Here is a 72,089-nt window from a genome sequence, read left to right on the forward strand (position 1 = left end):
CTTTATATGCAGTCTACGTCTAGAAATTAAGTTGCCTGGACATTATTTCCCTTAATTATCATGGATTGTTATGGACTGTCTGCTAGGGTCAAGATTCTGGAACAAAATATTAGAAGGGGGTTTGGAAAAAAATGGAGACAAACTGGAATGTATAAAACTCATATTTATATCCTGACAAGCCTGGAAAACTGAACGTCAAAATGTACCTTTTTCATTAAGTTTCATGCTTTGGTAACATCTTCATCCTACCATATAGAATTTATGAACTTTTCAGACAAAATAATCCATCAGACCAAACATAAAAGAAATATGCTTATAATATACCATTAAAGTTTAAAAAATAAGAACAGAACTGGAGTACGTTTTGTGACTTACCTCTGTCAAATAATAATACTATGTAATTTATCAAACAAACAATTCAAATCCGTCAGTGAATACCAGTCAAAACTCATTTGTGAGAGAAGCGATCTCTTCATTAATTCCACGAAGTACAGTGGCCCTTTTGGCCAGTATCCGTGACTTTTTGGCATCCAGTTTTTTTACCTGGTGGACGACGGACCTCTTCCGTCGAGCTCTCTCTTCTTCTTTGCATTGCTTTTGCTTAAAAGCCTCACCGTACCGATGTCGACCGTTGAGATAGTCCAGAATCATTCTCCTGTTAACGTCAATCTTGAAGACAACGCCAGCTGATTTCAGGCCCGTCATATACTTGACGTATGGCTATCAGTGACTTGACTTCTTGGCTGTCTATCAACACTCCTTATTAATTGAAAAACCTTGCTCTACAAAGGCTTGACCATGGCTCAGAATGAGAACCCTTTGAAGACAGCTATACAAATGCTGAGAAGCGGTATCGCCATCCGGTAAGCCTCTCCAAAAGTGATCGATTCTCGGTCTCAGTCCTCCTTTAGTCTGCACAGACTTCCTGATTTGTACAAACTCTGAGTAGTACATCGATTAAAAAGACTAATAAGCAAAGGACCTTCCACAACTGGCCAGAAACCGAAATGATGGGTTTTTAAAACAGTAGTCTTAGGTTTGACGATCATTAGTTACAAATCGGGAGATAAAATGAAATAATCGGGAGGCGGGAGAAGAAGATGGTTGGAAGTCTCCCGCCTACATCAGGAGAGTTGGCAGGTATGAACAACAGGGCAAGAACAGTCGTTGTCACTAGATGGGTATGTTCAGTTTCAAAAAACACACGCAATGAAGAAGGTATTAATGAAATCAGCCCCCACGTTTATAGAGGAAAGCAAGAAGAACAGAAACATATGGAAAGTAGGGTAGCGAGGAGTACCTTGCCGATACCCGCTCCCCCTCTTCACTGAAAATCCAGTGGCAAGTTTCCTTAATGAATGCCAAAATTTTTCATTAGAAAAGGATATGTTACATCAACCTGCGCAATGGTGCGTCAAAAATGCCAGTCTGTCCGTCACTTTCGAGTGCCGCTCTGTTGGCAATGTTTCCCAGCACGACCGACGTTCCTGTTTTCCTCGCTTACGTTTTAAAACAGTATTAGAATACCCTTTTAACGGCCTAACGCATCACCAAAGTGGCAGGACAAAAAAACAACGCAGTCATTGAAAAGAAAATCTCATTAAGGTCAGTGAGATGTTGTGCAGCCTTTAAAAGTCTATGTATCAGTTAACAGTCGTAGCACTTCACTCACCGAGGACTGACGAAAAAGACGAATGTCGGCTGTCATTTTGCCCGCCGCGACTGCCTTGAAGTGCTTAGCTCATTTCGCAATGCCGATTACGGCCATCTATACATGTTGCTGAGAGCGGAAAACTTCCTGCGTACTGAGCAATACGCCTGTAAGTCTGACATTTTGTGGACCCTGATATCCTCAAACTTCCAGTCATTCAGCCATTCAGCATTGAATTTCACTTTTCTTTGTGTCACCATGATATACTACTATACACTGTTCATCATAAGAATTAACTCTAATTAAACATTACGCCATGTATTCTTCCCCGTTTGCTTGAAGCTCATTGGATTTCGTTTCACGAGAAGCAAAAGCCAAGCTGCGTCCAATACAGTCAAGTACGATCACAAGGATACGTTTTATGCTGTGTTATACCCACATGTACTGAGCGATAATGCGTGACAACATCTTTACCGGAGCATTAAACTGGGACGGCACCGACCAACAAACCCGCAATGATGTGAGAAGTTGCAGTTAAGACGTAAAAAGAGACGAGCAAAGAAACAATATAACTTCTAATCTCAAGTCATTTTTAAAGAGAATGAAATAATATTCTGCAAAACTCAAGCATGCATAAATGTTCTTCGTTTCTCCCAACTTAACGGATATGCACACACATTCCGACAACTGATTAATGTGCTAAATGGAGTGTAACCACCTCTGGCGGCAACACAGGCCTGACAACGACAGGACATGATGTCATCAATCTGATGTTGAGGCAATAACGCCCATTCTTCCTGCAGAGCTGTTCGCAAGTCTTGGGGAGTGGTCGGTGGACACTGACGTGTTGGAACCAGTCTTCGCAATGCACCCCAGATGTGCTCTATGGGAACCATATCGGAGCCATGCATGCAATGTCTTCCGTTTCCAAGAAAACATCAACCACCCGCGCTATGTCAGTTCGAACATTATCGTCCATCAGTACAAAGGCCGGGCCCACAGAACCTCGCAAAAAACCACAAAAGAGGTCGCAAAATCTCGTCACGATACCTGACAGCAGTTAAATCTTACCGATTCACCTGAACAGTTTCATGAAGAGCTGTTCGAATGGCCAGCATAGTCCTTGCCCACATCATAAGGGATCCTCCTCGATATCGGTCTCTTTCTACAAAGTTTGGGTCCCTAAATCGTGTTCCGCGTTCCCTCCAGATGCGAATCCGTAGAGAATCACATCAGGAATCATCTCTGAAAAGAACATTGGCCCACTGTTCGACCGTCCAGGTGGCATGTCGAGGACTCCATTCTAGACGTTCACTTCCGAGAAGACACGTCAGACATCCCCGATAATAAAGGCCACTCTGCTGAAACCTTCTCTACATCGTTTGCCTCGACACAACACGTCCAGATGGTAGTTGCCGTGCAGAACTATGGCGGTACCGTCGTGCTCTTACAGCCAAATAACAGTCCTCTCTTGCTGATGTCACACGTGGTCGATCCTGCCCTGGTTCAAAAGGCTCTAACCACTATTGGCAGGGCCGGCGCAAGACCAAGTGCCACCCCGTGCGAGCTGCTAAATTGTCGCCCCCTGTTTTTTGTTGTTTTTTTTTTTTGCTTTGTTTTACGAAACGTTTGTGGAATTTTATTTAAACAAATCTGTAGGAAATGTCAGCAATCAATCGCAATTTTTGTTTTTACTTTTCAGATCTACCTAGGGCACCAGCTCAAAAATGGAGTCAAACCTGATTGAAGAAATCTAGATAATTTTAATAAGCCTTGTGAATTTACAGAAATGTTCAAATGTGTGTGAAATCTTAAGGGACTTAACTGCTAAGGTCATCAGTCCCTAAGCTTACACACTACTTAACCTAAATTATCCTAAGGACAAACACACACACCCATGCCCGAGGGAGTACTCGAACCTCCGCCGGGACCAGCCACACAGTCCATGACTGCAGCGCCTTAGACCGCTCGGCTAATAACACGCGGCTTGAACTTACAGTTAACGTAAATAAACATTTTTCAATGGTTGTGAACAGATAATGTATTCAACGAAAACAAAATATATTTACAATTTAACGATAATTTGATTTGAACAATAATATTTACAATAACTATTTAATGTTGAACGAAATGAGAAACAACACAGTAAATAACCAACACACTGATCATAATATAAAAATTTAAAAAACTACTAGACAAATCGAACCTTCCTGGCTTTTGCTTGTGCAAACTCTTTCTCACTATCTGTGTAATTTAAGTCCTCTGCAAGCTCGTGCTCAATCGATATTGTTGCAAGATCATTCAAACGAGTTTGGCTCATCGTTGATCGGAGATATGTCTTTATCAATTACAGTTTTGAGAAACTCCTCTCTCCACAAGCAACTGTCACTGGGTGTGTTAGGAGAATTCTCAGAGCAATGTTAACATTACGGCAAAAATTTTGTCTTCCTATAAACTTCAGAGTCTCTTTTTGACCTATTCCAGGTTTCAACAATGTTGAAAGCGCTTTTAGTTCTTCCCTCAACTCCAGTGCATCAATGTCGCTTGACTCATGATCTTTCAAAACTGCTGCGAGATTTCTACACTTTGTGTCCAGGCCATCAGGAGGTGCATTCTTCAACTCGCCGATGTCGTAGAGAAAATCAAAATAATCACAATGAGATTTCAGTTGATTGAATCTCTCATCAAAGATGTGGTTACTGTATCTAAAAGATAATAGTAGAATTCAATCTTGTAACGTTTTGTTGGATCATCTATTGTTTCACCCTTCCCCCATAGGTAAAGTGTATTGGATTCTTACTTCGTCGCCGGGAAACATTTATCCGTGGTAACGTTAGATCTTCTAGCTCTAATTCTGTAGCCAATTCTTTGGAATCCGTCAAGAAAGACACAAATTTTTCTTCTGTTTTGCAGGTCTCAAAATATGCTTTCGTTTTTTCAAGCATTTCCACGGCCTCAGAAACATTTATGTCAATGGCCTGGAGGGTTTTACTGACTACACTGATGTGAAGCAGAACGTCGTACCAGATTACCAGAGAAGTGCGAAAGGTGTAATTTTTTATTTGATTCGCAAATGACGTTGCTTCGTGAGCCGTCATGCCATCAAATTCTTCTGATATCTGAACCAGTGCATCATAAACACCTCCAATTTGAAACCTCAGAGGAGTAAGTGCATCGATGCGACTTTCCCACCTAGTATCGCTCAGTGGTGCAGAACAGGTTAGGCAGATACTTCTTCATCCCAACGTCGAACGGAGGACGAGAAGAAGTCATACAAGCTTTTCACTGTCGAAAACATGGAAACAGCATAATTAGAAGACATAGCGGCGGCGTCTACAACAAGATTCAATGAGTGACTGATTCTTTTCTGGAGACCAGACTTCTTTCCTTTCATGTTTGCTCCATTGTCGTATCCTTGCCCTCTCATATTACACAACAGGATTTTTTTATCTTCCAAGAACTTGAGTACGACGTGCGTCAAAGTGGAGCTTGAAGAATCGGGCACTGGAAGAAATTCCAGGAAACGCTCCCGAATTCGGACATCGTATACCCCGTCGAGTCTTGTCTCCTGGACGAAACGTAGCACAACTGTCATCTGCTCAACTTTTGAAATATCTGGTGTGCAGTCCAGAATTATACTGTTATACTTTGCAGATTTCATCGTTAATAGAACGTTGTTGGTTACATATGATCCAATAAGATGAATTATTTCATTCTGTGTTTCTTTCCCAAGAGAATGATTACCCTTGTTCTCACCTCGCTTTGACTGTCCAGGTGCTCCATCATCACAGTGTCGAACTTTCCGAATAATTCAGAGAGTTTCAAGAAGTTTCCGTTGTCATGCTGAAAGGGTGTATCTGTACGTCCTCTGAAAGGCAGACATTGCCGATCCAGAAATGGATTATTACTATTAGGCGCTCAAGAACATTTTTCCAATGTTCGCTTTCAGTATTCAGAAGCCTATGATGGTGGGCGTCGACAGTTCGTGACTTTTTCAGTCCCTCGGAAAACACGATCCACTTTTTATGTGATTTCAAATGCTGGGTAAACTTCCCGTGACTTTCGAGATACGAAGCAAGATGCCGCCAGTCGCTTATACCGTTCTTTGCAATTTTTACTGTAGATGACGAAAAAAGTTTGCCACAAAAGCAGAACATAGCATCCTTGCTCTTTGAGTTCACCAACCAATATCTATCTGTTTCTTCTAAATTCTTCAAAGAATAGCTATAGTGCACAGGGCTTAAACGCTGGTTGTCCGCATTTTTAGGAGATTCTTCAGCTTCCTTAATGCGCTCGGGAAAACCTCGCATGACCAAAGTCGTTCGAATGCAATCGGTAATAATTTCCGGCCATCATCCGGGATCTGAGTCAATTGTGTCTTCCATTTTAGGCTCGCCTTCAATCCCTTTCCCAGTGATGAGTACCTCGTCTGAAGTTCCTGCGGTATTTTCCGAATCGGGTCGCCTAATTTTAGTCCTGCCTGATGTTCCAATCTTGGAGCTTTCGACACAAAGCAGATCTTGAGTCCAGACGAGGTCTGTTGAACATGTTGTGGTTGGACCACCGTCAGCATTGATACTGTATGCGGTGGTCGCAGTACTGTGTTCGTCAACTTTCTGGTCATGTCTTTAAGATAAAAATGTAGCTGCAGTAGCTCCACTAGTTTCTGTACTTTCAGGAAGAAATTATTCCACCTCCCTCCGCTTGTCCAACAGGGGCGGCCGGCAGGTAGTCGATGCGCCATGCCATAGTTCCCGAAGCCTCTCCCTCCGACGTTTGGTTTCAAATCCCCTCTTGGGCATGAATGTTGAGTTTGTCCTAAAAAAGGGGGGGCGGAAGATTTACTGCCCCTCGGAAAGTGCCGCCCCGTGCGGCCGCACGTTTCGCACGTGCCTTGCGCCGGCCCTGTCATGGGACTTAACATGTGAGGTCATCAGTCCCCTAGACTTAGAACTACTTAAACCTGACTAACCTAAGGACATCACACACACCCAGGCCCGAAGCATGATTCGAACCTGCGACCGTAGCAGCAGCGCGGTTCCGGACTGAAGCGCCTACAACCGCTCGGTCACAGCGGCCGGCCCTGCCCTGGTGTTTGGGATACAGTTTCGATCTCTAATCCGAGAAACAACAGAACGATTTACATTAAACCATAGGGTCACATCAGTTTGCGACTGTCCTGCTTTCATTCTTCCTACGGCTCTCCACTGGAGAGAGTCTGGTAGGTGTCTTCTCTGTGCATACTGCACCATCTGTGACTGTGTACACAGCGATTGTGAATGTGGGACAACCCGACATATACTACCCCGTCTGATGCCCTGACGTCATCACTGGCGTGGTTTTTCGTTGACGGGAATGTCATCTCCCGTGCAGGACACGATCGCACGGACATCTGTTGACAGTAGGTATGACTGCACCGTCACTTAGACACAGGATGGGCTAATAGCAGTTTGTTGCCATAATTGTATATTAACGCCATTCGTTAGCTTATGAAAGGAAAAGTACAGCGCTACATTGCAAGTCAAGGTCAGAATAAAACTTGTCGCAAAAACAGCAGCAAGTACAAATATGCAGTCGCTTCTGGAAAGAAGTTTTAATATACTGCCAGAACGGCTTCGTTTTCACCTATTATACAGGCAATGAGAAAAGCATTCTTACACAGGTAAAAAGATTTCAGTCCTCTGTATTTCATACCAGTTTCATCACAAATATTATGTGTAACGGTAAAAACATAATTCATGTTTGGACTCTGCAACTCACCCGAACTGCCATCTAGCGGCAGCTTCCAAACTCGGCACGTCAGACTCTCCAGTATAGTCTGCTCCCTGTCAGGAGACCTTGCAACCTACGTGCGGAAGTGGATCTCCCAGGTCTTTTGTGCACGTAGGTAAGAATTGGTTCAAATGGCTCTGAGCACTATGGGACTTAACATCTGAGGTCATCAGTCCCCTAGAACTTAGAACTACTTAAACCTAACTAACCTAAGGACATCACACACATCCATGCCCGAGGCAAGATTCGAACCTGGGACTGTAGCGGTCGCGCGGTTCCAGACTGAAGCGCCTAGAACCGCTCGGCTACAAAGCCCGGCCACGTAGGTAAGATTAGGGCTTGTAATAGCCGAGCAGGTAGCTTCGAGACCTGGTAGCGGACGGGCGTGTATGTCTCCCAGATTATCCGGGAGCCGCAGTTGGTGCGCAGCCTGTGCACGTTGTAAAGTTTATTCTAAAAAACACTTACACCAAACAATTTGTTCCGTCCTATTACTGTGAGTGGAAATAAAGGGAGGACAGTGAGTCCTTTCGCACTATACACTCACACTCCAATGTATCACCACGGGAGGAAAAGCCTGTGAGTACATGTTTTGGTCCTCTGGGCCGGATACAGTGACCACGCGGAATTTACGTTCGCGCGGATTTATTTTCCGGTATTTGTGAACTTTTAAAAAACCACGTGTGAACTGCGCGTTATTGGTTTCGTTGGTGACCGCTATCGAGCGTCTCAAGGCCTGTTCGGGACTTCGACAGTAGCAGCCTTAACAACGGTGATCAGGAACGTTTTTGTGAACGTTTAATGTGTCTCGAACTCAAACGCGAGAAGCACAGAAATGTGTCGGTGCCGGTATCATCAGTGACGTCACCTCCTGCTCCCACCAAAACTTCGCGCCGGAAACCGCAGCGCCTGCAACGCCAGCTGCCAGTTCCCGTGACGCCGCTGCTGCGCCAGTCCGTACTGCCTCGTATTGCCGCTGCAGCCTTGAGTGCAACTGTTGGCTTCCTGCTATCATCTTCCTGGTCCTAAAATGGAGTCCTCAGGGAAAACAAAATTAGTCAAGAAGAGAGGTGTAGCAAAGGTCGCTCTCAGGCGCTTACCGAGCTCTGTGCAGTCTACGGACAATGCAAGCATCGAAATGCTTGACTCAAAATTAAGTCGATTAACTTGGATTCAGACTGATTTTGAGTAGTCTCAAACACGGCTGGAAACTGAAGACGAATCAGCAGATCATAGTAAGGAGAGGGCGGAACTCGAGGATTCGTGGACTTCGTTGATTCCACTATCAGAGGTTCAATGAAGGGGTACACCCAGCTTCCGCAGCCTTTGGGCTCGAATCCGCCAGGCAGTGTCAGTTCTTTGAAACTACCCGCTATTAACTTGCCAAATTTTGAAGGCGGCTACTGAACCCCGATACTACTCATTTCTTTAGAAAATCATAATTACAATCTCACCACAGTTATTTAAAGGAGATATGAAGCCCAGGATCACTGGTGATGCACAAGCTTGTGATTACTATACAATTTTAATTTGACTCAAAGCAAATTTTATTATATACTTCAATTCGGACATTTGCCGTGTTACTGATGCGACATACAAATCTTCACTTTAATTGAATTACATAAACACAAGTAAGAATCATACTATTTTGCGTCCGCAACCAAAATCATCGATAGTAGGTACGGTAAATAATCAGTCACAAACAATCGTTCTTGTTTAACCATATCTCAAAAGACTAATAACATTATACTCTTCCAACCAAAGTTACACAGCCACATAATACCACAACTTCATAAACAACAAGAGATCTTAAAGCTTAATGAAACTGAACTGCCCACATAAAGGTCCACAGTAAAACATGCTTATACTATAAATACAAGGTGGGCCAACCACGGTCGCCAACTTGCACACAGAAATAACAACTTGTATGTTTATTAAAGACACACAAATGATTAAAATAGGTATTAAATAAGAATGGCTACTAATAACTCAATCAGTAAAATAATTCACAAAAACGCCAATATTATAACAGGGTGGCTTCACTTAACTAATGGACATAATGACTCAGAATGATTCCCAACTTCCACGTAACTTTAGAGAACAGCGTTAAGGCCCATAGCAGTGTTTGGAAGCAATAACATCACGGCCGGCAGACAATACAAGCGTTCACCGCCCACGGCTTGTGCACAGGGTCACATAGCAGGCGGTAATATATTTATGTATAATCCAACTGGCACCACAATGAGCGGTCCTGACAATCCATAACCGCGCCGACGCCAGGGAACAAGTAGTCTTAACAAATGGTCTGCAGCACAAACATATTGCAATGAAAACAAGGTCAAATCACAGCCACACTGGAATAAATAATAATCACACCCCCAAATTCTTATGGAGCAATACTCTAACATAACCTGTCTCCCAGTAAATTAGCAGGAAACTTCCAGTTGCCTTTAGGCATTTTCAACATAAAATAAACATGCCAAATGCTGCCGTGACAAATGATTAAACCATCAACTCTATGGCACCTGGACATGTGCACAACCGCAGCCAGTCCCAAAGCTGGCAATATGCACTAAAACAAGTTAAAATTCGCATGATAACCACTTAAAACACACACCCCATGGATAAACAGAAACGGAATGTGGAACATAAGTCTCCTTAAAAATAGCCACTGTGGAACCAAGTTCAGAGCCATCTCCGACAGCTACCCATGTTGCCATAAGTTTCAAAAATCTTCTTAGTTTAACACACAATAAAATTCATACGTAACTTGGAGCTTGCGAATTACGAGCTGGGAAGCTGTTCAGCGTGAGACACTATTCTGCATGTTAAGGTGCCGAAAGCTCGGCACCGTACATCCGGCTCGCGCCGAAAGACAAGGGCGAGGCCCGTACACCACCGTTAGTGACGCAAGCTTGTTTTCAACACAAGTTGGCTCGTTGAACGCCGACCGGAGACTCCCTCATCACACGTTCACCCAGAAAACTGCCAGGGGAGCAGTCAAAGATTGCAGGACAGCCGAATATCGATATCAGCGATGCAGGTGGAGCACCCTAGCACCAGCCGCCATGGCTCAACTACCTTAAGTGGACATCATACAGGGATACATTTTTGAGTCTCATTATGAATAACCATTCAGTGATGACGTTCGAAAATTTCGTTAGCTTAATTCGTCTTTGCAAGGTGAAGAAAAAGACCTATTGAAACATATACCTGCCACAGCAGGAAACCTATCGATAGCCTAGGGACTTATTAAGCAGTGGTACAGTAACCCAAGAATAATTGCAGCCAGACATGCTTGGCTTTGTTGGCTTTACCCACAGTCGGCCATGACGCAGCGAGCGATTATAGGCAACTAATTAATCATCTATGTAAGTGGTATATGGGTACGTTGAGTGTAGTAGCAGTTGTTTGGAAAACGATTATAAAAAAAACAGTGAAACGTGCAGTTTATATACAATTATTTACATGTTTACATATTTACAGGTTTTCAATTAATATCCATATGGAAGAGTATCATAATTTTCTAGAACTACTCTTTTATCGCACTGAAACGAGAATTCTTTTTTAAACTCTTTGTTTATTAAAGTTATAGTATATGGAGCCACTAAGCGTATGAAATAAAATTTATAGTTGTAAATTTACCACTCAAAACATCGTTTTTTTCTGCAAAACTCGTGTCTCGTATGGGGAAACCCCATTTTACCTGGGATTTTTTAAATAAACTCAGTAGTGAACAGGATTCGAAGTACATAATGTCCCTAGGAAACAGATGATTTGAAACACATGCTCCTTTACGCCCTGAGCTACAACGAAAGGCACAGCTGCAGCACTCTGTCTACATATCTACGTAGCGAGCTGCAGCTTGCGTTATCATTATCTCATTTCCTCTTCTGCTTGCAATGTGGAAACAGTAGTGATGAGGACTTACCTGAGAAAACCGTTGCAGCAGCCATACATTATCTCATTCTCTTTACAGCTGGTAAAGAGAAAAACGACTGTCATGGGTCTCTAATAGATCGATTTTTGTTTCTCAGTTAATATTAACCGATTTTAAAAATTCAAAATTCTGTCACTAACTACACTAAAAGGCCTACAAATCAAGAAAATCGCGTATTATTTGAAAGATGTACAATAATATTTTTTCATTTTTTGAAGGCTTTAAACCTGTACTGTTTATGGTATAACATTAATGCTGGTAACCTCAGTGGTCTATTTTCTCAGGAAGCTATGATGCACTTTCAAATCTTTAAGCTCACTACTCTTTATGTAATGTGGCTTTCTCACGATGCATGGCTGCCACTACATCGGCCCTTATGTGATTTTGTCTGGCTCTAAAACGTTGGTTCCCTGCGAATGTGTATTAACTGGATTGTGGACCAGGGTTCGTAATTCTATCTTAAGAGCCATTATTGTCAATTTTAAAGTTCTGACATATATACCGTTTGTGGGCTTCACTAATATAGTAATGTAATTTTTATATTTTGGCTGTATATGCCACTGTGCGTAACTCTCACGGCGTAAGCGCCACCTGCCTTTTTTGGTGTATAACTACATTAATTGTACCAAGGCTCCCATACTGTTATAATGGGAGCGTTAAACGCTTTCCTTCTTTTTATTGTTACTTTATCTAAGGACGTTATTAATACTGATAATTTACACATTGCTTTTGTATGCCAATTGGCACATGGTTCGCGCCATGAGCGCTACCTGCCCTGGCCGCAGAGTAACTACGCTGGCCGATTACACTCAGTCAGTTGTGAGTTCTGCAACATCCATGTACTTATTTATATTTACGTGACAAACCCTATTTCCAGGGCTATATTTTAATTTTGACAAATGGATCTATGCCGACATTTGTAAAAACGGCGATGGTACATTAGTCATTACTAATGTAAAATTGTAAGTACCAGTCGTCGTTCTCATATTTTTGTAATGCAAGAGCTCTCTGATTTGTGTTAAAATCTATTCTTGACTTAAGTTTCATACCTTTCTAATGTAAGCTATGATGTTCATTGTCCTTAGGCCACCTTCTGAAGAAGACAAATTTAAATTTGTTGAAACCTAGGTAAAGAATTCTTTATCCATTGCAACTGGTCGGCTGTTTATAATTTTATTACTAATTAGATTAATGAAAATCGATTCCAATGGTGCAATGGTATCTATGTTTACTAGTTATGAAATAGAACGTATTATTGAGGTATTCGATGTGTTTAGTAAATGTTACAAGGACAAAGCTTTGCCATACAAATATTTTATTGAAAAGATAGCCAATTTCTTAAATATTGAGCATGAAATAAAAGTAAATGAAACAAACTGTAACAGTTATTTATGGCAACAGTTTTTAGACATGAAGCCTTTTGATATTATTTAAAAAAAAGGAATTTGATGAATATATGGAGGCTCAATTTTAGAGCTTGTACAATGACCTAAAAATTTTTAGTTAGTATTCTATGTTGTTCATCATAAGTGAGATTTTTCTTTCCATACATAATTACTTAAGAAAGTGTATCATCTGGTATTTTTCATTAAAAGTAGCACAAAACTTCATTGTGGTTTTTTTGTGTAGCTACTAAATGTTTTCTACATGTCATATTAATCACATAGATAGGATAGTTTGTTATAAAATTACAAGGACTTACATCAGCATCTCCTTTCAATTGTGTAACACACTTAAATTCACGAAATGCATCATAAGCTTTCAGATAATCATAAGGTGGATCTAAATTCCACATTTCTTCAGGAAATACTTCATTTCTTCCATTTTTCAAATATAATGTACATAGCATTACACAATCAAATAATGGTGAATCAATTAACTCATTATTTTTTCGATTAGATTGAAAGACAACAAATATAAGACATATCAAACTCTATTGAATTATAGTAGTTCATGATATCTAGCTCAGAACTTTTCTTACCACTCAATCCAGCCACCTCTGTAGTTTGTAGTTCATAAAAGGATATGGGAATTTTAGGATTTTTCAGTATGTTTTCTCTTTGCCCTAGTTCATAATTAGGCTTATATTTAACAACTAGTACTCTGATTTCTATATTTTCTACTACAACTTTACCTTCCTTTGGCAATGTATCCTTTATTTCAACACCAGCATTATTAACATCAGCCTGTCTAAGAATACAATCTTTTGCACTAGAACTCCACGTAAAAATTACAGTAATCTCTCCTTCCCAAATTATCTCTTTGTAACCTTTGAAAAATCCATCAAGCATTTCTGGAGGATATAGTACATCATTTGTTTTCTTTCTCATTTTCCCATTATTAAGTATGTGTCCTTTCATACATATTTTTGCATTAACAGGTGATGTTAAATTCAATAAAGCTGATGATGAAATGAAAGGATGTTCAATTCTAGATAAAACATTATTTCCCTTTTTTATGGTTATAAAGTCAAATAGTTTTGTCACATAGTGATCAATCAATTTTTATTGGATTTTCCATCATATGTTAGATAATCAGTATCATCAGCTCCAATGATACTGCAGTTCATATACAGTTGAGCATTATTAGGATGTACCCATCCATCTCCAATATGAACATTAATTTCTGTATCTTTGCCAGGAATATTCAGGTTATTTTTGGTTTTCTCATTCACAGGATATGAGTAATACTGATAACTTTCAATCTTGTTCATTTATAAAGAATAAAAATATCATTTCAACTCTATAAGAACTGTTACATTAACACCATTGAAATCGATCACATCATCATTTTTATCAGTTATTGTTACAACTAAATCCTGAATTTTATCATGTATTCAAACAAGTAAAGGACAATAAGGCTCATAAATAATAAGTACTTCAAACTCTACTTTCAGCTTAGATGAAGCAATAATATTTGTTTCATGATGAAAATGATCATTATGCCTTACATACATTCCATCAGCTAAACTAAAATTTTTACTTATTATTTCAAATGGTATAATTTAGGGAACTTCATTAGTAACAGTCTTTTCATTAGCCTCAACAGTTTGGCTCCTAAGATCAAGCACACTTCCCATACTGTCTTTTATATCCATATACAATTTAACATCGCTTTCAATAGTAACTCTATTTAACAATTCATGAGCTTTATTCTGTATATTAGGCTTTTTTCAATGGATATATTATTCTAGACTTTTCAAAGTATATTGACCAGTTTGAATTATTATTGTTTCACCATTGCAATATAGTTTATTATTTTTTGTTGTATCATTTAGAGTTAAAAATGTATTATAAAATCCAACTAATGCTACACTTTTAAAAGTATCTCTTAGAGGTAAGTTAATCTTTTTTTGAGCTCTGATGAATTGTCACTTAGTTGTATTATTCCACTCATTTATTGGTAATTAATGAAAACAGATCCAAAAATAATTTCATAAAAGAAGTTAAAAAATAAACATGCTAAATTATTACCTAATTCTATTAGATGTGCTATTATTGGACCTAATGGATCTGGTAAAACAACATTAATAATCGATAATTATATTTTAGCACCAGGATGGTTAAACTGGGATAAAATTAATCATCTGTACATCTATTCAAAAAACTTAGATCAATCAAAGTATCAAAAATTTATTTAAAAGTGTAAAAAACTTGAAGATAAATTAGATACTGAAATAGCTTCATTTATTATTAACAATGATGAAATTATACTATTAGATAGTGTAAAGATAATGCAGTTCTAGTATTTGATGACTTTATATTGGAAAATCAAGATATTGTAAGAAAATATTTTACTAGAGGTAGACATAAAGCAATAGATTGTTTTTCTTTAGCTGAAACGTATTCAAAGATAGCAAAACAACTAGTCAGAGATAATCTCAATTTTTTAGATATTTTTAGTCAAGGTAACACAAATTACATCACATTTATCGTGAATTTGTTGGTGGTGATTTGAAGTTTGATGATTTTAAAGAAATGTGTAGTAAATGTTGGGTTTATAACTATAGACATAACACGTAAATCAAATGATGGTAAATACAGAGCACAAGTTAAACATTCATAATATAAACATAAACATGAACATTTTTACATTATATAAATGTTTACAAAATACGATCCACAGCTTGTTAAACAAGCTAAACGAAATAAAAAGAAGCAACAAGAGTTAAAAGAAGAATTTAAGAAATGGAAAAAAACCACATGCAGAATATGAAAAATATAAAAAAGAAGATCAACCTGTTATTGATGCAATAGAACAAATTAAACAAGGAATCGAAGGTTTAGGTGATAATGTTTTGAAAGATTTTGAAGAAAACAGAGAAGTTGAAAAACAAATGAGTCCATATCATCATGATGTAGAAGACTTTGGAGATTGGTCTGATGACATTCCTGGTCAGTATGACTTTACATTAAGTGAATCAGAAATTCAATCTGCTTTGAATAAATATGAAGAGAAATATGAAGTAAATAGAAAAAACTAAAGGAGGATGGCAATGATGTTAAAAAATAAATGTTAGTGAAAAAATGTTAAAGTATATTAATCATAGTGATGATAAAGTATTGTATTGAGACCTGTTGGTACATCTAAATATGTTGGTAATTTGCCAATTGAATTTAATGGAGATAAATTAAAAATTGGTGAAAAGACATGAAGGTACAGATGAATTAATGAACCTTTTAACCAAAAAGCAGATTACTATGAATGATATGAATGAAAAATATGATGGTGTTGATTTATCAAATTATGCAGATATACTATATAAGCCAGGAGCATTGTATTCTGATAATAATCCCAATAAAATAAAGTCAGGTAGAGGTGTTAAATACAATAATCTGATAAAAGAAGTTGTTGATGTTTATTTTCCAAAATTAAGACGATCAGACGATCACAATCAGATTCTGAAATAGGTTCAGATGAGAAAATGGGTATGGGTTTAATGAAGAAATATTCAGAAAAACCAGTAGAATATGTTTGGATGAATAATGTTAGAGATTTAATTGATAGGTTAACAGTAATCCATGGAGAAGAATTAGCTGGTAATAAAAACTATTATAATGAAAAAGATGGCATAGTACAGATGTTAACAAATAAATTTTGTGATTTAATTTCCAACAATCCAAAAATTATACTATATTTAATTCGATTTTTGAATAACTACCACATACATTTTGGAAAAGTGAAAAAGATGGAAAAGGAATAGTAAACACATTAATTAACAAACTTCCATTCGAAATGCGTCTTCCAGGATATAATTATTATTAAAAAACGTTGCAAAAAAAATTGAAATGTATCCTAATGCATTAAGTAAATTTGATATAGAAAGCTTGCTAAAAAATGAAAATTAAATACTTTTGTGGTGTATTCATGATTGACGAGTTACCTAATAAACCAAAAAATGTCGAATGTGGAATAATTAATTTAGATACATCTGATCATGTTGGTATGCATTGGATTTGCTTTTATAATAATGATAAAAAATTTGCATTTGATTCATTTGGTGGAAATATACCTAAACAACTAGTTAATTATTTGGACAAAAATGATCTATACTATAATAGTGAGGGGATACAAAATTTTAATGAAGTAATATATAGTCATTTGTGTTTATTTGTGTTAAAATTACTATCAGATGGTTATGAATTTAATGATGTTTTGAATCTAATAAATGGACATTTTTGGAAATAAAATAAGCAAAGCAATGAAAAAAATTTAAAGATTTAGAAAAAATAAAAAATAAATTGAATTGAAAATGGAAAATGTATTTAAGCAAAGGAATTAAGAAGTTTTTTTTAATAAGTAAAGGTTATGTTGATTTTAACAGAAGGAGATTAGTAGATATCAATGATCCTATAAATGGATATGATGCAGTTACGAAATAATCCTTAGAAAACAAAATTTGTTACAAAATCTAAATACATGTCCGTTTTAACACAATTCAATAACTATGTAACTACAGCACAACTTAATCAAAAAATTATGTAGCTTCATAAAGATAACTGTTCTACTACAACAAATCTTAATGAATCAATTATGAAAGGATTTGGATTTTATGATGGTGTCTTGTGACATATATCTCATGAAAACGAAAATAATTCGATAGAAAGTGCACTTAAAGTTATTGTTTCAAAATTAGATGAAAAAGTTGGTAGAGATTTTAAAATATTGAAACATTTAGATGAACAGATTTTAAGCTATTTAAATGGATCACCATATCTACTGTTTGAAGTGTAAAAAATTTACAGAAACACATAATCCTCACAGAGTAAAAACTAAAAATGAAAGACAGCGAGTTGTAGGTATATATGCAATATGTAAAACTAAAAAGAGTAAATTTGTTAAAAGAACGTTATAGGTGATGAATGATTCATAAGGGAGGACATAATTAACGAACTACATAAATGAATGAGAAAAAATTATAATAGGAGAAATGGTGTAACTTTTGGAGTAGATGATTTATGGCAATCTGACTTAGTTGAAAGGGATTCTGGAAAATTAAAAGGAATATCAAAAATAAATAAAGGATATAGATATTTGTTAACTTTAACTGATGTTTTCTCTAAATATGCTTGGGCTATTCAAGTTACAGATAAAACAGGTAAAAATGAAACTGATGCTTTTGAAAAAATACTTAGAAGTAGAGCTCCAAAAATTTACAAACTGATAATGGACAAGAATTCTATAATAAATATTTTCAAGAATTAATGAGAAAATACAATGTTAACCATTATTCAACATCTTCTGAACCAAAAGCATCTTTTGTGGAAAGATTTAATAGGACATTAAAAGAAAAAAAGTGGAAAAAGTTTTCTATTCACAGTAACTATAAGTGGATAGAAATTGTTTCAAAATTAGTTGATGAATATAACAAGATAAAACATTCAATTATAAAAATGAAACCAATAGAAGTTAATGAGAAAAGTTATAAACCTAATGCAATGGTTATTAGGAACCCAACAAAGCAAAGTATTCTTTTGGTGATGGAGAAAGGATAAGTAAAGTAAAAGGAATTTTTGGAAAAGGATATATGCTAATTGGTCTACAGAGTTATTTGAAATTGAAGATGTTTTATATTCGGATCCTATTACGTACAGGTTGAAGGACATTAAACGAAATTTTTATCAACACGAATTACAGAAAACAAAATATCTAGATGTATATCTTACTGAAAAGGTGTTGAGACAAAAAGGTGATAAACTATATGTAAAGTGGCTAGGATTTGATAATACACATAATAGCTGGGTAAATAAGGATAATGTACTTTTTTAATATATATAAATGAAGAAGTTTGCACTTCAACTTTTTCTGTCTATTTGTTATCCTGATGATGATGTATCTATATTCATAAATCAGTTAATAGTTGAGTCTTTGAATTATGTATTTTATTTGGATGGTGCTGAAGTATGTGTTGTTTATGAATACTTTAAGAAACAGACTATCACTACTTGACATATATTTGTGAATTAATTGTTTTTAATGTGCCCTTTGCCTCATTCCATATAGTAGTAATTTTCTACAAGGAAAACTTAGTGAGTATCCAAAAACATTTGATTTGAAAGAATTAAAGAAAGGTTACTTTCCGCATTTATTCAATACCCAAGGAAATGAAAATTACATAGGGCCAATTCCTGATATCAAGTAGTATTGTGTTGATACAATGAAACCAAAAGATAGAGAAGAGTTTCTCAAATGGCATAGTCAAAAGGTCAAAGAAAATTAAGTTTTCAATATGAGAAAAGAGATTAATGAATACTGTAATTCTGATGTAGATATATTAAGAAGAGGTTGTTTAGAATTAAGAAAACAGTTTCTTGAAATTGCTAACATAGATCCATTCTGTTATTTAACAATTGCTGGAGTTTGTATGGCTATATATAGATCTAAATATTTACCTAGTAGAAAAATTGCACTAATAGATAAAGAGCAAAAAGAGAGTTACAGTAAAGAATCTATAGCATGGTTAAATAGGTTAATAATTATAATATTCAACATGCTCTTAATGGTGGTGAAATAAATATAGCTGTAGCAAAAGTAGATGGCTTTGATAAAGAAACCAAGACTGTTTATCAACATCATGGATGCTTTTGGCATGGTTGTAAAAAATGTTATAAAAATCAAAAGTCAATGGATGCTTTATATCAGAAGACTTAAACAAGAAATACGAAAATTCTAAATGCTGGATACAATCTGGTAGAAATGTGGGAAAGCGATTGGGTTAAATCAGATGAATACAAAAAAATTATGCAAATGAAACAGCTAACTGAAATTATAGAGCCTTTGAATCCAAGAGACGCTTTTTATGGTGGTCGTACAAATACAATAAAATTAAGACGAAAATCACATGGTGTTAATACTAAAATAAGATATATTGATATTTGTAGTCCTTATCCATCTGTACAATATTACGATTATTTTCCTGTAGGTCATCCTACAAAAATATATAAACCTCAATGCTATAGTAAAAATGGTGTTGATTAATAAAATGTAAAGTATTAGCACCTAGAAAATTGTACCATCCTGTTTTACCAGTACATATAAAACTCGATAAAAATGAAAAACTGTTGTTTCCATTGTGTATAAAATGTGCAGAAGAAAGAATAAATGAATGTAATCACAATAATAATGAAAGAAGTTTTATTGGCACTGGGACAACTGATGAAGTAAATAAACCATTAGAAAAAGGTTATAAAATTATAGAATTATATGAAGTGTGGAATTTTAAAAATAAAAGCAACATGTTGTTTAAAAATTACGTGAAAGACTTTATGAAAATAAAATTAGAAACAAGTCCACATAATTTCAAACACAATAACGAGTATAAAAATATATGAAAGAAAAAATGGATATTGAATTAGATCATAATAATATAAAACCGAATCCAGGAAAAAGAGCTGTTTCTAAGATATGTCTTGTTTCATTATGGGGAAAATTTGTACAATGTCAAAATATGAGTAAAACTGAGTATGTTACAGATTTACAAAAATTCTATGAAATGTTATTAGATGATCGATTACATAAAATAGATATAATTTTTTTAATGACAATATGATTCAGATCAACTACAATTTCAAAGATTATTATTTGGAAAATAACAGAGCTACTAATGTTTCCATAGCTGCATTTACAACATCAAATGCTAGACTTAGATTATATGAAACGATAGATAAACTACAAAAAGGTTGTTTATTTTGATACCGATTCTATAGTGTATATTGATAATGCGAAAAATACAGTAGAGACAGGTTATATGCTAGGAGAGTGGACAGATGAGTTAGGAAATAATAGATGGATTAAAAACTGGGCTTCAACTGGCCCTAAGAGTTATCATTATGAAACAAATGATAAAAGCTCTGTAACAAAGGTAAAAGGATTTACATTAAACTATAAGAATCTTCAAAAGTTGAATAGTGAAACTATGATAAGCTTAATCGAAAATGAAGTGAAAGAAAAGGTACAATTAGAATACAATCATATAGCTAGAGATGTAAATACTGAAACTTTAATAAACAAAGATGTTAAAAAAGAATTCTTGTTTCAGTACGATAAAAGAGTAGTTCTAGAAAAATTATGATACTCTTCCATATGGATATTAATTGAAAGCCTGTATATATGTAAATAAGTAAATAATTGTATATAAACTGCGCATTTCACTTTGTTTCCTTTATAATCGTTTTCCAAACAATTGCTACTGCACTAAACGTACCCATACACTACTTATGTGACCATTTGAAGGCCTTTGAAGCTCTCCAACCTGATGTTGCACTTCATAAAGTTATTATTTCGGAAGAGATTCTGTCTAGTATGCGACCCACGGATCGTCATGAGTGGGAGGTAAAGATGTCTGGGTCGACAGTCACCCCATTAAATCAACTAATAGATTTTTTGGAAACAAAATGGCAGGCCCTTGAGTTCATCAGGATCAGAGATAACCTCAAGGGACCTGCAAGGAAATGCCAATAATTCAAATCAAACGAGACCTGTGGGGAGGGTTCATCTGGCTAATGCTGATACTGAGGAATCATGTAATTTTTGTAGTGAAACTCATACTATCACTAAATGCAAGGGGTTTCAATCACTAAATGTCAATGAGCGGTGGGCATATGTGACAAAAAATAAGCTTTGTTTTTTGTGCATCCGCTCAATGGTATTTTAATTAACAGGAAGATCATTCCTCGCCCCCAGTATGTTAAATTAGAAATTCATGGTTTTTGTGATGCTTCACAGTTGGCATATGGTGCATGTGTATATGAGAGATTTCCAAGAACAGTGTGCTGGTCTTATTGGCTGCAGCCAAATCTTGGGTTGCCCCTGTAAAACAACAGTCTCCTCCACGACTGGAATTATGTGGTGCTCTGCTTCTTGCTCGACTCATTCACAAGATGGTCAATGCCTTAGACATCATAGATAGTGGCAACATTCATTTGTGGATGGACTCCACAGTAGTTGTCTGTTGGCTGCAGCAGAGTCCTGGTCATTGGAAAAGTTTTGTTGCCAACAGAGTCTCTGAAATCCAGGAACTGAGTTCAATTACTAAATGGAGACATGTCAAATCAGAGGATAATCCTGCTGGCTATTTATCACTTGATATTAATCCAGCTGCTTTGAGTTCACTTGTTCAGTGGTGGTCTGTCCCATCATCGGTATCCACTTGCGACCTCGACTTAGTCTAGAAGATGTGCCCGACAGAAAGTGTACACAAGTATCCTTGATGTCAGTAATTAAACTTGATGATGAACTGCTGTGTAAATATTCATCACTCAAGAAAACTTACAGAGTTTTGGTCTATGCACTGGGCTATTCACTCCACAGGAATTCCAAAACGCTATCAAAAGGGCCTTTGGCCAGCTCAACACAATGAGTATGGTAATGACATCGCTTTGTTGAGTAACTATTCCACATAATAGCAAATCAAGAGATTTGCATCCGTTTGTTGATGCTGAAGGTATTTTATGAGCGTTAGGGAGATTATTGAATACTGATGTACCATATTATGAGCGCCATCCTATTATCGTACCACCTAAGCATCATTTGATAAAAATTCACATAAAAGATGAACATGAAAATCTGTTGCACGCTGGGTCACAACTTTTGTTGGGTATGTTGCATAGGAGATTTTTGATCCCAAATGGGTGTAATACAGTCAAAGGAGTTATCAGGCAATGTTTAAAATGCTTTAGGCTTAAGTCCAAGACAGCTGTTCAGCTCATGGGTCGGCTACTTGCAGCTAGAGTAAACCAGTCTCGTCCATTCCAGCACTGTGGAGTAGATTATGCAGGCCCTGTTGCTGTAAAGCATGCTGGAAGACAGAGTAAGGTTACCACCAAGGCTTATATTGCTTTATTCCTTTGCATGGCAACCAAGGCCATCCACTTATAATTAGTTAGTGACTTGGTAACAAGTTCATTTTTGGCTGCCCTCAGGAGATTCATTGCAAGAAGAGGGAAACGTTCTCACATGTACAGTGACAATGGTACCACATTTGTAGGTGCAAACAATGAACTTAAACGTTTTTTCTCCAAGGATGCTACTGTTGAAGGTGTCATGAATTTTTCGACCTCAGAGGGAACCAGTTGGTGGTTCACTCCGCCTCTTGCACATCACTTTGGTGGATTCTGGGAGGCAGGAATCAAATGCATGAGGTCGCATCTCAAATGTGTCATCAGCAATGCAGTACTGACATTTGAAGAACTGACTACCATGTTAATTCAGATAGAAGCAGGCTTGAATTCAAGGGCGTTGTGTCTTCTCTCTGATGATCTAGATTCTCCTGCTGCTCTTACTCCTTGTCATTTCCTAATTGGATAGACCCTTTTTTGCTCATCCCGAACCCTCTGTCCTTGAGGTTCCCACCAACGGGTTGCACAGATGGCAACTTGTACAGCAGTTACATAGGTTCTTTTGGAAGAGGTGGCCCACAGAATACATACATGATCTGCAGCAATTAAGGAAATGGACATCAGAAACAGCATGGCAACCCCAGATTGGCGTTCATATGCTGGTCAAGGAGGATAGCTTGCCTCCCTTGGTATGGAGGCTGGGTGCCATTGACCAGCTGTTTCCCGGTCCTGATAAGTGTGTGCGTGTGGTGATGGTAAAAACTGCTAATGGGCTGATTAAGAGGCCTATAGTAAAATTGTGTCCCGTGCCTAAGCAGTGAATTAGTTGAGTGTTCCCTCAGATCTGTGTAGTGGTATATGATACAGAGTCACTGCCAAACTGCCATTTAGTGGAACAACCTCTTAATTCATAAGATCAGCTTGGGAAACTGTGGATGTTTCTTGTGGACTAATTGCTGTTAGTACTAATTTTCATGTTCTTATGCAGTATGATATTAATACTTTATTGTTTTGTGTCTTACATGTAAATACCCATTGTGTCTCACATGCAGTATGACAGTGGTGCTTTGGTGGTGTGGGCCTCCCAAACGTTAGTGTATTCATATTTGTGTGCATTGATATTGTGTCTAGTTATATTTTTATTCTTTTCATTGTTTTGGATTTGTTGCTTGTTAAACTTATGGTTGTTTGTAAAATGAAAAGACTAATTTTAGAGTGGGAGTATGTTTGGACTCTGCACCTCACTCCAGCTGCCACCTAGAGGCAGCTTCCAAACTGGGCATGTCAGACTGTCCAGTACAGTCTGCTCCCTGTCAGGAGACCTTGAAACCTACGTGTGGAAGTGAATCCTCCAGGTCCTTTGTGTGTGCAGGTAAGATTAGCGGTTGTAGTGGCCGAGCAGGTAGCTTCGAGACCTCATAGTGGACAGTCGTGTATGTCTCCCAGTTAAGCCAGGAGCCACAGTTGGTGTGCTGCCTGTGCAAGTTGTAAAGTTTATTCTAATAAACACTTATACCAGACAATTTGTTCTGTCCCATTATTGTGAGTGGAAATAAGAGTAGGACAGTGAGTCCTTTCGCACTATAGACTCACACTCCAATGTAGCATCATGGGAGGAAGAGCTCGTGTGTACAATTCAGTTTACTTGAATTTTTTTAACAACTGAAAGTTGAATTGGAAATAAACACAGAAACACAGTGCTTTACACGGCAGTTCATCATTGAACAAATATGGTAGTAAACATTATCTTTACAACTGAAGATATTTTATTTACCATGTGAGTTTCCTTCTAATAAATCATCAGTCGCAGTTGCTTTGGTATGAATAGTGGAAGTTTGTTTGTTATGTCTGATGTTAATGCCCTTCCATTTACACAGCAGTATTGCTTTAAGGTCTGATTTGCACCCTCTTTCGTACTTAACTATATGGATGTTCAATAATGTTTACACTGATTCTCTTACTTGCAACACCCACAGTAAATGAGTTATAACGCCTTTTTTTAAATTTCAGTATTTAACTTTTCGTTTCCTTTTTATGTGTACATCAATCCATAGATCATGGCTGATATTTATATAGGATTGTTATTATTCTATTATTTTATGTGTGATACTGCACAATGTCATAAAAATCTATAAAATAATTTTTTGGAGGTGGTAGCAGCACTAAAACATCTCAGGTCGTTTGTGTTAGCGTTACCCATGGCAGTGGCCAGTCTCTGATGGTAGTAATACTAGTCGAAGATACTTACAAGAAAGCACAAGCACTGATACTCGTAAACTAAATATTTTATGGTCAACTATGAGTGTTTCTTCCTACACTTGTGCTATTATACTAGGCATTCACCATTAACATACTTTGCTTGTTGAGAGCTATTTTTATGTTGCAAATTTTTAGCAACGATTTCAGGTAGAGGCGACAGACATAACAGCTGTGGCATAGAAGTCAAAGCATGTAGACACCCCATTCTCACATGAAAACACAATGGGCTGTACGTCAAGTATACCGGATTTTGAAACAAATTTTGACCCATCGGAGAGGCACAAGTTTCCAGGAAGGAATGGATGGTCTTGTAAATCGGAGTGGTTTGTCGTTTATCAGTGGCTACATTGTGAAAAAAGAGTGGCAGTGTTTCCTGCAATGACTACATTCTGCCCATCCATTTAGTGAACAACAGAAGACCACAGACAGAGAAGGCTTTTATTAAGGAAACTGTAACTGGAAAAAAAGCTACAGAAAAGTTCAACATACAAGAGAAGAGTCTTTTTCATCGAGAGTCTCCCGCTGTTATTCTGTAACATAAAAATAGTACACCTCTGACTGCCGAAATCGCGCGACATATGCTGACCGATCAGGAAAAAGCTAGAACCGCTTTACTAGTAGTTATCAGTTCACTCATGTTCCTGGGTTGAACAGGAAACGCACTGAGAGGTCATGAAACGATCTCTTGGAATCTCATGACACTTCTCGATGAGAGGAAGAACGATATGCCAGAATTGAAGATATGGTGTGACAGTTGAAATCAGCTATACAAAATTAAATACTGGAAATTGTGGCTCACATGATCCAGCGAGAAATTGTGCAGCAAATAAAAAAATCCCCATTTTACGGAAGTATGGTAGATTCAACGACGGACGTGACTGGCCAGGATGGGTCCGCTCTTTGTGTACGTTGTGTTTACCCTCATATCCTCAAAATAAAAGAAGTTTTTCTGAGTTTATATAGCCCGCCAGACGCAAAGGCGCAAATGCAGGCAACTATCATTAAAAACATCCTAAGACTGTCACTAGAAATTGAGTTTCCACGCGTCCACTGTTTCGATGGTATAGCTAATATGTCTGTGCGGAACAAAGATGTAAGGAAACCCTTCTTCAACACCAGCCAAAGAATTGTTACATGCACTGCAGCAATCATTGTTTGGATCTGGCACTACAGGAAGTTTCAAGAAGCTGTGGTCCTCTGTACGATGTACCGGTAACTGTGTTAGACATCTCAAATATTATTCTAGAATCCGCAAAAAGAAAAAAAAAACGTTTATACATATGTTGTGCTACCATCTGGTGACGATGAGGCGAATCCAAACCCAAAAGTTCAACCACTGATTCTAAGGTGTCCCACCTGATGGCCTGTAAGAGCAAAATCTTTGACACATTTCGGGGAAAACTATGATCAGGTCCAGAAAACAGTGACCGAAATATTGAATGTACCGAGCTCAGTACAGACAAAGGAAGGTCAGTCCTGTAGGGCTATTGGAAGCGGCTCGAAAAGTTTGAAACTATTTTTTATGTAGCAATAGCAACTGAAGTATTTGGACTGTGTGAGGAACTGGCAAGATTCCTACAGAATCCAAATTTTAATGCAGCCAGTGTGAAACATTCTGTTGAGGTTCTAAAACTAGCTCTTGCAAATCTTAGGACAACAAAAGCATCTGATATGCTGTTAGAGAAATCCAAAGATTATTCTAAAAACCTATATATGAAAGACACAAAAATCTCACGGGCAAGGAAAATACAGCGAAATTCCAACACATAGAAGCGCCGGCTGTTCCCAAAGAATTGTATCAAGAAAGAAAAATTAGGAACAGATTTGTCTGAAATTCTTGATCTCTTTCTAAATGAGATAGGTTGAAGATTCAACCAAGAGTATCTAAAGCGACCACCCTGTCCTGAAGAGATACTTATTACGTCCTCCGGAACACGTCCTCCATCTGCATGACATGTCGTGTGGAAGAATTGCTTGGAGTACATACAACAGACTTAAACCTCGACATGCTTCATGGACACCTCAAAATGCTGCGAACCATCATGGCTGGTATACAACAATGTAATGTATCCTCTATTGAAAGAAAATTTATTGCTGAACTTGTTAGGGTTAAAGAACTCTTTCAGGAAGTTATTCGCCTCATCATTCAGATGCTGACAGTTCCAGTTTCGTCAGCATCCTCTGAAACGTCAATCAACACCTAAAACTTGACTCAGATCAACAGTGACTCTGTCGAGACTCACCTATCTACTCCTCCTGCATGTTCATGAAGACAGGGCTGGAAAAATGAATCTTATGGATGTCATGAAAAAATTTGTTTCCAGAACTGTCGAAAAGAAAACTACATTTGGAAGTTGAACTTAAATTGTTTTAGTCTAAATAGAAACAAAATAAGTGCCTTCTTTTTTTAAAAAATTCTGTTTTTCTTTTTTCATTAAGATATGTTGCACATGGTTTGTAAAATAGTGACAACAACAAAATGTTTCTCGCTGTCTGATTGTTATTGCAATCTGCAGTAAATATGAACTCATTTTCGTAAATGGTCTCAAAACAAAGTAGGACCAATGTGCTCCCAGATAAATAATGTCTATTTAAAAATTAAAGCAACAAAATTGTTTTCAAGAGCACGACCTATAAAACTGGGTCCATTTTAGTATTAATGAGTTGTTTCTCTCTGTAGAACTATATAGCGCTGATTACCTAACACAGCTTCCCACACTAGCAGTATGCATGCGTTCTTAACCGTTTTGCTGAAAGACTAAATCCGTAAATAGGTTAGCTTGCCTCCTCCCTCCCCCTCCCCACTCCGCTATCAAGAAATAGTTGTTACGCCGCTGTTCGTTCATTTCTTATCTGTTCACTTATTTTTAATACTATTCGGTAGTTTAACAAAATGACACTCGCCAGACTCGCCCAAGCCTTCTAACAGCGAGAGAGAGACAATCAATAATAAATAATCCATCAAACTAATTACAGATTTAGAGCCATTTCCTAATAACCAACGCACGAGTGAAATCGTTTTCAAGCTCTTCATTTTATTTAGAGCTTTCTTATATTTTAAATGCAAATTAAACCCTAGTAACAATTCCAAGAGAGTGGATAGTGTAATAAATAGATTCCTGATGTACTAACGGGCTGAAATGTGGAATCGGATTTCACTTGTGCTCATTCAGAGAAAAGATAGTAACTTGCTCAAAACGACGGCGACCGTTCAATTACTTAGGGTTTCAAAACAGCTTCTACTTCTTCTCATGAAGAGGTGGGAGTGGGAAGGGGGGGGGAGGGGCTTCTACATAAACCACCACCTTTGATGCTTCTACATATTTTTCATATGGAAGAGTTATTTTTCCTAAATCAGGAGGATTTTTGTAGTTCAACCAATTGTTAAGCTAATCTTCGGCTCTTTGGTAGGCTATGAGATCTTCATTGTTGAATTTATTTCGGTCAGTCTCATTTAGTTTTAACGTTTTTTGGATGTCTGTGCAAATTAATAAATAAATCAGTGATACGAACGGAATTCTAAAAATACCAAACCACTCGTACTTCGGCGCCGAACAGCGAACACGGTGACAGAAATACCGAACAGTCCGGTAAAAAACCGAACACCTAGCTAGCCAGGTTGTAACTGCTATCCATGGGAATCAACTGCAAGTAGGTGTGAAGCCGATGTTTTTCAGGTCAAAACACAGCAGGAAGTTAATTTAAAACCCAACAACGTGTTAATTTCACCTGGCCCTGTAGACTGGAGCGAATTCCTCATAAAATGCCGTCTAGGGATGGCCACAAGCAACGGGAAGGTTGTACAAGTATAATAATGCAAAACTCTTACAAATCCACTTTCTTCTCCCCAGAGTGCCAATGGTCCGTTCCTAGAATATTCTACACGTGGATGGTTTTGCAACAGAAATACAGCCATGTTTAAATTTAGGAGCCGATTTCTTAAACGATGAGAATGGAGGAGCAGACTGGTATACGATGCTAACTTTTAAATAAATTCCGTTGACGATAAACGATGGCCTCAGTGGCCAGAAACAGTGGTCACGTGTGTGTGATTTGTGCTTGTGTCAATGTGCGTGCTTTCTACTTTAGAAAGCTCAAATGTATAGCAGTGTTTCGTTGCGCCTCTCTGCAGCTCAACGTCTCCTCTATATGGCAGGTAGCAACCCGTCCTTTCCAGTATATTGTCGTTGTTTCATGCTGGATTTTCCCTTGTTTGCATTCTAAATAAAGATTTATAAGGTAAAATGGTGTTCGTGATTGTCGCTGTGAACAAAATTGGCACAACACAATTACTTAATAAAGCTGTGCATAGGAAATGATTGTGCAGATCAAGCTGACACGTTAATGCACAGTGTGTACCTCCATGACAAAAACAAAATTTCAGTGATATGAACGCCATCTCTGTGTCGACGAACAAGTTTTCACCTTGCCGGTCTAGTAACACTAACATATGTATGTCCCTAGCTCTCTGATGTATGCTAAAATCGGGTTAAATAATGTATAGCATTAATTAATTTAGACCAGCCATTTTCTTTAGCACATAAAAATAACACTGTCTTCCTTAAACTTCCAATTCTTTGGTCCCAAACAGCAGATTGCAACCCGAGCTCCATTGCTACGCAGTTTGAAAGACGCAGGTAAACATTTCAAAACTGCGCTTCGTTCTCATAAAACATGCGTACCAGTAATTAGGAACATTGGATTAAACAGTGACGCAGCAAACAAACAAGCTGCTCAGAAACATAAAACGAAAGACGCTGCCGTGGCTGTTCATTTGCGTGAAAACATTGAGCCCGCTGCAGCGCTCAAAGCCTCCTTCCGCTTGAAAGAGCAGAGGCCTGCGGCCCTCCAAGGAGCATAACGCGACTACGGCTGCTGCGCCTGCGGGAAGCCAGACGACGTCTAACGAGCTATCCCGCCAGCCGCCAGCGCCGCCTTCCACACAACGGCCGCAGCGCGCACAATTAACTCGCGCGCTCCGCGATGCTCTTTTGTCCTAGCATCGCGCCGCCATTAATGAGGCTGCTGACGCTCTACGACGCCGTATTAGTATGGAGGAGGAGATAGAATGAAGTGAAGAAAAAAACAAGTAGACGAGTCACGAAAACAAAGGGAAACCTAAAATGTCGGAGGAATGGGAAATCCTAGAATAGAACTGTAACAACTCTTCGCACATATTAAAAAAGGAGAGAACTAAATCACATAGCTTACAGCAAAAGAAACAAGACCGAGCGAGGATGCGCGATGATTAGCACCCTGGATTCGCATTCAGGAGGACGACGGTTCAAACCCGCGTCCAGTTATCCTGATTTGGGTTTTCAATGATTTCACAATCGCTTCAGGCAAATGCTGGGAAAGGACAGGCCGATTTCCTTCCCCTTCCCTCCCTAATCCTATGGGACCGACGACCTCGCTGTTTGGTCTCCTCCCAAAATCAACCAGCCAACAAATTTAGTTCACTTTCTATTCAAAAACGATAATGTAGCTGATATTTCCCTTATGTTCACTTAATATACAGGGTGCCACAGAAAAGCGGAAACATTTCCACAATCCAATAAAACTAGAACTGATGAAGGAAAGAAATTGTATTCATAGTAATTGAAACCTTATAACTTTGCCATTTACGAAACATTGATGGCATTTATCATTTTCTGAAAATTACATCCTTTAAATGGTGTCCTCCTGTACGAGTATATTTTTGAAATCTGTTGTTGCGATTCGTCATTGACCGCTGCTACATCTCAGCTGGGGTACTGTGAACTGCATCCCCAATCCTCTGTTTTAGCTTATCCACGGTTCTTGGCCGAGTCGTGTAGACTTTGCTCTTGAGGTAGCCTCACAAGAAAAAATCACAAACGGATAAATCAGGCGATCCAGGGGCCAGGGAATGTTACCGCATCGTGAGATCACACGGTTGTCAAACAATTCTCGCACTTATGCCACTGATTGCCGTGTAGTGTGCGATGTCTCTCCGTTCTGTTGAAACCAGGCTTCTTGAACGTTTGGAAAGCTGTTCAGTGCAGGTGTAACGAAAGTTCGTAACATCTCCACGTAACGATCGTCATTGACAATTACTGTGTTTCCCTGCTCATTTGCGAAAAATTACGGTCCGATAATCCTATGTGATGAAACACCACACCATACTGTCACTTTACTAGCGTGTAAAGGGCGCTCATGGACGTCATTCGCCTTTGTGTTTGCCCAGTATCAGTAGTTCGGTTTACTCACATAACCCGTGAGATGAAATGTGCCTCATCTGACATCCACAACTTGTTTAGAAATTCATCCTCACTGTTTATTTTTGTTATCGTTTGTTGACAGAATCCTAATCGTAACCGGTAATCGATCTCCTTCAATTGTTGTTTGTACAGATGAAATTTTAAATCAAGGTGAAGAATTCTGCGAACACTCTCCTGGGACATTCCAACCACTGCTAGTTGCTTACGAATTGAACGCTGTGGGCCCCGTAAGACAAACCCGTGTACATCAATGTTCGCTGGAGAACTCACACTTCTTGGTCATCGCGTTAGTTTTTTCTTGAGGGCAGATCCAGGCTTCAGAGCTATTAATCCAACATTTTATCGCATATTTCGGCGGAACGGCATCATGACGTCCCAAATTATAAAACCGTCGAAACTCCCTCTGCGCCGATACCAAACTATCATTGTTTTTATAAAACATTTTTATAGCTAACACTCGCTGTCCGTTCCACTGATCCATGATTACTGAAATGGCGGACTGCTTACTCACTGTCACAAACCTGCAGTGCTGCCACCTGCCCATGGCTGCCACTACTCGTTTCATAATTTCCCATTATTCTGTATCAACCCGTATTAGGTTGAAATAAATAGCACTGTAATGCAGACGACGGAACACTCGTAAAAAATAGGCTGAGGCTCATTTATTTTTCGAATAAAATAGACGCTGACACGCTGTTGGTAATACGCATTCACACAGACGAGTAGTCACAAGGAATTCAGAAAATAACAGCCGATGGGTTCTCATAACGTTATAACTGAACGGGAAAAGCTGCTCATAGAGTGTAACACTCAGGTCTCCTGTTTGCGAGACAGGAAAAGGGAACCAGCACGGATGGAATCGTTGCGGCGGATTAACGACCTTGGGCTGGTAATCCGGCCAGACTAAGCCTCGTTTACACGACGACTTTGGGTTTCGCTACTCGTTGCGTGGAATGAGTTGCACGCAAGTGGTTTCATATATGACTGTAGACACCACGACACCAGTATACACTTCAGTTTCGTCGTTTTGTGGATCCCTGAGTCGTGTCTGAAATGAAAGTTTTGGCAGCTGCACATCGCACGAGTTGTGATGGAGTTACGGCTTGTTGCGTGGAATTGCTGCATAAGAAAAAAATAAGAAACGTGTTTCGCTACGTGACTGTATGAAGAAAGGACGTCAGTTCGGTTGCTCAGCATCCTTGTTGAAATAATTTATAACGGAAGATCCAAAAAGTTCTTTTAATTATCTTAGAATGTCACCAGAAGTGTTCACGTTTCTTCTAAATAGAGTTAATTATGTGATAAGGAATAAAGGTACTGCAGTGAAGGAAGCACTGTCGCCAGAACTGAAATTGCGCGCATTACGGTCGAGAACACTCGGCATGCTATAAGATACGGTTTTTGTTGGTGTTGACGCTTTTTCATTAACACCAATAATTATTAACATTAACAGTAATAATTATTAACATTAGCAACAATAATTATTCTAAGCAGGCCGCATTAAGAAGAGAATGATTTGCAAACTACTCTCTTGAAGATAGATCTGTACAGTGGCAATATTTCAAAATTCTAACAAGTGTGCATGGGTAGCACTGCAGTGACGTTTTAAATAGATGAATACTGAATAAAGAATGCAGCTTCTTGAATTTGTATAGCCTTCCCTCCTGTCAGCAATATTCCTTAACAATGAGTTGACCAACTTGAACGATGGGATTTTAGTCTTATAGACGAGAGCATTGCCACAGCTAGAATTACACTTGCTTGCATTTTTCTTAATTCAGTTGTATATGTGCTCCTAACTCAATAAATTTTGCCCTGCAGCTGAGATATTGTCAAACCATCTATGTTGTGATCGCATATGATGGTCTCAGCGGCAGCAATAGGTTGCTTATTTTTGTAATCAGCATCACTGAAACCCCACAAACACCTAAGCAAGGCATAGATATCCAAAAAGCGAACGTTATTCACCGTTCCCCATTTCATGTTTCAGTTTGTTTACACTTTACGAACACACAAAACATCAAAATTCATGCAACTAGTGTCGCCAAAGTTGGAACGCGCCGGAAGTGCTTAGTTTCACCAACGAGTTGCGCAAACGCGCGGCACGCATGCGCAGTGGCCGGTAGCGCAGTTGCCTGCAACCTGTTGTCGTCATGTAAACTAGGCTTTAACTGGTAAGTTTTAGACGGGCTTCCCACGCTCGTTTACGCAAATGATGGGCTGATCCCCAAACTCCGCTTCCGCGAATACGATACGCAAAACGTTAAAATACGATTGCACACAGTACGAAATTTACACAATTGACGGACAGGTGTCGCATACGACTGGTCCCTTCCGGCTGCGGTCACAGTGGCAACGACGTCCGTTGATTCCGCCGACGACCGATATTGCCCGAACACAGCCGATGTTTTAAAATCATTGCGCCAGTGCGTGTGCGGTCACAAAGTAGATTGCAGCCGATCCCACTATCCGTCCGTATAGCAATGTTGTCAGATCAACTATATTTGCAGGGATTTCCTGCTGTTTAAAAAATTTACATCTCTAAAGGAAATATAAGCGTAAATCTCCAGTTTTTTATATCACGTTCCTTCAAAGTAATTTTTATTTTGGCGAATGTTGGTACACCAAATGATGAACTCTTAACAGATTCTTATAGTACAGTGTAACGAGTCATAACAGTCTGAGCTGAAAATGAAAAGTCTCTCATTTATTTCCTTATAATGTTGTCAAAATAAGTCTGCAGTAGCCTCTTCGTTGTTCGTTCCAAGAAAGTGAAGCTGTTCACATAGTATCTGAATTTTCGTAGCTAAAATTATGCGAAAAACGAGGATAACAATGACTGAATGCTTGCAAAAGTATGGTGGCAAAGGATTACAAAGTAATGGCGATAGTAAAATGTGCCGCTTGGTGTAAACTGTTTTGAATTATTGAAATGGTATGAGTGAAGAGTTTGGAAACGTAAATAAAGTAATCGGTTATCGCACCTCATACTGCTAACAACAATGGCTTACAAAGTTCCACTATTGAATTAAGACGTCTCATTTCGTTGTAAGTTGCGCATGGAGTATTTTTAGCCTACAGCTGGTGCGGAATGGTTTGAAACAGTTTATTTTTGTGAAAGCTGAACGCGGAAATGAGTGCACCTGGCGTTTAGAAAAAAGTAAAGTACACTCATAACTACAAACGTTAGAGGGAAAGTGAAGCTATATGTAAGTGTTGGCTACAACGTAGTAAAAAAAGCGATTATTTTGCGTATTTTAAGTTGTATGAAACTGAAATAACTATTTCTTCGTAAGGAAAAACTACTCTTGACAGACATTTAGAAACGAAAAAGCATGTGCGATGTGCTGCAAAACTGTTAGGGTAGAAAACTTTTAACTTCATTTTCGTTCCAGGTCTCGAATGAGTGCAACAAAGTTAAGGAGGTGAAGTACGGATCAGTGCATTTATAGCTAACACAGCGTATACTTGAACGTTATGGAACATTTGCCTGTATCCTTGAAGTCAATACGTTACATTCATAAATTGTCAAAAAAGTTACATGTCGTAGAGCGAAAGTCAAAATTTCCAAAAAACTTAAATGTAGTAAATGCAAAAGCCACCCCTATTGTGAATCGTGTTCCAGGTGGTGAAAATAAAGATGCACTATGTAATTCACCTCGCAAAATTTCTCAATAGCTGTTGATGAATCAACCGATCTCATTAGTACCAAGCATTTGTGCGTTATCGCTATAGTGAACGTACGACACGAAAGGATATGGGACGCAGCTTTAGATATCATTCCAGTAACTGAGGCCAATTTGTTAATCTTCACATCAGTCTGAGGGAAAGTTTTAGCTTCATTCATATGCCTCAATATGGAAAACTAATAGGTTTCGCAGCCGACGGAGCTAATGTTATGATGGACAGGCACAACTCCCTGTCTTCCCTTATGCAAAGGGACATCCCTTATTTGTTCACAATGAAATTCATATGTCATTCTTTCAATCTACACTCCTCCAATGCTTGTGCAAAAAGTGTCAAGGGCCTCGGAGGTGTGGTTCGATATACAGAGTGATTCATTTGAGATGTTAGAAATGCAAAACACTATATAGAAGGAACTGTGCAAATTTAACGCCTGTTAACGGTATATACTGGTGTACAAGAGTCTACAGTTTTGTGCCTGAAGATTGTGTCTCAGTACTTTAACACTCCACATGTCCGCTATTGCGAATGTGGAACATGTGGACACGAGAGGCAAGCTTAAAGCTCCTAGTTTACAACAGCGCAAACACTAAACTTGAGAAACACATTGTACGGAGTGACACAAATTAGTGCGCTCGGTGTGCTCGATTGTTAAGCGTCCAAATTGCGCAACCTGATTTTCTGAAAGGTCGCTGTAATCCGCCTCCATAAGTCGGCCAGATTCTGTGGTCTTTGTTCATACACTGTTGACTTAATATAATCCCACCTTGTTGTGGCGTAACGATCATTTTCGCTTAACAATCGAGCACACCGAGCGCACTAATTTGTGTCACTCCGTACAATGTGTTTCTCAAGTTTAGTGTTTGCGCTGTTGTAAACTAGGTGCTTTAAGCTTGCCTCTCGGAGTGTGGTCAGTCACTGTTAACTCCCTTCATTTTCAAGCACATTATAGAAAATTGCTTAGAAACATACAAGGTGGTCCACTGATCGTGACCGGGCCAAGTATCTCACAAAATGAGCGTCAAACGAAAAAATTACAAGGAACGAAACTTGTCTAGCTTGAGAGGGGAAACAAGATGGCGCTATGATTGGCCCGCTAGATGGCGCTGCCATAGGTCAAACGGATATCAACTGCATTTTTTTAAAAATAGTAACCCCCATTTTTTATTACATATTCATGTAGTACGTAAAGAAATAAGAATGTTTTAGTTGGATGGATGGTGCTGTAATAGTCACAAACATACGGCTTACAATCTCACAATTTTAGACGAACTGTTGGTAACAGGTAGGTTTTTTAAATTGGCAATATGTGTAACGACATTCCTCTCAACAGCGAGTAGTTCGCCTTCCGTAATGTTCGCACATGCATTGACAATGCGCTGACGCACGTTGTCAGGCGTTGTCGGTGGATCACGATGGCAAATATCCTTCAACTTTCTCCATAGAAAGAAATCCAGAGACGTCAGATCCGGTGAACGTGCGGGCCACGGTATGGTGCTTCGTCGACCAATCCACCTGTCATGAATTTGCTGTTCAATACCGCTTCAATCGCACGCGAGCTATGTGCCCGACATCCGTCATGTTGGAAGTACATCGCCATTCTGTCATGCAGTGAAACATCTTGTAGTAACATCGGTAGAACATTACGTAGGAAATCAGCAAACATTGCACCATTTAGGTTGCCGTCGATAAAATGGAGGCCAATTATCATTCCTCCCATAATCCCGCACCATACATTAACCTGCCAAGGTCGCTGATGTTCCACTTGTCGCAGCCATCGTGGATTTTCCGTTGCCCAATAGTGCATATTATGTCGGTTTACGTTACCACTGTTGGTGAATGACGCTTCGTCGCTGAATAGAACACGTGCAAAAAATCTGTCATCGTCCCGTAATTTCTCTTGTGCCCAGTGGCAGAACTGTGCACGACGTTCAAATTCGTCGCCATGCAATTCCTGGTGCATAGAAATGTGGTACTGGTGCAATCGACGTTGATGTACCATTCTCAACACCGACGTTTTTGAGATTCTCGCGCAATTTGTCTGCTACTGATGTGCGGATTAGCCGCGACAGCAGCTAAAACACCTACTTGGACATCATCATTTGTGCAGGTCGTGGTCGACGTTTCACATGTGGCTGAACACTTCCTGTTTCCTTAAATAACGTAACTACCCGGCGAACGGTCGGACACTTGGATGATGTCGTCCTGGATAGCGAGCAGCATATATAGCACACGCCCGTTGGGCATTTTGATCACAATAGGCATACATCAACACGATAGCGACCTTTTCCACAATTGGTAAACGGTCCATTTTAACACGGGTAATGTAACACGAAGCAAATACCGTCCACACTGGCGGAATGTTACGTGATATCACGTACTTATACGTTTGTGACTATTACAGTGCCATCAAACACAAAGCCAAAAAAATGGTCCAACTAAAACATTCATATTTCTTTACGTACTACACGAATATGTAATAAAAAATGGGGGTTCCTACTTGAAAAAACGCATTGATATCCGTCTGACCTATGGCAGCGCCATCTAGCGGGCCATCCATAGCGCCATCTGGTTCCCCCCTTCAAGCTAGACGAGTTTCGTTCTTGGCAGTTTTTTCGTTTGATGCTTATTTCGTGAGATATTTGGCCTGGTCGCTATCAATGGACCACCCTGTATACATTTACCTGATAAATATAATGTTATACTTTCCTGACTTCTCGAACGAATCACCCTGTATATTCGATTACTATCATATTAGCTGTCTTGCAGGATTTTCAAGATTTTGTGAGCGTCAAGCCGCGCTAATTCCTACGTCCAGTCAGGCGACGGTTCTTTGAATGTCAGTGCAATATGGTGCCCTTGTTCTTTTCTTCACACATGCTAATTCAAAAGATCGGTTACTTCCATCTCACACCATTCTTCAAAAACCGAAATGTCCTTGTAATAAACTATATTTATAGTTCTTAGAATTCTTTCTACTGATTTTCAGTCAACTGAACAAGCAAATGTAAAGCGAGGAGCCTCGGACGCCTGCATTAAGAGACAGTTTTTCTTCTTCACTGTGTTTATGTATTCCCTGCTCTCGCCAAATTTATTTGGTGCTTACTTTATTCTTCCCCACTCTACTGCTGCTGCAGAAACAGTATTACCAGAAACTGGGCTAATGAATACCAAAAGCAGAAATAAGTTATCTACCGAAACATTATGTGGGTTAGTGCACACACAAAGATTGGTGAAAATGTCTAGTATTTGTCCTTTGAAATTAAAAACTCAGTGATAAAGAGACATAATAGTGCCATGTATGCCGACAGTGAGGAACTATAAACATACTTTTCAATCTTTGGTGGAAAAATTTCATAATGCATGTAAGTGATGAATGGTATTTTTCTGCTTTTTTATTTACAGTGTTGCTATTCTAAGGGTAATAAGAATTATTATGGTCTTAACTGTCAGTAATGCTGTTCAATTACACGAATAAAAGCTGGCAAATATTTTAGGTAAATTACATCTGAAATGTCTCATAAAGCACAGTAATGAAAATTATGCATAATGACACCTATCGCAAGTAAAATGCTGAGTTATTGCATTGTATTAGTTTTGTGTGCACATCTATTTTATTTCACGAATAATAATAATAATAATAATCGAATAAAATAAGTACTTAGAGACACTGTTTTTGAAACCACTGCAGCAGTAATTTCCTAATTTAGGGGGATTTTTGTATTTATTTTACATTTATTAACGTTTAACAGTGGATAATTAGCAAGGATAATAGCTTGTCAAGTATCTACTAAAATTTCCTACTTTTTCGAGTTTCTTGTCTCCTTACTTTGAGATTGTTGCACCTGGCAACACTGGGGCACAGGCTTCGGACCGCAACCCATCTGGAACGGTTGTTGGCTGATGCAGACGGGTTGCGTGAATACTAATGAATGTTAATTTGAAGAGCAGTGCCAAAGTAACTGCTTGTGCAGACGATTTCTCTGTTCCCCTGCGAGCGGAGAGGTTTGTCATTGGACTACCTGTCGGCTGCTGTCCCGGCCGCGACTGGCATCGAACTAATTCTCTTCTAGCAGGGATTCAGTTGTGGTTAATTAACATAATGGATGGGATAACAGAGAATGATACAGACAGGAGAAAATGCTTCTGTTCAGGAATAATCTACTATATTGTTCCTCCAATAACAGTAAATTGGCCACGTAGCTTGATGCACGAGTATAACTGTAAATTTGGGAAGGCCGGGACCTATTGCTTCTTGGTGCAGGACATAAACATAAAATATCAAATATTCAATCGTATGAAAAGTATTGAATTAAATCGACCAGGCCCTTGAACTATGAGAGAGTACGAGGACAGAAAACACGGAGAACATCGTCCACTTGCATGAAAGTAAAGGCGGCCCGGACAGGGCACTTCAAACTAGAGATGGGTAGTTCGCGAACGAATGGGTGTAAAGGAACGGTTCACCAAGATGAACGAAAGGACCGAGGAACGGATTCGAAGGAACGATCGGTTCATAGCTCACTTCGGTCGCGGCGGTCTACTTTTAGTTCTCAGGAACGAGGAACGATCGGTTCATAGTTCACTAGTTCACTTCGGTCACTTCGGCAGTTCTCGTTCCAGCCTCGGTCGCGTGCTCGTCTGAGTCTCGGTCTCCCTCGGCCGCACTCGTCGTTCTTCGCATGACCACCTGTCTCAGTTCCACAGCCGACTGCTCCTAGTTAGTTCAGTACCCAGTTGTTCGTTTCGTTCACTGCGCTCGCCTATTTTACATGTGTTCCAAACTGTTCCTGCACTTGGTTCTGGCTATTCAGCGTCCACGACCGGCAATCAGAAAGTATTTTGTAGTTACGTAAATTACATAAAAATTACGTTGTGTGTAATAGGTACGTCTTTTTAGGTAACAAAAGGGCATATCAGCTCACTTCATTATATCGATGAACAGCAGAAGACATAACAAGGCAAGTTTTTTTTATTATTCATATATTTTTTGGTTTCATCGACTTGATTTAGCAGCTAACTTTCAATAATTTGCTTAATTTTTAGTGCAAGAAAATTCATATAAAACGATTTTCGTGTATATTTCATATACAAAACGTTACATTTATGAAGGCTCTAATTATTTTTAAGTTTGGTTGTTTCCAATTTGCGTTACCTGCTAGTTTGGTTTCTCTAAAAAAAAAGTGGGTTGTGGGTCATTTTGGCTTAGTAGGAAAAGCGGTGCCTCTCCATTTGAAAAGACATAGATTGCCATAAAATCATATTTACTTATTATCTCAAAAACATTTGTTAAGAAGGAGCTTTCAAACCAAAAACTTTATCACTGCGAACTTAATTATTATTATTATTGCTGCATTAACATTAATAATGCAACATAAAAACCTAATTTTTACTAAGCGTGTGACGCAAGTATGAGAAAACACATTTTATTTTATGCTTCCATAAAGTCTGTACTTCGCCTACGAACTCAGAGACAACGTGAAGTATATATAGAGTGTAAACAATTATTGTTTACAATGTAGCATAGCTAAGTAGTGGAAGTCGAAACGAAGAATTTTATACAAGACACTTGTGGTCTATTAAGTTGGGAAACAGCCACCAATAAGTTTACAGGACTACATGAGCTATATAGCCCATGCGCGTCGCGTGAGATTTTCATGTTCTCTTCTCCAGCTCTCTACACATCGTCATCGATTGTTTCGCAATTGTTGCTTGCATTAGCTTGTTATTTCTTCGCTGCCTAGTTATTGCATGTTTGTCTGTTTGTTGTATCTGCTCGTAACGGGCAACACATCATCCGTAATTGGCGAGCAGCCTGTACTCGGGACCGGTTTTCCGTGCGCCACCCTATATTATTTCCCCACACAAGGCTACGGGTGGCTAAACGACAGGTTCTGCAGAATCACAGAAATTTCTTCTAAAAGTGTACAAGAATTCTGTAATGAATAAAAATTCTACACTCCAGGGGCGAGGCAAGTGCCCTCTCTTGGTGTCCTCCATTCTTCAGTCACCAACACTACTAGTTTTCAGTTTTTCATAAGAACCATATACCAAGCACAAATGAACGGTGAACGAGTAAAAATGAACGGTTCCCAAAAAAGAACGATCAGCAGTGAACTAGTTCCCAAGGATGAACGAGTTTGCACATCTCTACTCCCAACTGTTCCGGTATCACCTTAAATAGTGCCTGGAGTATGCGTACTGAAAGAATAGCAGCATAACTACGAACGCTGCTGTATTTAAAGTGAGAGATGAAGTTAACTGTCTGCAACTTGGCGAGCGGAACGGCCCATGGTGGCAAACGGTGCACAAAGCATGCTCACCAACACTAAGATGGCGGCGGCTGCCGAACTCACAACCGTCTTATCTCTCACCTCCGTCCAGTTCAATCAACTAGTAGTAACTGGGGCAATCACGGCGTCTCTTGTGGCCGAGGAGGCCTCAACACAGTAAGCTTCTGCTGTCTAAAAGATGGCCGTGTAGCCAACCTAATTAGCGCTGCAATTACCGTTAGCAACCCTGTGCAGAGGTGCGAAGCTACGACCCACGGGTTAGGACTGCTGAAGAGACGGCAACTTCCGAGATAACGTCGAGCACTCTCGTGTCCTTCCACTGCAAGCAGCCGTGGACTGAATTTGAAGCTAATGGTTGGCTAGCCACTGGCAATATTCGCCGTGTTGCAATATTGCAGAATTATTCAAATTAGGATCCGAAAAATTCGTCCGCCCTCGTGAGTCCACAGTCCGCTGATTAGACAAGCCGATGGCGATCTCAAAACGTCGTGGAAAATTGGTTTGATAGCGAATGATTAAAGATTAATTACGTCGACTTTTGAAATAACAATTTAATCAACTCGATATGCATATCAAACGAAAGCTAATTTTTCGATTAACCCGAATCTCATGTTGAAAGTATTGATTTCATTTATTTAATGCACTCTGCCTTTGTCAGTGAGCTGGACCATGCTGCAGTAGAGACTGGTAGCAGGCCTTGGGGCCAGGCCACGTAAAGTCTGCACTCGACAGGTGAAATCCAAACCTGTTTGTTTTCTTCGGGCGAATCGGTCGACGATCTCACACGTGAAATATGGACTGTGAGCTTATTCAAGAAAAGAATAAGTTTGTGGCATCCTGAGGATGAAAAATGTCATAATCGAAATAAAGCTCGGAATCTAGGGATTGAAATCGCAGCTTTATTGGATTCCATAAATAGGCAAAATATTAACTGGAAATTTTGGGTGTGAATTGTAATCTCCAAAGATAATTTGGTCCAATGAGAATGATAGATTGTATTACGCTTAAAGTTACTGTAGTGTTTTTTTTTGTTTTTGTTTTATTGTAGTTTGTGGGCATTAGTTGTCTATGAAATATTATTACTGCTTACTGGTATCTTTTCCAGTATTGTAATGATTTCTTTATATTACACTACTGGCCATTAAAATTGCTACACCAAGAATGATGATAAACGGGTATTCATTGGACAAATATATTATACTAGAACTGACATGTGATTACATTTTCACGCAATTTGGGTGCATAGATCCTGAGAAATCAGTACCCAGAACAACCACCTCTGGCCGTAATAACGGCCTTGATACGCCTGGGCATTGAGTCAAACAGAGCCTGGATCGCGTGTACAGGTACAGCTGCCCATGCAGCTTCAACACGATACCACAGTTCATCAAGAGTAGTGAATGGCGTATTGTGACGAGCCAGTTACTCGGCCACTATTGACCAGACGTTTTCAGTTGGTGAGATTTCTGGAGAATGTGCTGGCCAGGGCAGCAGTCGAACATTTTCTGTATCCAGAAAGGCCCGTACAGGACCTGCAACATGCGGTCATGCATTATCCTGCTGAAATATAGGGTTTCTCAGGGATCGAATGAAAGGTAGAGCCACGGGTCGTAACACATCTGAAATGTAACGTCCACTGTTCAAAGTGCCGTCAATGTGAACAAGAGGTGACCGAGACGTGCAACCAATGGCACCCCATACCATCACCCCGGGTGATACGCCAGTATGGCGATGACGAATATACGCTTCCAATGTGTAACCGCAGCCATGGTCTCCGAGCTGATAGTCCATGCTGCTGCAAACGTCGTCGAACTGTTCGTGCAGATGGTTGTCGTCTTGCAAACGTCCCCATGGTTGACTCAGGGATCGAGACGTGGCTACACGATCCGTTACAGCCATTCTGGTAAGATGCTTGTCAACTCGACTGCTAGTGATACAAGGCCGTTGGGATCCAGCACGGCGTTCCGTATTACCCTCCTGAACCCACCGATTCCATATTCTGCTAACAGTCATTGGATCTCGACCAACGTGAACAGCAATGTCGCGATAAGATAAACCACAATCGCGATAGGCTACAATCGGACCTTTATCAAAGACGGAAACGTGATGGTACGCATTTCTCCTCCTTACACGAGGCATCACAACAACGTTTCACCAGGCAACGCCCGTCAACTACTGTTTGTGTATGAGAAATCGGTTGGTAACTTCCCTCATGTCAGCACGTTGTAGGTGTCGCAACCGGCGCCAACCTTGTGTGAATGCTCTGAAAAGTTAATCATTTGCATATCACAGCATCTTCTTCCTGTCGATTAAATTTCGCGTCTGTAGCACGTCATCTTCGTGGTGCAGCAATTTTAATGGCCAGTAGAGTAGATAGTTTGCAAATGTGGTATATGTGTTTCTCCTTTTCAATTATTTAGGTGCTCAGAGTAACCAAAATTTTTGTTTGTCTTTCACAGATGTGCTAAATGACAGCGATTGAAGGTTAACTGACACATGTCTTTTTAACAGCAAAAGCCGCAGTGCACACGTTTCAAAGCGCAGAGGCGTCCTGGCATCCCGTGCCACCAAAGAATTTAAAATAGGTTCTAATGTCCTTGACAGAGGCTTGCTGCGTATGTTTACAGATGCAGATATAGACAGATTGGATTCCAGTGCAACGTAAGCTAACCTAACCAAACCTAATCTCTTTAATCCCGCCAAAAACTGAGGAAAGAGATCGGACTCAATGTAAACAAGCTGTCGGCCGAAGTTATCGGGCGGCCTCGGCGTCTGCCGCCCTTTATCGGCCTCACTGAACACAACCTATAATATCGTGTCACCCACATGTAGTACACGCGTCCGAGTTAGCGCTCAGCCTTAGTTTACCTCGACGACTGTGCCGTCAGGAAAAGTATCCGGTCACAAAGTCAAGCAATAAATAAAATTTGTCAGATGCCGAACACTGCGCAATCCGTACTAGGGAAAAGAAGAAGTCCTTTTTTCCGCCAAATGGAGGTATGCTGTGTGTTCGTTCCACAGTAGTAGTTATTGGTGAGTCGAATTCATTAATGTAATTACTTCATGGATCTCAATTCTTTTAATGATTTTAATTATACCTGTAGCTGTGACGTGTGTGTGTGTGTGTGTGAGTGAGTGTTATCTGTTAACGGCGATGACACGTGGTGGAGGAGGCTCACTTTAATTTGGTACAGAAGGTTTGTGAACCTTCTTGTACCAATAGCGTTCTTGTATTGTTACTGTCTGATCAAATTCCACACATGTTATGTCGATGAAGCACTATTCGAAGGCTCTTTAGAATGCCACATGAGAATTACAGAGCTGAATTTCTTTTACAAAAAGTCAGAGCCATAACTAGGCAACTGTAAAAGTTAAAAGCTACTTCAGAAAATTCACCACTGTCTGCGCTATGACATAGCGAAAACCGCAACTCGATACGCTGACTTGTTCAGGATATATTTAAGATGGCACTTTCGCTGTCTCACCCTTTGTATTAAAGAAATGCTTGTTGTTACTAATGTTAAATTTGCAGTACAGCACGGACATCACTATACCTAAAAGCCCTCGATCTTAAAATCGGAGAACGTTTTTAACACTTTTTAAGATCCTTAGCTTAGTTAATCCTTCACCCTACCGTCCCCATTGAAGTCCCCTTTTCATATTTTGCTTACCCATGACTTGCACCATTTCTTTTAGTTGTCAGGAAATCATAAAAAGCCGGCTGGAGTGGCCGAGCGGTTCTAAGCGCTACAGTCTGGAACCGCGCGACCGCTACGGTCGCAGGTTCGAATCCTGCCTCGGGCATGGATGTGTGTGATGTCCTTAGCTTAGTTACGTTTAAGTAGTTCTAAGTTCTAGGGGACTGCTGACCTCAGAAGTTAAGTCCCATAGTGTTCAGAGCCATTTTTTTGAAATCATACAGCCTTTGGCAAAAATCCTGTTTCCTCACTCCGGTATGACCGTAAGCTAGATAAAAGGTAAGTGAGTATCTTTGTAACTAAACAGTCCAAGTGCCCGGTTTTCGTACATCAGTTCGTTGTGCTGAAAGTTGTAAACTCTGAAGATGCAACATGTTAACTGATTCTTCCGTCACTTCGTGGTAGGGCAACATAATAATAAATGTAAAACACATTATTGTGATTGTTATACAGGACTATTTTATTTTGTTAGCCGGTTTTTGGTTTCCAAGGCTGTCATCAGACATTGATTGACTACCCTCGTCAAAAGCAGTATTTGTAAACTAAACTGAGAAAGATGTCAATCATCTAGGCTGAGGCTCAAACACCATGGAGGTATAATAAAAGGAGTCCACAGTACGTCATAAACTTGAAGCCGACGCCCGCCATTTCATTTGCCCCAACATTAGCTTCTGATGAAAGCGTTTTGATCAAAAACGCCTGCTTTCGTCATTTAGGAGTTATGAACGCAGCTGGAGGTTGCAGAATTATCACTCCACTGAGTGAGGGCCACATCTACCAGCCACAGCCCCATGTCCTTCAGAGGAAACAAAGGCGAAAACCTCAAGTTGTGGGAAGTCTTGAAATCAATGAACATTTGGCCCACAGTCCTAATTTAATCCCCCCCCCCCCCCCCCCCCCCCCCCCCATGAACCATGGACCTTGCCGTTGGTGGGGAGGCTTGCGTGCCTCAGCGATACAGATAGCCGTACCGTAGGTACAACCACAACGGAGGGGTATCTGTTGAGAGGCCAGACAAACGTGTGGTTCCTGAAGAGGGGCAGCAGCCTTTTCAGTAGTTGCAAGGGCAACAGTCTGGATGATTGACTGATCTGGCCTTGTAACAATAACCAAAACGGCCTTGCTGTGCTGGTACTGCGAACGGCTGAAAGCAAGGGGAAACTACGGCCGTAATTTTTCCCGAGGGCATGCAGCTTTACTGTATGATTAAATGATGATGGCGTCCTCTTGGGTAAAATATTCCGGAGGTAAAATAGTCCCCCATTCGGATCTCCGGGCGGGGACTACTCAAGAGGATGTCGTTATCAGGAGAAAGAAAACTGGCGTTCTACGGATCGGAGCGTGGAATGTCAGATCCCTTAATCGGGCAGGTAGGTTAGAAAATTTAAAAAGGGAAATGGATAGGTTAAAGTTAGATATTGTGGGAATTAGTGAAGTTCGGTGGCAGGAGGAACAAGACTTTTGGTCAGGTGACTACAGGGTTATAAACACAAAGTCAAATAGGGGTAATGCAGGAGTAGGTTTAATAATGAATAGGAAAATAGGAATTCGGGTAAGCTACTACAAACAGCATAGTGAACGCATTATTGTGGCCAAGATAGATACGAAGCCCACACCTACTACAGTAGTACAAGTTTATATGCCAACTAGCTCTGCAGATGACGAAGAAATTGAAGAAATGTATGATGAAATAAAAGAAATTATCCAGATAGTGAAGGGAGACGAAAATTTAATAGTCATGGGTGACTGGAATTCGAGTGTAGGAAAAGGGAGAGAAGGAAACGTAGTAGGTGAATATGGATTGGGGCTAAGAAATGAAAGAGGAAGCCGCCTGATAGAATTTTGCACAGAGCACAACTTAATCATAGCTAACACTTGGTTTAAGAATCATGATAGAAGGTTGTATACATGGAAGAACCCTGGAGATACTAAAAGATATCAGATAGATTATATAATGGTAAGACAGAGATTTAGGAACCAGGTTTGAAATTGTAAGACATTTCCAGGGGCAGATGTGGACTCTGACCACAATCTATTGGTTATGACCTGTAGATTAAAACTGAAGAAACTGCAAAAAGGTGGGAATTTAAAGAGATGGGACCTGGATAAACTGAAAGAACCAGAGGTTGTACAGAGTTTCAGGGAGAGCATAAGGGAACAATTGAAAGGAATGGGGGAAAGAAATACAGTAGAAGAAGAATGGGTAGCTCTGAGGGATGAAGTAGTGAAGGCAGCAGAGGATCAAGTAGGTAAAAAGAAGAGGGTTAGTAGAAATCCTTGGGTAACAGAAGAAATATTGAATTTAATTGATGAAAGGAGAAAATATAAAAATGCAGTAAATGAAGCAGGCAAAAAGGAATACAAACGTCTCAAAAATGAGATCGACAGGAAGTGCAAAATGGCTAAGCAGGGATGGCTAGAGGACAAATGTAAGGATGTAGAGGCTTCTCTCACTAGGGGTAAGATAGATACTGCCTACAGGAAAATTAAAGAGACCTTTGGAGATAAGAGAACCACATGTATGAACATCAAGATCTCAGATGGAAACCCAGTTCTAAGCAAAGAAGGGAAAGCAGAAAGGTGGAAGGAGTATATAGAGGGTCTATACAAGGGCGATGCACTTGAGGACAATATTATGGAAATGTAAGAGGATGTAGATGAAGATGAAATGGGAGGTACGATACTGCGTGAAGAGTTTGACAGAGCACTGAAGGACCTGAGTCGAAACAAGGCCCCCGGAGTAGACAACATTCCATTGGAACTACTGACGGCCTTGGGAGAGCCAGTCCTGACAAAACTCTACCATCTGGTGAGCAAGATGTATGAAACAGGCGAAATACCCTCAGACTTCAAGAAGAATATAATAATTCCAATCCCAAAGAAAGCAGGTGTTGACAGATGTGAAAATTACCGAACAATCAGTTTAATAAGCCACAGCTGCAAAGTACTAACACGAATTCTTTACAGACGAATGGAAAAACTAGTAGAAGCTGACCTCGGGGAAGATCAGTCTGGATTCCGTAGAAATACTGGAACACGTGAGGCAATACTGACCTTACGACTTATCTTAGAAGAAAGATTAAGGAAAGGCAAACCTACGTTTCTAGCATTTGTAGACTTAAAGAAAGCTTTTGACAATGTTGACTGGAATACTCTCTTTCAAATTCTAAAGGTGGCAGGGGTAAAATACAGGGAGCGAAAGGCTATTTACAGCTTGTACAGAAACCAGATGGCAGTTATAAGAGTTGAGGGACATGAAAGGGAAGCAGTGGTTGGGAAGGGAGTAAGACAGGGTTGTAGCCTCTCCCCGATGTTATTCAATCTCTATATTGAGCAAGCAGTAAAGGAAACAAAAGAAAAATTTGGAGTAGGTATTAAAATCCATGGAGAAGAAATAAAAACTTTGAGGTTCGCCGATGACATTGTAATTCTGTCAGAGACAGCAAAGGACTTGGAAGAGCAGTTGAACGGAATGGATGGTGTATTGAAGGGAGGATATAAGATGAACATCAACAAAAGCAAAACGAGGATAATGGAATGTAGTCGAGTTAAGTCGGGTGATGCTGAGGGTATTAGATTACGAAATGAGACACTTAAAGTAGTAAAGGAGTTTTGCTATTTGGGGAGCAAAATAACTGATGATGGACGAAGTAGAGAGGATATAAAATGTAGACTGGCAATGGCAAGGAAAGCGTTTCTGAAGAAGAGAAATTTGTTAACATCGAGTATAGATTTAAGTGTCAGGAAGTTATTTCTGAAAGTATTTGTATGGAGTGTAGGCATGTATGGAAGTGAAACATGGACGGTAAATAGTTTGGACAAGAAGAGAATAGAAGCTTTTGAAATGTGGTGCTACAGAAGAATGCTGAAGATTAGATGGGTAGATCACATAACTAATGAGGAAGTATTGAATAGGATTGGGGAGAAGAGAAGTTTGTGGCACAACGTGACCAGAAGAAGGGATCGGGTGGTAGGACATGTTCTGAGGCATCGAGGGATCACCAATTTAGCATTGGAGGGCAGCGTGGAGGGTAAAAATCATAGGGGGAGACCAAGAGATGAATACACTAAGCAGATTCAGAAGGATGTAGGTTGCAGTAGGTACTGGGAGATGAAGAAGCTTGCACAGGATAGAGTAACATGGAGAGCTGCATCAAACCAGTCTCAGGACTGAAGACCACAACAACAACAACCTAATTTAATATTGTATGACCAAACACAGCTTCATACTTCCCTTTCCTAAACTTCATTTAATCTTCTCAGTTTTCCATTGCCTCTCACACTTTCTGTTCCCTTCTATGTCCATTTATTTATTTTTATTTTGTATTAGTTGCCTGTGTACTCCATATACTCTGTTGATACAGTTGTCATTTCTATCTTCTACTCTGTTTGTGATCACTCTCCGTAAGTAATACCTCTGAGAGCTATTCTTTAGTAGCCTTGTCAAGTACTAATTTCATTTTATTTGGAATTGTTAATTTAATTTAAAAGATATAAGCACTCTGTTTTCGAGTTCAGTGGTTTTTCCATTTATATTTATTTATTGTTCAGCTTTTTATCTTTTTAATTGCATTACCACTTGCCGCGCGCAGTTGCCGCGCGGTTTAAGGCGCCATGTCACGGATTGCGCGGCCCCTCCCGCCGGAGGTTCGAGTCCTCCCTCGGGCATTGGTGTGCGTGTTGTTCTTAGTATAAATTAGTTTAAGTTAGTTTAAGTAATGTGTAAGTCTAGGGGACCGATGACCTCAGCAGTTTGGTTTCACAAACATCTGAACATCTGCATTGCCACCGCACAGTCAAAGACGACATTTACTGTGTGGTTGAGCAATTGAGGTAAAAAAGAATGGAGCTAGCATTAAGCCACAAACTTGAAGTCGACGTCCACCATCGTACGTAGCCCAAAACACTAGGTTCGCCATATTTACACCTCCATGGCTCACCGCGGTGCTACATCTCCGCGATGTCACTCTGACTTACCTGTGCCCATTTCCGACCGATATGGATACCTATGGACTTTCGTGCTCGTATCCCAGATAGCATCTGGTGCTTTGATGGCGTGCAGACGTAGTTTTTTCATCAAAAACACAAGCTGGCTTTAGTTGAGGGTGTACTAACCGATCCGATCGCAATCTAAAGGTTAAAGAAATGACATTTCATTCGTAAGTGGAGCATATGGCGTAATGTTTTCGGGTAAAGTATCTTTAAGAAAGGGGATATTTATTGCACGAAAATGCGCTGTAAGAATATGATGTGGTGCTGACCAACGACCATCTTGTAGACATCTGTGTAAGGCTTAGACATTTTCACTGCGGTTTCGCAGTACATCAAACAATGGAACAGAAAATACAGGTTGGAGTATCAACAATATTGTGAAAAGAATAGATTGCCACTCACCGTATTGACACGTCGAGCTGCAGACAGGCACGACGAAAAGAGTGTGCACATAAGCTTTCGGCGAAACCCTCCTTCAGAAAGAAAGGTAAACAGAAACGCACATTCATGCAATCTTACACACGAAACTTAACGCACACGTGACCGCTGTCTCCGGCTGCTGTAGCCACATTCAGCGAGTGGTGTGATGTTGCAACCTGGTCACTCAACTGTTTCATTTTGTCTAGCGGCTTTTCTTCTATCCCACAAACAAGTGGTGTTTTTATTTGTTACTATCCTCTAAAGTTTTAATTTACCGAGTGTCAGTTCTATCCTGTGTATTTTTCTCTCTCTCTTCCCGCATACGTTCCGACATACGAGTCACATCACACTGTGTCAACGGTCTCTGCCCCCGCACAACAAACGGCTACGTGTCCGCGCTGATTGTTCATACAGATCCCATGCTCTAAATTCGTCCTCCTGATAATGATTCATCGTTCACATTTCCTTCCACTTTAAAAAAGATTTTGGCTAGAACATCCGGAGTCAGTGACCATGTGTATATGAGTTTTGTGTGTGTGTGTGTGTGTGTGTGTGTGTGTGTGTGTGTGTGTGTTTGTGTGTGTGTGCTTTCATTCCTTTCTGAAGAAGGCTTTGGTCGAAAACTCATGCGAACACTCTTTCGTCGTGCCTGCTTGCCGCTCAGGTGTGGGTCGCAGTCTGTCTGATTCACAGCACAGTTATTTCCTCATGAAGTTTATTGCAAATAATCCACTGCACTTCTGCAGGAACAATGATGTACATATTTACAATACCAGAAGAAAAAATTGGCATTCATTACGCCACATGAAGGTTGTTTGTAGCGCAAACAGGGGTTCACAATACTGGAGTCCAAAGTTTTTCATCACGTACCCAGTGCTATAAAATGCCTGACAAACAGGAAAGTAAAATTTGAATCTAAACTGAAAAGGTTTCTCAATGACAACTCCTCCTATTCCGTAGAAGATTATTCGTTATTGTAATATGTAAACGGTGATGGGTAGAAATTACTGACTAGCATTTGTCTCTCTTCAGTTCAAAAATAAGTTTAAGATAAATGACCAGCATGGAAGCATATTTACAAAAAAAAATTGATGTTAATGTAAAATGACTCGTTCCATGTCGTTACGATTCATCAATGATGATACTTGCAGCATAAAACTAAATATTAGTATTTCATAAAGCGTGGCTAACATACTTTGAGCTTCAGAATAAAATCCTAAAGTAAAATGAAGCATATGATCAGAGTAGACGTAGATTTCAATTATGATATATTCGTTTATTCCTGAAAAACAGAGTTATTAGAGAGAAATATTCCGGCAAAAGAAACAAACAGGCTACCGTTGGTAAGGTAGGCCTACATATTACACATGTTACGTTACCATGACTTAAAAAAGTACTTATACACACGTTAAAGCGAAATCTCCATTTTACGTTTGAGACCATTCCCTCCAACACTTCCATAGCGCTGCACAGTGCTGGAACATCTTCAAGAAAGTTATACCCTTTTTTCGCTTTTTTTCTCTGTAAATTTCTATAAATTGCTATTATTGGCCACACACTGAATGACTCATCAGATGTAACTTTTGAGTGTGAGAAGCTGTTTAAACTACAGTGAGGCTAATGCATTGAAAATCTAATAAAACAAGAACTCTATTCAGCATGCAGCTATACATTTCAATAATCGTTCACTTTATTGACAGTCACAATGTACGATAGCATGCCTTGCAACTTTCCTCTCGTTTGGTACATTTCTTGGGCAACAAAGAAGATTTACGCAAGTTTTGTGCAAATGTGAACGTTAAAAATTTTGATCGCACGAGTTGAAAATACAACGAACAAGGAGCAGTACCAGTAAGCAAACAAACGTTGGTTTCGGAGTTCAGGCTTTATTTACTAACGATGAAAATACAGTAAAAGCGGAATTACATGGATTACAAAAGCATCCTTTTCACATCACATTCTTCTCTGCTTGGTTATTCGAAATATATTGACAGAAAACAAGTTCCATTAACGAGGGCAAATGTATCGTATTACGGGTCTAGAGGAATGTTCGATACGAGTCGTCGGTTTTGGATAGAGAAGTAATTTTAATAGCTGCTGTCACGTCAGCTTATGGTGCATATATTTACACTTTTGCTGTTAGGTGGCGAAGCCAAAGAATTTGAAAGCAAAAATATAAAACTGGTTGTAGTGATACACTGACCTGTGGCTTAGCCAGTCCTTGCGACAATCATTTCTTTTCCGATTTTTTCACATTTTTCAAGCAGGCATTTCGCCTTACCGCCCCTGCATTTCCTATTCTGTATTATTTCTGTGTTCTTGAATTCCCTTGAACAATTTGTACTTCGTTCTTTCGTCGATCAACTGAAGTATTTCTTCTGTTAGCCGTGGTTTCTTCGCAGTTACGTTCTTTCTGCCTATGTTTTACTTTCCGGTTTACCATTACCATTTTTAGAGATTCCATTCCTCTGCAACTGAACTGCATACTGAGCTGTTCCTTATCTTAGTATCTATAGCCTCAGAATACTTCAAGTGTATCTAGTCATTGCTTAGCACTTTCGAATCCCATTTCTTTACGCGTTACTTTTTCCTGACTAGTCTCTTAAACTTCAGCCTGCTGTTCGTCACTACCAAATTATGATCTGAGTCTATTTACGCTCCTAGGTTCGCCTTCCAATTCAGTATCTGATTTTGGAATATCTGAGTATAAGGTAACCTAATTGTAATCTTCCCGTACCTCCCTGCGTTTTCCAAATATTCCTCCTCCTATTGCGATTCTTGAACAGAGTACTCGCTGTTACCGGCTTCACGCTGCATGAAAAAGGCATGCAAACTAGCTTGCTACATTTTAGAATAACCCATTGTATCAAAGACATCTGTCCATATGCACTTTGATACTGATGACACCGTCTTTCAAGATAGTAAAGTGGATCACCGTCCGTTTCCCCTTTGAAAATGACGTATATAGAAATAAGGCATTTCTGAAGTGAAAAATAGCTAAAATATATCGATAAATAAAGGGAAGGCCAACGGACCTATTAGGTATCCGTTAGACTCTGTATTGAACATGCAGAGAACTTAGCCCTCATTCGACTTTCGTTTGCCGTAGGTTGCAGAAGCAATGGAACATGCCATTAGACAAGGGCGCAGGTGATTCCAGTCTGTAGTAAGTTTTGCAAGACCGACACGCAAAACTACACACACAATTCTACTGAGACAGCTGTTTACACATTTACTGAGCACATTATAAAATTATTAAATGGTAACATATTACGAGTTGAGATCTGTGTCTTATCAAAGACATATATTCTGTTAGAAAAGTTATGTTTTTATGTTCACTACATGCCTTGTTTAGTTAATATTTAAGAAACAGATGGCAGGAAACTACTCTAGATGTCTGAGTAATACAGAGGAGGATGGCACACATCTACATGAGAAGACATTTCAGTGGGAATCCTACAGGGTTCGATCACTGGGCCACTACCGTTGTGAATGATGTGCCATTTTATTTGAATCCAGAGATAGAATTAGTCGTGCCTGCAGATGGTATAAGCAATGTTGTGAAGCCAAGAAAAGAAGAGTCGACAGAAAAAAATAGTAAATATTGTTTTGGGGATAGTTACTGACTGGTTTTGCACAATTGGACTAGTTTTAAACTTTGAAGAAACACAGCTTATCCAGTTTCCTACCATCAAAAATATGCCACTTCCTATAGTCCCGGTAGACCACCAAGAAATAATAAACAGGTTAGAAAATTCTGAGTTCTTGGATGCCCCTATTGATGCATTACTAAACTGGAAAGACTGTATATTAGACCAGCTTAACATTTCGTTTCTGCTACTTTTGACATAAGAATAATTTTCAACTTTGGTGTGCAGTAAGCTAACATATTTTGATTCATTGATATCTTGTGAGGTAATATTCTGGGGTAACTCCTCACTTAGGAAAAACTATACACTGCACAAAAGAAAATTATGACAGTTATATGTAAGTTTCACTCATATAGGTCTTACAGGTCTCTGTTTAGCCGATTAAATATAATGACAGCTTTAAATTATATTTTTTTACTGAGGTTAAAGTAACAAAGATACGCTTACAACTCTAGAAGGAAAACTGATCTGCATTACCCTCTAGTAATCTAACTTTGATACAGAATGTTGCAGCTGTAAAATTCGTTGAAAGTCTAGTCATTGAAATAAAATGTCTGACAGAGCGGATCTGATTTTTAACTCAAGTTCTTTCTCCGTAAGTACTCCTCCTATACCGTAGTGTAATTTTTGACCTGAAATAGTCATTTATGGAGAAAAAAACATGTAAACGGCCATTATGTAGCCATGTCAATATTTTTTCCTTTTTTGAAAAGTAATTGTTACGTTTTTGTTCAGCTAGCTTGTTCCAAATCGCCTCTGCCAAACATTGAAGTGTCAGTTACACTCATGCGGCTGATAGACAACATAACGTTTATCGTGAATGTGATCTATAAAACATATAACTGACAAAGTTACCATTAACGAGACTTGCACCACTGGCTTCTTGTAGAATTGTGGAACATATACGGCGCTCAGGGTCATGCGCACCGACTGGAGCACCTACATACTTAGTCTAGTGGGTGCTAGACTTGTCCACTGTTTCTATGTTTCGATACAGTGTATCGATACGTGGAACTGTTTCAGTGTTTCGAAACGGCTAGGTTTCACTGTTTCGAGAAAGTGGTGTTTCGTTCCGCTCTGTGTCGGATAACGGGACCAGATTCGATCTCGAGCCAGGCACAGAAACTGCATCGTTGTTTCAAAATAACGCTTATTCAGTCCACTTGTGCTTGGAACGGAATAATTGTATCTAAACAGTGGTGTTTCATTTCGCTTTGTCTCGGACGAGATTCGGGGACGGCACAGATACTGAAATACGTTTATTATACCACTTCATAAAACGCTTTCAAGAGTGTCGAAATCTTTTTGACACACAACAGCATGAAGCGTAAGATTTCCGAAAATAAAGCTTCGTTTCTAATTGACTGCTCTATTCCAAAATGGCGTAATATATGCTTTATAAAAACTAACACACAATAAAATAAAGCACACTATTCGCATTTAAAATAATAAAAGTGTGAAAAACATTCAGTTAAATTACACATCTCCTATAACATACGCTTCTCTATTCATGTACAGTAATCATATTAAAAAACGCAAGTAAAGCTACAACATTTTTAATTAAAAAAGTCGTAGAGTGGCAGTTTTTAGACATATACGTAAATTGGATGTACTTTCAAGCAATGTGATTGACAGATCATTGATGATGTAATGGTGAACGTAAAGGGTTGGGAAGCATTGTGGCATTATAGTAATGGTACGAAACACCTTGGGGGACAAAAATTTTTTTCTCTTGTATTTAGTTATTTAATCGAATTATGTGGCTTTATTTGTGAGTCTATAGTCCATGTGCCTATTTTCCACATTGATTTATTTTGTGTGCATGGAAATTAGCAGGCTATTATCCATACTAACGAAATGTGGGAATCGCAGTAGCGTATCCGTTGTTTCTACAGTTTGCTCCCGCCTCCAGTTCCGTTCGTGTTGGTTCTTCTGTCTATGGCGTTACGAAGTCCGGTGTGGGATTATTTTATGAACATAAATCCTAAGAAAATTAAGTGTAACTTCTGCTCGGCAGTGTTGTCGTTTAAAAGTAGTTCAACTTCTTGTTTAAATAGACACTTGCAACATAAGCACCCAACACTTAATTTAAGTGAAACTCGTTCGAAATCAGTTTTTATGAATCTGGGCGTGACGAAGCCAGTTCAGTTTCCACAACAACTGTTTAGGAATCTGCCATTTCAGTGCCTGTGGGTCAAGATGAACAATCTGTGTAGAAAATACCCAGCACTTCCACCGGTTCAGTTCAGGGTAGGTGTGGTAGACAAACAAAGATTGCTGGATTTGCATCAAGACCAGTGCCTTCATCCAAACGAGCCAAAATAGACGAACAGATTTTAAGACTTGTTGTTAAACAATACTTTCCATTTAATGTAGTTGAGATTGTAGACTTTAGAAAAATGACTTATTGATTAAATGAAAATTATGTACCTCCCAGTAGAAAGACATTTCCACAGATTACTCTCTCATATGATCGACAGCACACTAGTTCGAGTAAGATTTGCAGTTCAAGCTGCTTCCTACGTCTGGATTACGACTGATGGATGCACATCTGTGATTAATGAGAATTATATTGCAGTGGTTGCTCACTTCATTAATGAAAACTACAATCTGAAGTCATATTTGTTATCTAGTTTTAAATTCCATGACAAGCATACGGCAGAAAACATTTCCAATGAATTCCAATATGTGACTTTAACTTGGGGTATTACCAATAAAATTGTAGCTTGCACTACAGATAATGCACTTAATATGGTGAAGGCAGTGATGATGTGCAAATGGTGGCATGTACCTTATTTTGTACATACACTGAATTTAATTGTGCAAGCAAGCCTTGAACCAATTACAGACACAAGGGAAAAAGTGAAGTCGATAGCGGAATTTTTCCAAAGAAGTCCTCAAGCACTTGAGAAATTACACAATATTCAGAAGCAAATGGGCTTCCCAATTTGAACACTGAAACAAGATTGCCTTACGAAATGGAATTCCACGTATGAAATGTTTGACAGGCTGTTGAAAATCAAAGAGCCTTTGCAAAGCACCGTCGCCATCCTCAGAGTGGATTCACAAACAAAACTGTCCAATGAAGACTGGTCAGTTATGGAAAAGTCTTGTGACATGCTGTCTCATTTTGAGCAAGTCACAACAGAAATTAGCAGTGAAAGAAATGTAACCTTGTCAAAAGTTGTCTTATTAAGAGAGTTTTAAAAAGTCACTGTCTGAGACTGAAAACTCAGATCACAGCACTGCAGCCACTAATACAGTAATTGCTAAACTTGAGGACGGAATCTGTACCCGCTCGTTCAAAAGTCTGCAGATAAAGCAATTGCTTGTGATGCAACTTTATTGGATCCTCGCTTCAGGGAGCATGGATTTCCAAAAACTGGGTATCGATTAAAAGAAACAAAAGATGCCATAATTAACAAATGTTGTGCAATACGTCAGAAACCCACTCGGTGTTCTACAGAAAACCCACCACCAGCCAAACCAGTTGTGGTGAGCACATTCACCACCAGCAGTGGCAACTTTTGGCAAGATTTTGACCAAGCTGTAGGTGGCTTGATCCAAAGTGTAGACAATACACGTGCTGCAAGTATAGTCGAGCTTGATAAATATATGAAGATGCCACTGATACACAGATCACAAGACCCACTGCTGTGGTGGAAAGAAAATCATGTGTTGTTTCCTACACTGTTTGAAATAATGAAACGATGTCTTTGTATTGTGGCCATCTCTGTTCCATGTAAGCGCATATTTTCAAAGCAGAGGCAAACAATAACAGACAGACCATCCTGTCTTTCAAGCGAAAAAGTGCCGAAAATGATATTTCTAAACTACAACTTATAATAGGTACAGCAGATCTACTCAGAAATGAATCAGTAAAATTTCAATTGATTTTGTTCTTCTCTGGACATTGTGCTCTGAATTTATATTTGATTGTATTTTGTTTAGTCCACTAAATCGTGCATGTAGCTACCTTACAGGAATATTTTTCTCAAATTTGTTGCACACAGAAGACACGTTTTTGCTCACCATTCAGTGAGTTTAATTTTTTTGAGTCCGTTATTTATTCATTTATGTGTTTGAGAATAATTATCTGATTTGTGTATGTATATGTTTTTGTGTTTATTTTTGTAAATGTGCTATGTTTGGTTATCACACCATAGGCATCTTGATACTTGTGTATCATAAATAATTCTGAGGCAAATTAACAATGGTACTTCGATACTTTTGTTTTTGGCGTTCAGATACTGTGATAAAAATTGGATTTCAACAGCAACGTGACTTCATCTCTGATATCCTTGGGAAGTTTATGATAAAATGGTAATACATCTGCTTGCTAAGAGTTCTTGTGGGAACTCCATGTACCTTTACCTCAAACAAACTTCTTTAGCAAGAACTATAAGTGGTATAGAGGCAGATCTGCCATGATATAGGTATCACAAAGGCATTACACTGTATGAAGTGTTTTAAATTTTAGTCTGGATTTTATACTTCAAAGTAATATGCCTATATCTGCATTTCAGTTACGTTGAAATGTTTTTCAGTTCTATCAAGTGTACTTATTATGAGATGTATCCAGCTAACTTGTGAATGTTTGATGAGAAACTGCCATACTTGACCATTGTGCTATATGCTCCAGTCTGTTATGGTAATTTTTTTATCTGTATGCATCAGTCACTTTGCATCCTGCTCTGTGTGACAAACAATCGAAAATTTAACAGTGAGCAGTAATAGTGTAAATGGCACACTGATAAATGTTAATTCAGTGCCTCGCTTCCCAGAATGTTATCTTAATAAATTATATCTCATGATAAGCCTTTTCAAGAGCACATACGGATTATCACTCATAAAACCTATTAAATTATGCTCTAGAATACAGGGAAAAGAGTTTGTCAAAATCTGTTATGTCAAACATATTTAGTCTGACCTCGGCCAGTTGGAAAGTATGAAAGTCACATTACACGAAAGCAGCGCATTTGCTATAGGAAATGCGGAACAGCAAAGACGCCTACGTGAAAGTTTCATACTTTCTGCGATATGATTGGCGGCACTCTCGCACCTCATTTGCGTTTTTATGACAATATTTATACAGTAGACACTCAAGATGATACAATGTGAAGGCCTATACTATTACAAAACACAAACTGTTTCACTGTTTCGAAACAGCGTTTCGAAACATTTCATTGTACTGTTTCATTTGTTTCGAAACAGTTATGTGTTTCAGTTTGCCCATCTCTAGTGGGTGCGCCGCACCCAAAAAATGTTTTGTTTGATAAAAACAAAATAAAACAAGTATATCTCACTGGTCTTTATGAAAAACAAATCAACTATTGAAACAATGACGTGGAAGTTAAAATTTCTGACCTCTAAAACGCGTATGTTTGTTTCCGATGTCTTTGTGCAAAGGTAACCAAGTAACACACTCCCTCACGTCTTGCCTTTCTCTGGCCAAGTCAACGGCACTCCCCAGAATTAACAGTCGCACTAGACTGTGAATGGAATCCCGTCTTTTCACCTTGATTTCATGCTTCCGTTCAAATGAGACTCTACAATATACCCACTCCATTCGTGAGCAATTGTTTTAAAATGTCTGCTTACCAATGGTGATTAATAATAATGAATAACCCGAGTTACAATGAAACCTATCTTGTAACGTAACAGGGGTTATGGTTTAAGAGCCCAGTGGAGTTGTTTTCACATAATATTGACTGTTATCGGTTTGTTTGTTGAGACAATGGCTTTGAAGGACGCGGGAACTTATATTGTAGATTGAAGGAGTGTTGCCTCATTAATCAGTGGCGTAGCGTGAAGGGAGACTTTGAGACTTAGTTTCTCTTGTATTCCTGCTTAAAAAAGATACAATAGTAATTCATAAGAAAAATATAAATAACTTTCTACTGAGGGCTCTAAATGTGCGAAGACATCAGTTTTATAGCCCGTGCTGCACCCCGAGTATTAGTGTATTTGCCTGGTTGAGACTAGAGTTGTGGCAATTCGTGAATGAGTCGTTCATTTGAACGACTCTAAATGAAGAATCGTAAGAATCGAATCGTGATACGGACGAATCGTCGTTCAAAAGAATCGTAAGAACGATTGCGTGTTTCCGAGTCGTGACGATTCCAAGTTCCAACGGTTCATCGATTCTTAGTACGCACTACGCTATGCTTCGAAGGCAACTTCCGAATCATGCCGAGTCGTGCCGAATGATTACGACCGCCAGATGGCAGTCATGTGGAGGATGCGGGTGAACAAAGGAAGCAATTTTTCACCACCTGTCGCACAAATCGACTCCCCTTCCCTGGCATACTGAAATAAAACAATAGATACAATCAAATCAAACGTGACCTTTCGTCAATTAAGGCATTACACGTATAAATCGAGAATCACACTTGTAACGTCATATGCATGTTTAGTCATAAATACACTATTTCTGACACAGTTCGATTCTAACCCCATTGACGACTTCAGACATGTCCTGCCATCTGTGAGTAAGATGTAGAACTTTTTGCATTCCGTAAGAATCGTGCCATCACAGACTAGAATGAATCGTGAAAGAATCGTGAACGAATCGTAGGAATCGATTCGCAATGTGAGATTGAATCGTAGGAATCGAATCGGGAAAAAGAATCGTGTTGCCCAACTCTAGTTGAGACTCGATTGTCCCAGTCTCTGCCTCCCTTCCCTTACCTGGCTGTGTGCGCCTGCGCGCTTTAGTGGCATTCTCGGCTCCCCTCCAGTTTCCCCCTTCCACGAAGGCCGGTGCGCTGCACTTGCTAGCAGGTATCGAGACTATTCTCTGCCGATTCTATGCTGGCTTTTAACATGGAAGTCAACAGTCACGCGGTTTGTGTTCATAGTCATTCTTGTGTGATTTTAGCGCATATTTTCGTTGTGTCGCCAACATGAGTGAGCCAGCAACTGCACACCTTACAGAATTTTTATTAAAAACGCCTTTTTCTACACTAACCAACGAGAAAAGTGTGAATTGAAAGACAAACGACCTATTCCTACAATCAGTGTAGTTGTAAGTGAAGCCAAACACAAAACGCACTTTTCAGGCAGCCTGGTACGAAAAGTATACTTGGCTGACTGCGAATGCAGGTAATAAAAGATTATATTGTTGTATATGTCTTCTGTTCGGTGATGAAAAGGAATGGTGCAGTGAGAGCATTTGTACAATAAAGAACTTTGACAGGAAAGCACAAAATCATCAGATACCAAAACGTCACCTGCAGAACAAAGAATCATTTCAGTTATTGGGCAAAAGTAGAATTGAGCACGCCCTTTCTGAAGCCGCTCGTCTGACGGCAACGAAATAAAATGAACAAGTTGCACCCAACAGGAGAGTATTGGCTCGTCTTATTCACGCAATTATATTTATTTGTAACAAGTACTAGCCTTTTGCGGCCATCTAGATGACGGATCCTCTAGCAACTACGGTAACTCTATGGAATTATTGGATTTACTAGCTCAAGGAGAGCAGTTAATTCGAGACCATCTGTCATCATCTCCAACCTTTAAAGGAACTTCTCCAGATATACAGAACGATGTAATAGAAATGATAACTTTGGCAGTTACTGAGTAAATAAAATCTGAAATTCAGAACTGCAATTTCATTTAGATTCAGGCTGATGAAACATTAGATACGTCATGCAAGAGTCAAATGATTATAATATTCAGGTACTGTATTGCAGACAAAATCGAGGAAAGACTCGTTGGATTTTACGATGTTTCTGGAGATAAAACTGCTGAAGGTTTGTCAAACATTATTCATGCAGTATTGAAAGAATGGAGTGTGGAAGGAAAAGTAGTTAGTCAAACAGATGATGGCGCTTCAGTAATGGAGGGCAGAGAAAGAGGACTACAACAATTGGTGAAGCAGTTCTGCCTCCATGCGCTGTTTATTCATTGTTACGCACACCACCTGAATTTGGTACTGTTACATGCCTCCAAAATCATATGACAAGTACGCATGTTTGTAAGTGATAGTGCTACATTCCATTCGTTTTTCAGCTACTCATCAAAACGAACTGTATTGCTAACTGAGAAAGGATTTAAACTGCCATACGCGAGCAACACTCGCTGAAACTTTCTTTCCAGGGCGGTTTCAACAATATCTAGTCATTTCTCAGAGTTATATAGTGTTTTTAATTATGTAACTGATGATACGGGCTCTCAGTGGGACCCAGAATCTTTGAGCTGTGCTGCGGGAATGAAACGATGAATGGATGATCCTACGTTTGTCTACTTGCTTTACTTCTACAGAGGGTGCTTTGCTTATGTCGATCATCTCTTTAATGTTCTTCAGTCAAAATCTATCAGCATCATTGCTTGCCACGACGAAATAAGAACTGTTTTGAGACACTTATGACAATTAAGAGCGGAAACATTCGTTGATAAATGCACTAAATGCAGCTTGTGTTTGAATGACAACTTATCATTCTGTGACAGTCAATCAAAAGACACCTCTCAGGGCATTAACTTACGAGTTAATGGGTTTTCAAATTGTTCATATAATAAGAAGATTTAAAGACTTTATCCCAAATTCAGTTTGTTGAACTTCTGAACGAAAAGTGTTTTCCAAACTATCAAAAAGAATTCCCAAAGTTGAAACTGCTTCAGTTATTAGAACAATATCCTTTTTACGAACAAGAACAACTTGAGCATGAACTGTGTAACATATACGCTGATGAGAAAAAACAATACGCTGATGAGAAAAAACACTTATCTCCAAGAATCCTCTTAAAGTACATTGTCAACAATGATTTAAACTCTGTTTATGAAGAAACATCGAAGTTCCTGCTTTTGGTTTTGACCCTAACGGCAATTATAGCAAGCATAGAACGAAACATGAGTACGCTTAAAAGAGTGAAGAATTATTTAAGGAATTCAATGTCCAACATCCGGCTGTCATGTTTGAGCACGTTAGCAATAGAAAATACACTGCTTGGAGAGCTATCCAGTGATCAGATCTTTGTAGACCGAGTTATAGACTTATTCGTGTAAAGAAAAGACAGGCGCATTGCACTTGTGTACAAGAAAATATAAGTACTTCTTCTCTTGCTTCTGGAGTTCTACAAATTTGTCATCCTTTCTTGAACAAGTTAGTTATTATTATTATTAATATTATTGTTATTAGTGGCGGTGGTAGTGGTAATGGTGGCAGTAGTAGTAGTAGTAGTAGTAGTTGTTGTTGTTTTATTTGATGCATTTTGTTTCATTTGTTTAAATTATTGTTTATTGTACTATTTTGTCTCCCTATAATAACTGTAGAGTCTCCGCAACCTTTACACCCACGCTACGCCACTGGCATTAATAGCTAGTATAAAGAAGCGGGTCTACTGACGGGACGCGTGGGTCAAAAGCTCTTCGCCGGGCACAATTTTTCAGTTTTCAAAAGTCGCTAAATTACCCCTCAGGGTCAGCGGGTTCGCATTTCAACCCTAGTTAGATCTCATTTCTGATGCTTATGCTGTGTTACCGACTGAACTAAGGCACTCTCAACATATCCTTATGGTATAGGTATATTTTACTTTATCAAAGCACAGATCTTTATGACACAGGCAGTATTCACAAGAGATTATAAATGAAAGGTAATCATTCTAAAAAAAATATATAGAGACTCCCCAGAAAACACATGCTTATCCAGATTTCAGCATGGGTTCCTGAAGCCCATCAACATGTTAAAAACAGTCTGCTCTGTCATTTGTCAGAACTAGAAATGAGCCGACAATGGTGTGTATTTTTATACGGCGTTGTTTACTTCCAGAATGCCTTCAGTACGTTTACCTGCTGCTGCCAAGTAAACAAAATATGTGCAATGAGAGGCAACAAGATTGCCCTACCTGGTTAATTTAGAGTCCAAGAAAAGAGCACTGCGCATGCCCAAGTTCAGAAGTGCCAGTGTTCACAACTCTTGAGGTCTGTGAAGCTTCAGCTTGGTGTTCACATCGTCAAATACACTCCTTGAAATTGAAATAAGAACACCGTGAATTCATTGTCCCAGGAAGGGGAAACTTTATTGACACATTCCTGGGGCCAGATACATCACATGATCACACTGACAGAACCACAGGCACATAGACACAGGCAACAGAGCATGCACAATGTCGGCACTAGTACAGTGTATATCCACCCTTCGCAGCAATGCAGGCTGCTATTCTCCCATGGAGACGATCGTAGAGATGCTGGATGTAGTCCTGTGGAACGGCTTGCCATGCCATTTCCACCTGGCGCCTCAGTTGGACCAGCGTTCGTGCTGGACGTGCAGACCGCGTGAGACGACGCTTCATCCAGTCCCAAACATGCTCAATAGGGGACAGATCCGGAGATCTTGCTGGCCAGGGTAGTTGACTTACACCTTCTAGAGCACGTTGGGTGGCACGGGATACATGCGGACGTGCATTGTCCTGTTGGAACAACAAGTTCCCTTGCCGGTCTAGGAATGGTAGAACGATGGGTTCGATGACGGTTTGGATGTACCGTGCACTATTCAGTGTCCCCTCAACGATCACCAGTGGTGTACGGCCAGTGTAGGAGATCGCTCCCCACACCATGATGCCGGGTGTTGGCCCTGTGTGCCTCGGTCGTATGCAGTCCTGATTGTGGCGCTCACCTGCACGGCGCCAAACACGCACACGACCATCATTGGCACCAAGGCAGAAGCGACTCTCATCGCTGAAGACGACACGTCTCCATTCGTCCCTCCATTCACGCCTGTCGCGACACCACTGGAGGCGGGCTGCACGATGTTGGGGCGTGAGCGGAAGACGGCCTAACGGTGTGCGGGACCGTAGCCCAGCTTCATGGAGACGGTTGCGAATGGTCCTCGCCGACACCCCAGGAGCAACAGTGTCCCTAATTTGCTGGGAAGTGGCGGTGCGGTCCCCTACGGCACTGCGTAGGATCCTACGGTCTTGGCGTGCATCCGTGCGTCGCTGCGGTCCGGTCCCATGTCGACGGGCACGTGCACCTTCCGCCGACCACTGGCGACAACATCGATGTACTGTGGAGACCTCACGCCCCACGTGTTGAGCAATTCGGCGGTACGTCCACCGGGCCTCCCGCATGCCCACTATACGCCCTCGCTCAAAGTCCGTCAACTGCACATACGGTTCACGTCCACGCTGTCGCGGCATGCTACCAATGTTAAAGACTGCGATGGAGCTCCGTATGCCACGGCAAACTGGCTGACACTGACGGCGGCGGTGCACAAATGCTGCGCAGCTAGCGCCATTCGACGGCCAACACCGCGGTTCCTGGTGTGTCCGCTGTGCCGTGCGTGTGATCATTGCTTGTACAGCCCTCTCGCAATGTCCGGAGCAAGTGTGGTGGGTCTGACACACCGGTGTCAATGTGTTCTTTTTTCCATTTCCAGGAGTGTAGAAGCAATATAAAAGTTAGGATACAGTATTTGTCGAGATTCACTGCAGTTACCTCATCATATCATTCCTTTTGAAAATCATTATTAAAATAAGTGAAAACAGTTGAAATATAACAACTCTACGTCGATAGCATTACTAGAACGACGAGCATTTTACATCTGTTTCAATGGCTGAGTGGATCCGCCAGCACGGCAGCTCAGCGTGTACTGCCAGAGGGTCAGCTGCTCTCTGTAACAAAAAAACTGGGTGAATGGATGAGCAATGAACTTGAACATGTGTCATGGGACGTCTACCCCGAACAAGTGCAACGAACAATAACGAACAAACTGAGATTCAAAAACAAGTAGACAGGCTGACGATTTACGAACAAGGTTTATGATGCTGACATGTGCGAAAAGATTGCTAGTAAAACAGTGGCAAACGGAAATTTAAATACCGCGATGGAAGCGAATGCGGTGTGGTCCTGTGTCTCATGGCTTTGGGATGCGTCAAGTCCTTGTATTCAATCTTCCGTTGGAAATCCCAACGCAGATGGTTGCGCACAGTCTGAGCGGTATGGAAAAGTGATTTCTATAATAAATTAAAAATGGGGTAGTGGCTTTAGGCTACAAATTTACAACGGAGTTGAAAGTATCCGTATTGAATTAAAACATCATATCCCGTCGTTCCTCGTCATGGGCGGATAGAGGGCGTTTATCTCCTACGACGGACAACCCCAGACTTGCTCGGACTGTAACACTACGGATCAGTTTCGTCAAGATTGTCGAATGGACGGCGTCAGTCGGCTTTCCGCCGTGGTAGTGCACGGACTTGCTGCGCGCGCCGGGCAGTGCTCCACTAAAGGGAACTGTTAATTTCCGCGTCGTGGTACTTTTTTTGTGTAGAGTCTATAAATACTCATGGTGTACTCTTACCGCCGAGCGACACTGAAAGTAACATTCCAAGCCGAACATGCACGACCACGCGCTTATGAAAACGAACAGTTCACTCGCAGAAAGCTACGCCTGGACCCACACGAAGTGAAGGGTATTCAATTCCCTATCACCGGCAGTATCGTCTACATTAAAATGACGACGGAAGAAGCATTTTCTGACGTAGTTCGATGACACGCACAAGGAGGTGGCAGCACACCATGCTGGTTTCGGAGTTGGAACAATTCGGGTGTCGGAGCTCCTTTTGGAAATGCCACCAGACGTGGTCGTCGAAGCTTTCCGACCCTATGGCAATGTTGTAGGCCACCCTTCGGAAAAATGGCAGACGCCCACGACATATTACGTGTTAAATACCGTCAGGAGGATCAAGATCGAACTGTCTGAACACATACTGCCGTATCTGCTGATAGATGGTGTGCGAACCATCGACGAATATGTTGGCTAGCTGCGGACGTGTGTCGGACGTAGACAAGAGGGCCATATTAGGTCTGATTGTCTCCGTCGCCGTTTGTTGCACACACCGACCAGTGAAGCAACTCCCTAAGCGCTGGTCACTTACACCTCGGCCTTGCGCATCCCGGATGTGTCACTTCGGGAAGCACCTGTTCACCCACTGGAACTCCTCCTCGGGAATGACGGGGTGGCGGGAGCCTCACTGGCACCATCTCCTCTGACGGTGACGAGACCATCAACTCTCCAGAGTTCAAAGCGATGGACATCGAACCAAGTGTGGTCCCTACCTCTGTTTTCCTGGCATGGCTCCAGACAACGAGCGTCCACTTTCTGTCTTGGAACAGCACCTCCAAAAACAGTGGTCGCCTCGAAAACTGAAGAAGCGAAGTCGAACATCCTCCAACAACATACTTCTTCTGACGTCTCAGGTGGTTGATCAGAAACCAGACAGTGATCTCCGTTTGAGCGCCCTGACGACAGGAATGGCTGCTCCCGATGGCCCCTATGAGGAGCGTCTTTTCCACCACCTGAGAGCCCACCTGACAACGATAATCCCACAGAGGCAGTGTTACTACCCCTAACCCTCGATGGGCGTTGACAGTCGCCTGCCGCCGGTTCTGACCTCCTGGGCTGACGATGTCGACGACAGAGCAGATCAGGATGCTGGCCCACTCATTGGCGAGTGTCCCACAGTGGCGCCCAACCCAGATTCCATACAGTGAGTGCGGTCACAGTGGCTCTGCAGGACCCTCTGTGCCTATAGGGGGAGCATGTCCATAACACTTCTGCATGAATCTGGCCACCATTCAGGCTCCATATACCCTGTCAATGATCTGAGACACCATTTAGTCTGCTGATTTCGACATTTCTCTCCTCCAAGAAGTGATCGTTGCTGATTTCTACACTACCACTGGTTACACGGCCCATATCTCCCATGCCTCTGACAATGGTAGTGGAGTGGCGATCCTCTGCTGCACAGGACTCCATCCTGAGGATTTAGTGTACCTTCCTCTTGGTATGGGTAAGGCCCTCACGCTGTTTGACGTCCGGATCCTAAATGTATATGCACCGTCCGGCTCCAGTCGATGTCACGAACGACACAGTTTCTCTGCAGACGAGGTAACGCCGCTTTTTGAGGGTCCCCTGCATGAAATGGTCGTCGGTGGCGACTTCAGCTCCACACAGGGACCTACTAATCAACTTCCACAACATTCCCCATGTGCGGCTCTCTCTGTGATCATCGACTGGCTTCAGCTTATCGACACTTAGATAAAGGTTCATGGAATCTGCACAGGTTTCACATATTATACAGAGCAATCGCCCAGATGCCTTGACCATCTTTACCTCACACGTTCCCTTGCTGATGACATTCGACATGCTGAAGTTTGGCCCATGCTTTCTCTGGCCATGTGGCCTACATGTGCGAGGTCGCCCTCACCTGCCAACAGATGTAGCAAAGTTGTGGCCCATAGAAATTAAATGTTTATCATTTAACTCTTCCTGACTGCTGACGCATTGTTGATGATGCATGGATCCTCTGTCGTCGATGTCGCCCCATCTGCATATCCACCTTATCCTGGTGGCTATCCTGTGCAAAACAGGCTCTACACAGGGCAATGACACGATATGACAAACACATCAAGCACTTCAAGCACAAACTGCACTTCGATGGCATTCTCCTTAGTCCATGAAGCAATATTGCGTGTATCAATTCACTCATACGATGACACTTGAAAGGGACCCTTTGTCAGGTTCCATACCTATGACCATCTGCCTCGCCAGATACCATCAATATACCACCTCATCACAGAATGCTGAAGTCATCCTCCAGCTCTCATAAACAATTTCACTGATGTGGAAGATAACAATATATTACCAAATGCACCATTAGTCACACTCGCCATTCCCATTTCACCCAGCTGTACACTGCTGTCCCACATCACCCAGCCTTAATTGAAGATGTAGTGGGACTCGCCGTCAACACCTTGCCCAAGGACGTGGCTCAGAAACTTCAGGAAGATGTGACCACCAATGAAGTCCTAGAAGCTTTCAATGTGGGAGCTGCCAGTATGCCCCCCAGTCCTGATGGCCTCTGCCACAAATTATACAAGTGTTTTAGCTATCTGATGGTACCTTCTTGGACGTCCATCTATCGTGAACTGATATCCCCAACAACGATGACCCCAGCCGCCTTCCTTGATGGGGTCATCATTCTAGTCCCTACGCCACATGGGTGATCACGGATCTGTGATTAGTGGGCCCATCAATTTACTAAACAGCAGCATGAAAATTTTCACTCATTTCTTGGCATAACGACTAAAGAAGGCTTCATGATAGGTCACGTCCCTAGATCAGACCCCTCAGGGTGATGACATCAATATTCATTCGGTCCTTTGCCGTTGTAGGGACATGATTGCACTCATCACGTCGTGATATCTACCTGGTGCATTGGCATCCCTTGACTTCAGTCAGGCATTCGGCCACACCTTTTTGAAGACGGTCCTCCAGCACATGGGTTTTCTGGTTCATAAACAGTGGAAATGCTTCTCTTGAGCTGCACGACTTCAAGAATACTCTATTATGGTCTCCTCATGACGCCTCTTATGATTGAGCATTCTGTCCGACATCTACATCTACATCTACATGACTACTCTGCAATTCACATTTAAGTGCTTGGCAGAGGGTTCATCGAACTACAATCATACTATCTCTCTACCATTCCACTCCCGAACAGCGCGCGGGAAAAACGAACACGTAAACCTTTCTGTTCGAGCTCTGATTTCTCTTATTTTATTTTGATGAATCACTCCTACCTATGAAGATTGGGCTCAACAAAATATTTTCGCATTCGGAAGAGAAAGTTGCTGACTGAAATTTCGTAAATAGATCTCGCCGCGACGAAAAACATATTTGCTTTAATGAGTTCCATCCCAACTCGCGTATCATATCTGCCACACTCTCTCCCCTATTACGTGATAATACAAAACGAGCTGCCCTTTTTTGCACCCTTTCGATGTCCTCCGTCAATCCCACCTGGTAACGATCCCACACCGCGCAGCAATATTCTAACAGAGGACGAACGAGTGTAGTGTAAGCTGTCTCTTTAGTGGACTTGTTGCATCTTCTAAGTGTCCTGCCAATGAAACGCAACTTTTGGCTCGCCTTCCCCACAATATTATCTATGTGGTCTTTCCAACTGAAGTTGTTCGTAATTTTAACACCCAGGTACTTAGTTGAATTGACTGCCTTGAGAATTGTACTATTTATCGAGTAATCGAATTCCAACGGATTTCTTTTGGAACCCATGTGGATCACCTCACACTTTTCGTTATTTAGCATCAACTGCCACCTGCCACACCATACAGCAATCTTTTCTAAATCGCTTTGCAACTGATACTGGTCTTCGGATGACCTTACTTGACGGTAAATTACAGCATCATCTGCGAACAACCTAAGAGAACTGCTCAGATTGTCACCCAGGTCATTTATATAGATCAGGAACAGCAGAGGTCCCAGGACGCTTCCCTGGAGAACACCTGATATCACTTCAGTTTTACTCGTTGATCTGCCGTCTATTACTACGAACTGCGACCTTCCTGACAGGAAATCACGAATCCAGTCGCACAACTGAGACAATACCCCATAGGCCCGCAGCATGATTAGAAATCGCTTGTGAGGAACGGTGTCAAAAGCTTTCCGGAAATCTAGAAATACAGAATCAACTTGAGATCCCCTGTCGATAGCGGCCATGTTTTCTGATACCATGCTGATTACGTATCAATAGATCGTTCCCTTCGAGGTGATTCATAATGTTTGAATACAGTATATGCTCCAAAACCCTACTGCAAACCGACGTCAATGATATAGGTCTGTAGTTCGATGGATTACTCCTACTACCCTTCTTAAACACTGGTGAGACATGCGCAATTTTCCAATCTGTAGGTACAGATCTATCGGTGAGCGAGCGGTTGTGTATGATTACTAAGTAGGGAGCTATTGTATCAGCGTAATGTGAAAGGAACCTAATCGGTATACAATCTGGACCTGAAGACTTGCCCGTATCAAGCGATTTGAGTTGTTTCGCAACCCCTAAGGTATCTACTTCTAAAAAACTCATGCTAGCAGCTGTTCGTGTTTCAAATTCTGGAATATTCAATTCGTCTTCTATGGTGAAGGAATTTCGGAAAGCTGCATTCAATAACTCCGCTTTAGCGGCACAGTCGTCGGTAACAGTACTATCGGCACTGCGCAGCGAAGGTATTGACTGCGTCTTGCCGCTTGTGTACTTTACATACGACCAGAATTTCTTCGGATTTTCTACCAAATTTCGAGACAATGTTTCGTTGTGGAACCTATTAAGGCATCTCGCATTGAAGTCCGTGCCAAATTTCGCGCGTCTGTAAATTTTAGCCAGTCTTCGGGATTTCGCGTTATTCTGAACTTTGCATGCTTTTTCCGTTGCCTCTGCAACAGCGTTCGGACCTGTTTTGTGTACCACTGGGGATCAGTTCCATCTCTTACCAATTTATGAGGTATGAATCTTGCAATTGCTGTTGCTACTATATCTTTGAATTTGAGCCACATCTCGTCTACATTTGCATAGTCAGTTCGGAAGGAATGGAGATTGTCTCTTAGGAAGGCTTCTAGTGACACTTTATCCGCTTTTTTAAATAAAATTATGTGCCCACGTTCCACGATACTGTATGCTTTGGCGTTAGAGCACCTAATCCATGGATTTTGCCAACGCCTGGTGGACCTGACATTGCATGGACACCGCTTCTGTTGTATGGCCTATGCTGACTATCTTGCTCTCTGCCTATGCATTGAACATGACAGCCCTGCAGCTCTGACATGGATGGCGACGTATGGAGAGGCGCCTGGAAGTTCTCTTAACGTTTCCAAATCGCAGGTTCTGCTTATTGGTGAGGGTCTACCTGAAAGATGTGCCTTTCCTCTAAATGTGGCCACCAGTGACTGCTGTTGGGGAATTGATTTTGTGAATGATCTCCGTCGTTCGGCGGCAACAAACCGCAGAGATCTTCTTCAGGCGATCAGGCCTGGTCTCGTACCTCAGTAGCTTAGATCCCTCGACATTGTACAGCGTGCACAGTTTGTGAATGCCTCTCGCATCCCTTCATGTGGCACAAGTTTCTCAGTCCGAATTACCGTCGCCCGTCGATGGCGATGGGATCCTTTGTCTGTACCGGAATGTTATTTAACGTGCAATATTCCTTCCTTGCCCTTCCATGGGAGCGTAGTGGGGTCGGCTTATTCCATTTGTCAGACAGTTACAGCACTTTTTCTTGGCTCCCAACTGAAAGCCAGGCGCCATTGCCTGACATGCCTCATCGGACTGCTTTTACATGAATATGTTCTGGTCTCC

This window comes from Schistocerca serialis, chromosome 2, assembly GCF_023864345.2.
Source record: "Schistocerca serialis cubense isolate TAMUIC-IGC-003099 chromosome 2, iqSchSeri2.2, whole genome shotgun sequence".
Classification (NCBI taxonomy): Eukaryota; Metazoa; Arthropoda; class Insecta; order Orthoptera; family Acrididae; genus Schistocerca; species Schistocerca serialis.